Raw genomic sequence first — 72,089 nt, forward strand, 5'->3', positions numbered from 1 at the left:
TTTGAGGAGTTTGACTTCCAAATTTGATCATGTAGTTGTAGCCATTGAGGAACATAAGGATTTGTCTATTTTTTTCATTTGATGAACTAATGGGCTCCTTGCAAGCTCATGAGGCTAGGTTAAATAGTTCACTTGGAAAAAGTGAGGAGAAGGTATTTCAGGTGAAGGGGGAAGCATCTTCACAAAAGGATGATTCGAAAAAGGTTGCAAGTAGAGAAAATGGCAAAGCTGGATATCAAGGTCGAGGTTGTGGCAGAGACATAGGCAGAGGAAGATCCTATTGACAAACTGAGCAATGACAATCTGCTGATGATTAAAGAAGTTATAAAAGTAGTATTCAATGCCACTACCGCAAGAAGTTTGGGCATATAAAGGCAGATTGCTGGAAACCAAAAAAACAAACAAGTTATGCTAAAGAAGACGAAGAAGAAAGTAGTTGTTCGTGGCCTATATGCATGTAAATGATGTACCAAGTGAAATTTGGTTTTTGGACAGCAGCAGCTCAAATCATATGTTTGGCATGAGATCAATGTTCAAAGAACTTGATGAGACTTATAAGTTGAGGGTGGGACTTGGACATGATAAACTACTTCAGGCTAGCTTGTCACATAATTTGTTGTGTTGGGCAATTAATGGCTAGTGGTTACTTAGTGTTATTTGATGATGCTTCTTGCACTATTAAAGATAAAAAATCAGGCCAGACTATAGTTAATATTAAAATGATAGAAAATAAAATGTTTTCCTTTGAAGTTTCAAGTGTAGAAAATCATGCACTTGTTGCTAGTAATTAGAAAAAAGAATCTTTGCAGTGGTATTTATGGTATGGGCATTTAAATATCAAGGGGTTAAAGTTATTGAGTCAAAAAGAAATGGTTTATGGGCTGCCTAGAATTGAATCAATAGAATTATGTGAAGGGTGCATTCATGGGAACAAAATAGAATGTCATTTTTCTATAGGAAAGTTTTGGATGACATCAATTATGTGGGCCTATGAACACAAAATCATTTGGGGCGAGTCGGTAATTTTTGTTGTTTACTGGTGATTGCAGCCGCATGAGTTGGGTGTACCTTTTGAAGTACAAGTCAGAAATCTTTGAAAGCTTTCAAAATTCAAGGTGTTTGTTGAGAAGCAAAATGGTGGATGTACAAAGACTCTTCACACAGACAGGGGTGGTGAGTTTTTATCTAATGAGTTCAATATTTTTAGCGAAGATAATGGTATACGTAGGGAATTGACATCACCATATACACCGGAGCAAAATGGTATAGCTGAATGAAAGAATCGCATTGTTGTTAAAATGGCTAGATGTTTGTTGCAAGCAAAGGGGTTACCAAATGATTTTCGGACAGAAGCTATGGCTGTTGAAAAATGTGTTCTAAAGTCAATCGTTAGTCTATTAACGATTGTGCTAATTGATGTAATTATATATGAATTAATTAATAAAATATTTATTTGATAATTTTTCATCATAAGTTTGTACATCTTCTATATCGAATTTTGTATTATGATGAAAGTCTTTGGGACTATTTTAAATCGATAAAGGAGGATTTATCGTTTAGTCTTTAAATGAGTTCACGACCAAATGATATGCTATTATTAGGATGATAGACATATCAAGTATAAGTCGTTGTGTGCCATATAGGTTGGTTGTCATCTTAATCAAAGAGCATGGAGATGCTGGTATGGCATGCAAGTGAAATATAGGAGTATATTTTACTGAACATGATCAATTCTGAAGCACTTTGCTGTCAAGAGTCACTTCGAAGGGATATAGATATAAGTGTCCCTCCGATCTGAGATCACTACAGTGACTTGCAAGCAACTCACTGTGCTTTGATGTCGGACTATCTGAATTTCTAATTTAGGATCGAAAGATTTTTAGGCATAGTCAAGTACTTGTAAAGTTGGTGCATGAGTCAAGATGGAATTGACCACTCTAAAAGATTAGAGAGAATTCTTTTTGTTTCAATTTAGTAAGACCTTAGTCAGGGCTGTCCTTGTGAGGAGTCACAAAATTTATTAGGTTGAGACACATAATGGATGTACTATTAAAAATTGATAGTTTAAACTTTAAGTCATCCTAACATTAAGGATCAAAGGGATGAATTATGCAGTAACTATATTTAAGTAGGTTCTTCAGTGTTGCTTTGCATACATTCGACCTATCCGGACGTCGGATATCATTGCTAGATGGTTACTCAGATTGGTACAGAAATCAGTTCCTGTGCTACCAGCTTAAGTTCGAACCTATGGATCATACACACATTGAAAGTTTCTCTTCGATCAATGGCTGATATGAAGAGTCTCACTGGATTGAGATTGATGAAGAGTCTCACTGGATGGAGACTCTGTTGAAGAGTCCCACTAGACTAGGACTCTAGTGAAGAGTCCCATTGGATTGGAACTCTATCATTAATAGAGGATTAATTAGTGATTAGATCACTAATTAACTCAATTTGATTGAAAATTAAAATTTAGATTAAGTATGATTGAATTGGATTTAATCAGGTCAGATCTAATTAGGTTATGAGATGACCTAATCGGTAAGGAAGAAATGATCCTGATTTGATCAGATCTATGGCTTGATTAATTTACTGATTTGATTAGATTTAATTGAGATTATTTGAATCTAATTAGATTAGATTCATCATATTTTATTTGGATTTAATTGGATTAAATTTGAAAGAAATCCAATTGGTTAAACCCTAAATCCCAAATGAATAGGACTCTCCCCCTTGCGCCACTCAGAAAGACTCACCCTTTTCTCATCACACAAAATCAATTTGTGCGTGAGAAAATTTGAAGCTAAACCCTTTTTTTCCATCCTCTTTGGAGTGGATTAGGTTTATTTAAAATTAAATTCAAAAGATTTGAATTTAAACTCAAAAATCTATCCCTATCATCCCACTTGCCGGTGCCTTGTGAAGGAGCCTGTTTTGTGCAACAAAAATGAGGAGCTTCCATTTGTTTTCCATGCCTAAAATCCTCTAGTAGGTCCCTCTTTAAGTCAAATAAAGGTTGGAGTTAAATTAAAATTCAAAATAGTTTGCATTGCAACAAACTCCAACCCTTATCCTATCTAATCCCATGTGTGCGATAACCATAAAAAGCTTATATTTTTGTGTGCCAAAAATTTTGAGATTTTCACTATGAGATATCAAAGGGAAATGGGGGCCAAATACCTTTTTTAGGATATGAGGTTTGGGTGAGATTCTATCTTCTTTGATGTGAACAAAGGAGGAGACCGATCTCCTCTCGGGTGAGAGACCTAAAACTATTCTAGAGTTTTTGGGTGAGAAAAAATCAAATAGAAGAGAGTCTTTATCTATCTTTCCTCCACCATCTAGAATCTTTCTCTGATCTATTTTCAACATCAAAAAAGTTTGAGATGATCAAAGAAGGAGATCAAATCAGATCCACCATCAGAAGTCGACTGCACGAGCGAGCACTCCCGTGGAGGATTGATCTGTCCGAGGACTTCGTGTGGACCATCCGTAGAGGCCGAATGCTTGTGTGGTTGCAAGAGATCAGAAAAAATTTTTAGATTTATATTTTCAATCATAAAGTTCGACTACCCATGCTCAGATATTGGATTCGGAACCCTGATAGTAGTTGATTAGATCTATTACTAAATGCTGATTTTTGGTTCACATGCTTATTGTTTTAAATTTAGATTTTTATGTATATAAATTCATGTTATAGATCTGCTTGTAAGAGTTTTAAGATCAAATTTTATGCATGTATTTATAAATTAAATAGTTTAATATAATATTTTCTACTATAAAATTTTTTGAAATACATGCATGAAACTCCTGCGCATCCCAACAATGGCTACAGTAGTTTATCTATTGAATATTTCACCCATAAAGGTTATTTACAATCAGACTCCATACGAAGCTTTAGATAGGTATAAAGCCTTGGGTAACTGACTTCAAAGTTTTCGGTTTTATTGCCTATGCTTTGGTTAACTCACACAATCAACATAAATTAGATAGCAAATCTGAAAAATGTATTTTCATGGGTTACTCACTACAATCCAAAGCTTATAGGCTATATAGCCTTACTAGTGGCATATACTAATAGGAATGTGGTGTTTGATGAATATACTAACTAAAATTGGGGCAAAATTGAAGGAACATCAGTAGCTCAAATTCCATTAGAAGGTGCAGATTCTCTAAGTACAACAGGAGATGCATTGCCGCAAGCTTTACTCCATTAATTCCAAACAGCAACAACTCTTTTTTTCCACCTTCAAGTAGGAGCAACTCACCATCTTCTGAAGAATCCTCAGATGATACTCCACTAATGAGAGTCAGATGTTTGAGTGAGATTTATAACTCCACATATGCTCTAATTATTACGAAAATCGGATCGTGTAGGGATACCTGAGATTAATCAGTGAACCAAGGAACTTGGAGATCAAGGATGCCCTAGGACATGCGAGAGAAGGAGAAAGAGAGAAGAGAGTAAAGGCAGGTAGCATTTTTGAGAGAAAGAGTTGTTTTCATTCATTGTATTTTTTTCTTGACCTAATTATATTATATATATACCTATACAAAAGGGTCAAGCCCGATGCTCAACAAAACTCCCAATAGCCAACCTGATGTGATGTACTCTTCGAGCCCATATACACTCATATGTCACATGCACACATCCCTTTAGACTTAATCCTAGCCCAAACAATATGTCAACCCTTTAAGACCTCTCAAACCAAGGTCTTAAGTCACCTAGGACCAAACTCGATCCTAAATCCAAATAGACATCCCATACAGCTTCAGCCTGTGAACTAGATCGACTCAACTGAGATTGAGTCGACTCATTCTGCCACTTAGTCGACCACACTAGGACTCATGAGTCGACTAAGATCCCTACTGCCCACAGACTCTCAAAAGTGTACTTCTTTATTTGGCCACAGGTTAGTCGACTCACATGTGACTAAGTCGACTCATCTGGGATTGCGTCGACTCACAGAGGTACTGAGTCGACTCACCTGCATGCTGGCCAGACATTTCAAAAATATCTATTTCTGTCTAGCTCCTTCTCTAAGATATAGTCGATCCACTCTGAGATTGGGTTGACTCATCTTGAACTTAGTTGACCTAGTCTCAGAGTGAGTCGACTAAGATGCCAAATCTGTTGTTACTTGTCTGGCTTCCTTCTTCGACTGGCCTCCTTATTTTTCTGAGGCTTGAGGGCACCACACTAGATTCTACAATCTCCATCTCGGTGCCCCATAGCCTCAACAAGCTCTACTTTGTCCATTAATCCCATCAGTGCCACGTATTTATGAAAGCCATCCCATGAAAGAATCTTCATGAGTGCATCAACTAGATTCTCTGTGGTGTGCACCTTCACCAGCTTCACTTCACCTTCTTCCACAAGCTCTCTAATCTGATAGTATCTGATGTTAATATGCTTCATCCTAGTATGGTAGACAGAATTCATTACCAACAGCAATACACTCTGACTATCACAATGTATATTGATAGCCTCCTGTGTGAAGCCCATCTCCAACAGCAGTCCCTTTAGCCATAATGCCTTTTTTGCTGCCTCTGTTACTCCGATGTATTCCGTCTCTATGGTGGATAAGACTGTAATGGGCTGTACGTATGATCTCCACAAGACTGGACCCCCATTCATACTAAAAACAAAATCTGTTGTCAAACGTCTGGTGTTCACGTCTCCTTCAAAATCAATATCCACATACCCTTCCATCTACCCCCGAGCTCTTTTGGTGACATTGGAACTTCCCTCAGCACCTCCTTACTATCCGTAGTAGATGCTGACCCCAACTATACCTATCAAGTATTTGAAGATCTTCTTCAGTGCTCGTCAATGCTTCTTGCCAGGCTATGCCATGAACCTACTGACTTGACTCATTGCATGGACAAGATCCAGCCTACAACACATCATAACATACATCAAGCTTCCTACCCCAGAGGCATATGACACTCTTTCCATCTCTTGAGCCTCCACCTCGGTCTGCAGTGACATGGCCTTCGAAAGTCTGATGTGCCTGGTAAGCGGCAGTGCTGCCAACTTGGCCTCCTTCATCCCAAACCTTTTAAGAACCTTCTATATGTAGCCACTCTGAGATAAATGTAGCAATCTTTTTACTCTATCCCTGAGGATCTCCATGCTTAGTATCTTCCTGGTAGGCTCCAAATCCTTCATCTTGAACTCCCGAGATAAGGCTACCTTCAATTTTTATACAATTCTCCTACTTCTGCATGCTATCAACATGTTATCCACATACAGGAGTAAGTACCGTTGGAAAATATGTCTCAAAAGTCAATCGTTAACCTATTGACGGTTGAATAACCTTGTATTGTAATTGATTTGTTAATAAATAAAATATATTTTTGGCATTTTCATCATAAATTTTCATCTTCTAATGAACTCCATTATTGTGATGAAGTCCTTAGGACTATTTAGGTTCAATAAAGAGAGGATTTATCGATTAGTCCTTAAAACTGTTCACGACCAAATGATGGGCTATTAATAAAGACGGCAGCTTCTATCGAGCATAAGTCATTGTAGGCCATATGGATTGGTTGTCCTCTTAACCAAGGAGTGTGGAGACACTGGTATGGCATACAGATGAGATGTAAGGGTACATCATCATGAAATATGATCAATTTTAGAGTATTCTACTGTCGAGAATGTCTCTGATGGGATATAGGTATAAGTGTCCCTTAGACCTGAGATCGCCTCAATGACTTGCAAGCAACTCACTATGCTTTGGTACTGGACTAACTGAATTTTTAATTCAGTGATGGAAGGCTTCTGGGCACAGTCAAATACTTGCGAAGTCAGAGTGTGATCAAGATGGGATTGACCACTCCAAGAGTTAAAGAAGAATGAGTCGCTGTATTTCAATTTAGCAAAACCTCGATCAGAATAATCCATCAGATGGATTTGATATTTTAAAATATAATGTGGACAACCTGATCAGAGTTGACAGTTGAACACTGAGATATCCTATGAGCATTTTGGTTAAGAAATGAATTATATGAAAACTATATCTGCATGGGTTCTAAAGATATTATTCTACACATTGGACCTATCTGACTGTCAGATACTATTGCTAGATGGTCACTTCGATTGGTATAAAAATTTATTCCTATGCTATCAACTTAGGTTCAGACCTATGAGATCACACACATTAGAGTTCACGATCCGATCGGATGATTGATCAATGATTAAGAATCATTCTAGGGTTAAACCATCAATACGATTGACATTTAACCTAGTGCAAGTGTTGCAGGAGGATCGATTAGCAATTTAATTGCTAATTGGCTTAATTTGATTAAGCCAATGGGCTGAGATTAAGTCTAGTTGAATATGATTTAATTAGATTTAGTTTGGACTTGATTGAATCAAGTTCAATTAGTTTATTGGATAAGCCAAGTGCAAGAAAAAAATTAGTCCTAGTTCAATTAGGACTTGGGTCAACCTAATTTCCAATTCGATTAAAAAATTAAATTAAATTTAAATTTAATTTAATCTAATTAAATTAAATTTTTTATTTGGTTAAGATTTATTTTAATTGGGTTGATTTGGTTTGAGAAACCAAATTTGAACAAGTCATAGATTGAATCCTAGTAAGACTAGGATTCCACCTTGCGCCACCTTAGCCCCCCACGTCCACTCTCTCTTATTTTATGCGATAAAACCTTCTCTCCCAGGCCTTCATGCACACCCAAAGCATTCCACTCTTTCTCTCTTACATGGTATGTGGTTGTGGACCAAGTCAAAGTAGGAATTAGTTTGGATTTCAAATTCTATGAGATAGAATTTTAGAAAACCAAAACTCTTTCCTTATGGCACTGATTTTATCTAGATTTTTTTTGAGATTTTCATGACTTTTATGGCACATATTGTGCATCCTTTGCTGGTGGTCCATGGTAGAAAAAGAAGGAGGGGGCACCCAAGAGTTGGGCACCTCTTGTCTTGCCCTGTTTAGATTTTTCTTGACTAAGTATTTGACCTAGACAAAGATTTTTCATATCTCTTTATTTAAGATGAATTTATTCTTGAAATTTTCATGAATTATGGAGCATTGAGAGACCTTTGGGGCATGTGAAAATCAAGAAAAAAGAGTGTTGAGGCATGGAGATATAATAGACACAAAACTAGGTATCTAGGTGAGAGCAAAGAGAAGAAGAAGAGGGTCTTCTTCTAGGGTTGCTGAGTTCACCTCTTTTCTTCCTCCATCTATGAGTTTTCTGAGAGTATCACACATCTAAATCTCTTTCTCCTACTTCTCATCTTTGAAAGAGTCCAAATCAAGAAGAAGGAGGCATCTGATCGATCATCGAAGAAGGATCAGCACAGTACTAGTATATTGTGCTGATTTTCTGGATCAGGACTTCTGATCGTGATTTGTGGCTCGTGTGGATGACTCCTAGAGACCGGATATGTGTGCAGCTTGCAACATCATCCTCAAACTCGGATCAGTAAAGTTAGAACGTCTAACTTGCAAGATAATAGATCTGATCTATTATATTTTACATACATTAGATGTAGTATAGAAACATGTTGATATGATCAACATGTAGTTCTTGCTCTTTATATTTTAATTTTTGATTTAATACCATGTAATAATCATGTAATAGGATCTTAGATCTAAGAATTTTCTAATTTTATAAGATAAATTTTGATTTATTTTAGTCTTCCACTGTCTGATCTTGAAAAAATTTCAAGATCTAACCCTGAAACCCTAGATCTGGTCCCTTCAATTGGTATCAGAGCCTAGGTTGTTTATTACATGATTATTTATACATGCTTAGATTATTTCTTAGATTAGATCTAATTTATAATCTAATTGTTAAATCTAAAATTAAAATTTTTAGATCAATCTCGAACTGTAGGTTGTCCTGCTGTAAGGTTTACCCCTTACAGTGTAAAGATTGTCCTAGTTCGTATAGATCTATCTTTAATCATCAATTTGTTAGATATGATCTACATTAAATTTATGATTTATTAGATTTAAAAATATTTAAATCTAAAATAAAATCTTTTTGTTAATAATTTTTGCGCAAAGAATCATCATATATTTGTCTGAAAATTTGTACAGTTTAAAGTTAAAATTATTTCAATTACATGAACCTGTTTAGATTAGATCTAAAGTAGTTTCATGCTTATTTCACTTGCATTTTGATTATGAATCAAACATGCAACTTGATTGGTAGAATCATTTTGTAAAAATATTTTATAAATATAAAAATTATTTTCGAAAAATCGAACCCCAACCCTCAGCCCAAAACTTAATTGAGAATTAAGAAGTTATTTGATTAGGTTCTAGGATTGTGAATTGAAGAACCAAAGACACAAACCATAACACATTGGGTTAATGGGTTAGTGAAAATTAAGTCCATTAATTGGGTTAGACCTAAGGTTAGATTAAAGATGGACTTAATTCGAGAATTGACTAAATCTAATCAATTATTGTCTTAGATTAGGTCAAGGATTCTCTAGATCAATTACAATAGTTATAGTTAGTCAAGTCCATATCTTTAACGAGAACCAAATGGACTTGATTCTTGACTAAGCGGTCTAGCACGAACTGTTAGGTTGATCTAATCGAAACTAATTAAATCAGTTGGTATCTAAGATAAACCAAACTGATTATTTTTAATTGGCAGCCTGCTTACCTGGCTATTTTTGATGGTGTCTAAGGCAAGCTTTGGCAGACCCTCCCACCGATCGAACTTACCTGACCTCTTGGTGAAATTATATTTTGATCAGATCACTTAACTATTCGAGTTGACCCATGTCAGCTAGGTAAATCAGTGTGACTGATTTAGGTGCTCCTAGACCAGCCCTTTTAATGGTCTCCCTTATGCTGACTTGGTGAAGCCAGTGGGAGGATCATGATAAGCTGGTTCATCTGACCTTCTCTTCTAAATCAATTAAATCTTCTAAAATTATTAGGTCCTTAAAATAAAATAGTTATGGTGATAGCTAGATCATAGCCTCCCATTAAGTGGATGATAATGGGTCCATCAGTTGGATAATCATTGGAGGCCCAAAGGCCTGATGCTTATCGACCGATGGAATTATCATTCATAATATGATTTCTTGACTGCATCTTTCTAAATGGTGGTTAGATTAGCCAACCAAAGTTGGTCTAATCATTCATTGACTAGATGGGCCAAGTACGGTCATGTTAATGGTTGGACCTAACCAGACCTTTTCAATGGAGGCCAAAGCCTACTGATTAGAGATTGAGGCAAAATTAAAATTATTAAAAATTATTTAGAGAAATAATTGTTATGAATCTATCCTTAGATGTACATGGGTTGGCCAACCAAAGTTGGCTTGTGTGCAGTCTAAGTGGATTCTAGTACCCACTAAAGAATTAGGGTAATTTCTTGAATTGGAGGTAGAGGCTATCAATTCGAATAAAATACTAGAAAAAACTTTTTGATTAAAGTCCAAATCTTTAGGTTAAATGAATCAATTACTAATTAGGTTATGGTTTTTTTTTGTGCAGATATGGCCACTTCCTTATTGCTTCGATCATTGTTGGACAATAAAAATTTGATGGGACCTAACTTCGGTAGCTGGTACCGAAAGTTGAAGATAGTCCTAGAGCATGAACGGATCCTATATGTGATAATGGATCCTGCACCTGAGGAGCCAGCTACCAATGCACGTGGAACAGTCAGAGACACTTACCAGAAGTGGCTCAGTGACCGGACCAGGTGCGCTGCATCATGCTGGCTGCCATGAGCAACGAGTTCAGTCACAGATTTGAGACGGCTTAGTCAAAGGACATGCTTCAAGTGTTGGAGGATGCCTTTAGCACATCCGATGACATGGAGAGGCACAAGACTAGTTGTGCCATCTTCAACACTAAAATACGGGATGGTGCCTCTGTCACTGATCATGTATTGTACATGATCGAGCTGATGGAGCGTTTGAGCAAGCTCAATTTTCTCTTGCATGAGCAGCTTGGGAAAGATGCAATACTGAACTCGCTGCCCAAGTCTTATCTCCCATTCCTCACTCATTATAGAATGACAAAGCCTGAAGTAAACTACCACGAGTTACTAGGGGTTGAGAAAAATCATCAACTCCATAAGGAGTCGGTGAACTTAGTGGGAGGTTCGTCTTCTGATTCTCGACCCTTTGAGAAAGGAAAGAAAAATAAGAAGAAGAAAATGAAGAAGGTGCAAGTTCAGGCTGGGACATCAATACAGTGCCAGACCAGAAAGATCAAGCTCGATAAGAGTCAAACTAAATGCTTCTTTTGCAAGAAGCGAAGGCACTAGAAGAAGAACTGTCCTTAGTACATTGCCTCCTTGGATCCGAATAGGCAGATCAAGAAGCAAGCTATTGTTGGACAAGGTATTTATATGATAACTCCTTGCAATTTCTCTATTTGTGATATAACTGACTGGGTATTGGATACCGATAGCCCTTACCATATTTGCAATTCATTACAGGGGTTGCAGGTCAGTAGGAGATTCGAGCAAGACGAGAGATTCCTGAATGTTGGAGATGGAAGAATAGCTCTAGTTCTAGCATTAGAAATCTTGAAACTTATATTTGAGTCCCATACTGTTGTTCTTAATGATTGTCATTTCTGTCTCAATTTTTTTTTAAATATTATTTCTGTAGGCCTTCTGGCCAAAAATGATTATGAAATTTCAATAAAGAAATAAGTTTGTAATATCATTATGAATGGTGTTACTATTTTTTATGGATATTTGAACAATGGTGTGTATATATTATCACAACCTGTTAATGTAGTCTATTCTACAGGCAAGCACCCTAGATTAGATAGTGTATCAGATATCTACTTATGGCACTATAGGCTAGGTCATATAAACAAGAACAGGATAAACAGGTTGACTCAAGAGGAAATCGTCGAAGTCAGTGATTGTGAATTACTTCCAACCTATGAGTCCTGTCTTCTTGGTAAAATGACTAAGTCATCTTTTACTGAAAAAGGTGAGAGAGCTACTGAGCTCTTGGGCCTAATACATACTGATGTATGCGGGCCCATGAGCACAAGTGCTAGAGGTGGATATTTCTACTTCATCACTTTCACGGATGATCTATCTAGATATGGATATGTCTATCTGATGAAACATAAGTCGGTTTCATTTGAAATATTCAAACGATTCCGAAGTGAAGTAGAAAAACAAACTGAAAAGAGTATTAAAACTCTTCGGTCTGATCGAGAAGGAAATACCTTTTTGATGAGTTTCTCACATATCTAAGAGAGAATGGGATTCTCTCCCAATGGACTCCTCCAGGAACATCACAGCATAATGGTGTGTTTGAAAGGAGAAATCGGACTCTGTTAGACATGGTCCGATCTATGATGGATTTTGCCAGCTTGTCGATATCCTTTGGGGATATGCACTCGAATCGACCTGTTATCTATGAAATAGGGTTCCAAGTAAGTCTGTAATTAAGACTCCATATGAGATATGAATAGGCATAAGCCAGCACTTTCACACCTTAGGGTCTGGGGGTGCCCGGCCTATGTCAAATGGTTAGTTACAGATAAATTGGACCTAGATCTGACAAATGCACATTCATAGGGTACCCCAAAGAGACCAAAGGATATTTTTTCTATCATGCTAATGAACAAAAGGTGTTCGTCAGCCTTAAGGCAATCTTTTTAGAAAAGGAGTTCCTTAGTGAAGGAACCTTGCCTCTAAGGTTGAACTTGATGAAGTTCAATAGGTAGAAAGACTGACACCAATAGCTGAACCTGAGTCGAATTTGATTAGATCAGATCCGGAGCCCAATGTACCTGTACCATTAAGGCGATCCGATAGAATACCGCGTCAGCCAAATAGATACTACGATTTCTTGGTCCGGGATGGTGATCCCATCAACTCAATGAGAACGATGAGGATCCGATCACCTATATGGATGCAATGCAGAGATCTGATTTCGAGAAATGTCTTGAAGCCATGAAATTCGAAATGGAGTCCATGAAGATCTATGATATATGGACATTGGTTGACCCACTTGAAGGAGTTAAATCCATTGGGTGTAAATGAGTCTTCAAAAGGAAGAGGAGCGTAGATGGAAAGGTGGAGACCTATAAAACCCATTTGGTTGTCAAGGGATATCGTCAACATTATGGTATTGACTATAACGAGACGTTCTCCTCTGTGGCAATGCTCAAATCCATTTGGATAATGCTTGCAATAGTTGTCAATCTAGATTATGAGATCTGACAGATGGATGTAAAGATAGCTTTTCTGAATGGAGAGTTGATCGAAGAGGTGTATATGATACAACCTGAGGAGTTTACATCCACAGATGAGTCCAAGGTGTGCAAGCTTCAGAGATCTATTTATGGATTGAAGCAAGCTTCTCAGAGTTAGAACATGCATTTTGATAAGGTGATCAAAATGTACCTTATCAAAATGCATGACTTCATTAAGAACGGAGAAGAGCTCTGCATCTATAAATAGGCAAATGGTCCAGTTGTGGTATTCCTTATCTTGTACATGGATAACATTCTCTTAATCGGGAATGACATCCCCGCACTACAGAGAATAAAAGTTTGGTTGTTATCACAGTTCTTCATGAAGGACTTGGGTGAAGCATCTTACATCCTAGGGATAAAGATCTATAGGGATAGATCTAAAAGGATGCTTGGATTGTCCCAGTCCATGTACATAGATACTGTGCTGAAGAGGTTTAGCATGGAGAATTTCAAGAAGGGCTATCTATCGATAGGCCATGGAATTTCTCTCTCTAAGAAGGATTATCCGACAACTCCTGAAAAGAGAGAACGTATGAGTATAGTCTCATATGCTTCGACCGTGAGATCTATTAGGAGTAGTGTGTAGATACTAATCTGATCTTGGAGAAAATCACTGAAAAGTGGTTAAAGCCATCCTTAAGTATTTGAGAAATACTAAGGACCAATAGTTAGTTTATGACGAGTCAGATCAGAAACTTGTGGGGTTCACAGACTCCAGCTTTCAATCTGACTATGATGATAGTAGAAGCATGTCGGATTATATCTTTACTCTGAATGGTGGAGTCATTTGCTGGAAGAGTTTCAAGAAGCATACTATGATAGACTCTGTTTGTGAGGCGGAGTACATCGCAGCATCGGATGTCGTGAAGAAAGTTGTGTGGCTGAGAAAATTCATCATCGAGCTCGGAGTAGCTCCCTCCCTCGATGGTCCAGTCCTGCTCTACTGCGACAGTACTGGTGCCATAGCTCAGGCGAAGGAACCCAAAGCACACCAGTAGACAAAACACATTTTGCGTGCTTCCATCTGGTCTGGGAGATCATGGATCGAGGTGACATCGACCTTCAGAAGATCGACAGAAAGGAGAAACTAGCCGACCCCTTCACTAAAGCCTTGACAATAAAGGAGTTCGACAACCACAAGTCGAAGATGGGTATTAGATACTGTACCGAGTGGCTTTAGGATAAGTGAGAGTTGTTGGAAAATATGTCCCAAAAGTCAATCGTCAATCTGTTGACGGTTGAGCAACCTTGTATTGTACTTGATTTATTAATAAATATAATATATTTTTGATATTTTTATTATAAATTTTTATCTTCTAATAAACTTCATTGTTGTGATGAAGTCCTTAGAACTATTTAGATTCGATAAAAAGAAGATTTATCGATTAGTCCTTAAAACTGTTCACGATCAAATGACGGGCTGTTAATAAGGATGACAGCTTCTATCGAGCATAGGTCACTGTAGGCCATATGGGTTGGTTGTCCTCTTAATCAAGGAGTGTGGAGATACTGGTATGGCATACAAGTGAGATGTAAGAGTACATTATCATTGAACGTGACCAACTCCAGAGCATTCTACTGTAGAGAATGTTTCTTATGGGATATAAGTATAAATGTCCCTTAAACCTGAGATTGCCTCAGTGACTTGCAAGCAACTCACTGTGCTTTGGTACTGGACTAACTGAATTTCTAATTCAGTGACGGAAGGCTTCTGGGTACAGTCGAGTACTTGCAAAGTCAGAGTGTGATCAAGATGGGATTGACCACTCCAAGAGTTAGAGAAAATGAGTCACTGTATTTCAATTTAGCAAAACTTTGACCAGGGTAATCCATCAGATGAATTTGATATTTTAAAATATAATGTGGACAACCTGATCAGAGTTGACAGTTGAACTCTGAGGTGTCCTATGAGCATTTTGGTCAAGGAGATCAATTATATGAAAACTATATCCGCATGGGTTCTAAAGATATTGTTCTACAAATTTGACCTATCCGACCGTCAGATACTATTGCTAGATGGTCACTTTGATTGATATAGAAATTTATTCCTATACTACCGACTTAGGTTCAGACCTATGAGATCACATATATTAGAGTTCATGATCCAATCGAATGGTTGATCAACGATTAAGGATCGTTTTAGGGTTAAACGATTTATACGTTTGATATTTAACCTAGTACAAGTGTTGCAGGAGGATCGATTAGCAATTTGATTGCTAATTGGCTTAATTTGATTAAGCCAATGGACTGAAATTAAGTCTAATTGAATATGATTTAATTAGATTTGATTTGGGCTTGATTGGATCAAGTCCAATTGGTTTATTGGATAAGTTAAGTGCAAGAAAAAAACTAGTCCTAGTTCAATTAGGACTTGGATCAACCTAATTTTTAATTTGATTAAAAAATTAAATTAGATTTAAATTAAATTTAATTTGATTAAATTAAGTTATTGGTTTGATTAAGACCTATTTTAATTGGGTTGATTTTGTTTTGGTTTGATTTAGTTTGAGAAACCAAATTTGAATAAGTCATAGATTGAATCTTAGTAAGACTAGGATTCCACCTTGTGCCACCTTAGCCCCCCACACCCACTTTCTCTTATTTTGTGTGACAAAACCTTCTCTCTCAGGCCTTCGCGCATGCCCAAAGCATTCTACTCCTTCTCTCTTACATGGTATGTGGTTGTGGACCAAGTCAAAGTAGGAATTAGTTTGGATTTCAAATTCTATGAGACAGAATTTTAGGAAACCAAAACTCTTTCCTTATGGTACTGATTTTATCCAGATTTTTTTTAAAATTTTTATGGCTTCTATGGTACATATTTTACATCATTTGTTGATGGTTCATGGTAGAAAAAGAAGGAGGGGGCACCCAAGAGTTGGGCACCCCTTGTCTTGCCCTGTTTGGATTTTCCTTGACTAGGTATTTGACCTAGATAAGGATTCTTCGAATCTTTTTATTTAAGATGAATTTCTTCTTAAAATTTTCATGAATTATAGAGCATTGAGAGTCCTTTGGGGCATGTGAAAATCAGGAAGAAAGAGTGTTGGGGCATGGAGATATAATAGACACAAAACTAGGTGTCTTGGTGAGAGCAAAGAGAAGAAGAAGAGGGTCTTCTTCTAGGATTGCTGAGTTCACCTCTTTTTTTCCTCCATCTGTGAGTTTTCTGAGAGTGTCTCACATCTAAAACTCCTTCTCCTACTTTTTATTTTTGGAAGAGTCCAAATCAAGAAGAAGGAGGCATCTGATCAACCATCGAAGAAGGATCAGCACAGTACTAGCATACTGTGCTGATTCCTAGACCAGAACTTTTGATCATGATTCGTGGGCTCATGTGGATGACTCCTAGAGGCCGGACGTATGTGCAGCTTGCAACATCATCCTCAAGTCCAGTTCAGCAAAGTTAGAACATCTAACTTGCAAGGTAATAGATCTGATCTATTATATTTTACATACATTAGATGTAGTATAGAAACATGTTGATATGATCAACATGTAGTTCTTGCTCTTTATATTTTAATTTTTGATTTAATTCTATGTAATAATCATATAATAGGATCTTAGATCTGGAAATTCTCTAATTTTATAGGATAAATTTTGATTTATTTTAGTCTTCCGCTGTCTGATCTTGAAAAGTTTCAAGATCTAACCCTGAAATCCTAAATCTGATTACTTCAAGTACAACCTAGAGTCATCCTCCAGAGTCTTCATATACACGCATGGGTCATACTCACATCTGGAAAGTCCGATACTCCTCACATATGAGTTGAAGTGCTTATACCACTACCTTGGTGATTGTTTCAACCATACAGTTGAAGGATCGATTGGCGCACTAGATTGGATCGGATCAGAGGCAGTGGAATTTTAAAAATTTTTGCCGACCTGACATGCAATGCATAGATCTAAATCAGATATATAAAGCATATATTAAACATAAAATCAGCATGTAATAAAGGTAAGAGGTGATCTCATCATCGTGTGTGGGTAGAAGAACACCATAATCTAATGATCAATGAAATCGAGGTACGCTATCGAGCCGCACACGTGTCCGACCTCTATAGATATCCACTCAAATCTAGTCTGGGATGCTTTTCCTTCTTCAATCCATCTACTCCTAGATAGATTTGCAAGCTCTTTGGTCTGCCTTCGATCTGATCTCTGATAGTGCTCCGATTAGCCATCGATCACAGCTTTTTCATCTCTTCACGTAGAACTGATGGCCTTCGACTTTTTGAATCCACCAGGTGGCTTGTCCAACACCCTTGGATGTGGAAGAGGCTTAGATATTAGAGGGAGGAAGGGAGATGGTGTGAAGAATTGGAGAGGAGGCATGGTGAATGTTCAGATTAGAACTAGGTTCAAATCGCGCAACAATGCAGCCTTTAAATAGAACTTAATCAGATTAAATTCAAAATAGCCACCCAACAACCTTATCCTCTCCATTTTGGTCGACCAAAACCAGATCCTTTCTGGTTGTTATCACCCCTAAAAATAAATTCTCAAATTTGAATTCAAATAATTTGAATTCGAACTTGAATTTGAATTCAAAAGAAACCATCTCATTCTTATCCATTTCTCTCTCCCTGCCTTATCTGATTTAGGCGACACACACATGGATCCAATCCATGTGGGTGTACCCCTCTTCTTGGTCGAATAATATTGGGTGGCGCCAACATTTGACACCCCCATAAACCTAATCTAATTAGGTCAAATTCGAACCCGGATGAACCAACATGTAGAACTCAATTTGAGCTTGCATCAAATTTGATTAAATCCTATCTAATAGGCCCTAATCAAGTAGGAAAAAATGATTTTAACCATGTGCTAGCATGATTTTCTAAAACCCAAAGCTAGGACTCAATTGATCCTAACTCAATCTGACTACACTTAGTTTAATTGTGCAATCCCAGACCAATATCCTTATTTGCGTGACCCGATAGGTCCAATTCTGTTTGATAGTGAGATATGTTGTGATTTCTATCACCAACATCATCGAAACTCTTTTTGATGGATCGAAACTCTTTTTAATTCAGTCAATTAAAAGTATTGATCATCAAAATAATTCTAATTGATCCCATAATCCACTAATGATACCTAGCAGTATATAGTGGCAATCCAATAGAACTGAAAGATGAACTTCTGGGTATAGTTATCATATGATTTGATTCTTCTATCATGAGTCTCGATAAGACTGAGATCAAGGTTAACTCATCAAACCTCATCACTATCATATGATAGAATTAATTGATTCGAGTTTGATGTGAAATCCAATAGAAATCTTTTTTATCTTTCACACTATCATGGCCAAGGACTTTTGGACCTCATGATCTACATAGGACTGTTCCTCTGAAACTGAGGCCGATAGATCCCATCTTGGTGTAACTCAATTTTTATAATGAACATACTGCAGCTAACATATATCTCAACCCTCAATATGGCTAGAAGATCGAGTTATAATGTAGACAAAGTACAGCACTCTCAAAGTGGATGGTCGATGTACCTCAGATCAAAAAACTAAATACACAACCATAGCGATGAACATGTCATTGATGAGAAGGTAATTTTTTTTTGTAACTGTTCGTAAATGGTCATGCTTAGTACTCTTGTTCTTAACAAGCACCTATACTTTCGCTCTAATATCTTGACACCATAGATTCAAGACTCATTTACCTAAAGAAAGCGATCATATATCAATCTTCTAGATCGATTACCATCTCCATGATGATTTTACGATCGGGAGTAATTTATGAGTTAACTAAGATTAGTACATATCTCAAATTCTCAACTCTTGAAAATATATATTATTATACCCATTAACTCAATGGATAATTCACAGACACTATAAACACAATGTGAATGGAAATAATCTAATTTTATTAATATCAAAGTCAATTTACAAATTATGCCTGAAGAGTATTTTATAAGTGTCAATTAATTTGGCTCTTACGGCATACATCTAACAAACTCCTACTTGCACTAAAGTCAATTGGCAATAAATCTAAGTTTCATCTTCTCAAGATGGGCTTCAATCTTTTGCTGGCTCAATTGCTTCATCAGTGGGTCAGCCATGTTGTCTGCGGTGTCGACTCTGTTCACCTCGACATATCCTTTCTTGAGGTAATCGCGGATGAGGTGGAACCACTGTTCGATGTGCTTAGATTTCTAATGAGACCTTGGCTCCTTATCTAGATTATGGCATCTTTGTTATCGCAATAGAGTGGGATGGCATCTGATGGCATCACACCTATCTCTGCAATAAACTTTTTGAACCAGAATGCTTCTTTTGTTGCTTTCGATGTGGCGATGTATTCTGCTTCCATGGTGGAGTCTGCAATCACAGTCTGCTTGAAACTCTTTCAGTTAACAGTGCTACCATTACACAAGAAGATACTTTTTGATGTCGATTTTGATCATCAATATCAGATATGAAGTCTGAATCCGTATACCCACGCACTTTTATTCTTCATTCTCAAAGATCAAAAATATATCCTTAGTCTTTCTTAAATACTTAAAGATATATTTCACAAAAATCTAGTACTTTTCATCTAGATTCGACTGATATTTACTTGTGACACTCACAGTATGGACGATATCAGATTGTGTACAAAGCATGGTATACATGAAACTCCCTATGATCGAAGCATAAAAGATCCTGATCATGCGTTCAATCTTTTTTGGTGTGTTAGGGCATATTTTTTTAGAGAGATGAATACCATGTCTGAAGGATACCAGACCCCTCTTGGAGTTCTTCATACTGAACCTTTCAGTACCTCCTCAATGTGCATCTTTTGTGATAATCCTAGCATTCTCTTAGATCTATCTCAATAGACCTTGATCCTCAAAATGAAGGATGCCTCTCCTAGGTCTTTCATGGAAAACTCTTTATACAACCAAACTTTGACTGAGGTTAATATAAGAATATCATTTCTAATCAGGAAGATGTCATCCACGTACACTACAAGGAATATGATAGTGCTCCTACTAACCTTTTTGAAGACACATGGCTCCTATTCATTTTTGATTAAACCAAACAATTTGATTACATCATTGAAACCAGCATTCCAACTTTGAGATGCTTGCTTGAGTCTATAAATGGACCTTTACAGTTTGTAACTTTGTGAGCACTATCATTGGAAGTGAAATTGAGTGGCTGTTCCATATAGATATCTTCCTCATGATATCCATTCAAGAATGCCGTTTTCACATCCATTTGCCATATTTCGTAATCAAAATATGCTGCAATGGCATGCAATGTATGGATGGATTAAGCATGGCTACAGGTGAGAAGATTTTTTGTTAGTCAATACCTTCACACTGACTATACCCTTTCACCACGAGCCTAGCTTTAATGATCTCTATCTTTTATTTGTGTCTATTTTTCTCTTGAAGATCCATTTACATATAATAGGTACAATATCTTTAGGTGGATCTACCAAGATCCAGACTTGGTTTGAGTGCATCGAGTCAATTTCTGACTTTATTGTCTCTAACCATTTCTCAGAGTCGATATCTGATATCGCCTCATTATAGATTTTGGATTCATCTCTATGTACCCCATTTTTTGTACGGAATATTTTCTCTACATCCTCTGAGATAAACCTAAGTACCTCTTAGGAGGATGAAAAATCTTACTAGACTTATGAGATAGAGGAGGAAGTGTGTAAATCAGCTTAGACTAAATTGGTTTCTTAGGTTTCAAGGCTCGCTGCTCTTCATAGACTTTCTCCTCGAGCCTAATCTTCCTTTCCATACCTCCATCTTGAATAAACTATTCTTTAAAAAAGACTGTATGTCGACTCACAATTACATTGTGGTCTTCTAGAAGATAGAAATAATATCTCAATGACTCTTTGGGATATCCAATAAAATGAACTCTAAGAGACCTAGTTTCTAATTTATCCATCTATTGTCATTTTATATGGGTCAGACAATCCCAAATCTTAAGATGACTTAAACTCGATTTCTCACTATGCCACATCTCATGTGATGTGGTAGGAACAGTTTTAAATAGACTTTATTCAGTACATAAATGGTAGTCAAAAGATAATATTCTCAAAAAAAATAGGAAGGTTTGTGAAACTCATCATGAAATGGACCATATCTAATAAGGTCATATTTTTCATTTTGAAACTCCGTTGAGTTGAGATATTTCAGGTGGAGTCTATTGTGAGACTATGCCATACTCCTTGAGATAATCCAAAAATTTCTACTAAGGTATTCACCTCCTCGATTTGATCGAAGAGTCTTAAGGTTTTTCGATTTGTTTCTTACTTCATGTTTAAATTCTTTGAACTTTTTAAAAGCCTCAAACTTATGATGCATAAGGTATACATACCCATACCATAAAAATCATCGATAAAAGTAAGGAAGTAGAAAAAATCTCTCTAGCCAGTACACCGAATGGACTGCAAACATCAAAATGCACAAGAGCAAGTATTTCTATGGTCCTTTTCCCATGTCCTACAAAAGATAGTTTGGTTATTTTTTTTTGAAGGTATGATTCATAGACCAGATATGACTCAAAAGTCAACGGACCCAATAGTCTAATTTTTTCTAATCTGTTAATCCTATTTTCTCCAATGAGACCTAGTCTTAGGTGCCATAAATACTTTTCATTAATACTATCTTTAGGATGTTTAGAACCTATGGCATTCACATTTTGCTTGACACAATTCACAGAAACATCTACATATAACCGAAAGAGATCATTTATAAGGAAACCACTACCAACTTTAGTATTTTCAAAATAAATGTTATGGTGGTCCTTAAAGAAACTAATTACATAATCTTCTTGCATTAAGCAAGAGATAAAAATTAGATTCCAGCTAGCAGCAGGTGTAAAATAATAGTCTCTCAATAATAAAATATTTTCAGATGGTAGTCACAGAGGGTATGTTCTCACAGCCACAGCAGCAATCTTTGCTTCATTTTCGATGTGTAGGATCATTTCACCATCCCTCAACCTCCTGCCATCCTCAAGACCCTACAAAAAAGTACACAAATGAGCACTGGATCCAGAGTTAAGTACCCAACTGGATGTAGAAGAAACTTTTAGGTTTATTTCTATGATGAGCATACCTTCAGAAGGTCTATCTTCTTTCTTATTCTTCAGAGTCACCTGGTAAATAGGGTAGTTCTACTTCTAGTGGCCATCAATGTTACAATGGAAATACTTTCTCTTCTTGATGGCCTTCTTCTTCGGAATTGCCTTCTTCTCCTACTTCATGCTCTTCACCTTTTGCTTCTTTACGGATTTTTTTTTTCAGTAGACCTTTTTTTGGAAGAAGAAGTTTGCTTCACAACAAGTACAGAGCTCCTTGAACTCTTCAAGGTTTCCTCAGTAGTGATCGGTATACTGACCAACTCATAAATAGTACACTGAAACTTATTCATATGAAAGTTTACAATAAACTGCCCATATGAATCAGTCAATGACTGTAGAATCAGATCAACCTGTAAGTCCTTATCCATGGACATCTCGGGCTTCTCAAGCTCTTCGAGGTCTTTGATCATTGTCGAATAATGATCGTGGACTGACTGTCCATCACATATCTTCGCTTTGAAGAGTCATTTGAACACTTCATGACGAGCTGCGTGACTCTGTTTATCATACAACTCTTATAGGTGAACTAGCATTTATCTTGTAGTCCTCATATCCTCATGTTGGCACTGTAATTCATTAGACATTAACATCAACCGCAGCACCTAATCTTGTTGTCGTCGTCCAACCACTTCTTATGAGATGCTTTTTGATCAGTGGTCAGACGAACTGGTAGAGGGGGAAGGTTTTGGTCAAGGACATAGACCAATTTCTTAGAACTCAAAATAAATTTTAAATTTCAAAGCCAATTTTTAAAATTAGATCCAATCAACCTATTGGTTTCTAGGATCCTGGCTAGGAGATTGGAAACAGACATTATTCCTGTAGAGAGTCAAAATTTCTAGTTAGATTTTGTAATTAACTTAACTAATTTATTTTAAAAATTTTATTTTAATAATAAATTAGATCTCCCACTATTTTTTTCAGATCTCCACCTCTTTGGATAGAGATACAAAAATCTTCACGATCAAAGATTTCTAGTGGGTCCTGCAATCTCATCGATTGGCTCACCACCTCACCTAACAGTTATTGATGATGAGTCAACTGATAAGTAGACAATTCTTATCTAATGTTTCTCCAAATATGATATAGCCATCTTCGATCTCTAATTTGTAAAGCCTCACCGTGCCCGAAATATTGGCCCACTCTTTGGTTAAGTCAGATCCACTATTTGCGCAAAATGGAGTCGTCATTAGGACCCTCACCATATCTGAAATATTAAGCTCAACCTCATCTCTAGCTTGCAGCATCTCATGCCTAAAGCGTGGTTGCATCTTTTCGATGTAACTAAATCACTGTATCCAGCTGAGAACAATCAACCCCGAAAAGGACCCACACAACTACAGCGGTGGAACACCGCTAGACTTAATATTTTATTAGAAAGATTTGATTTAGGTCTCTTCCTTAATTAGTTATAAAGATTATAACTAACTTAGTGGCATGGGCTAGCTTGAGTTCAACAAGTAACCAATACAAAAACTAATCTCCCAAAATAGTTAGATAAGTTAAGATGTGTGGGGGCCCCCTCGTTGCTTTTCTTAGACATCATTGAATTAGTCAGGTCAGACAATGAAACTAATTAATGAACTACTATCTATATACTTACCTTAGACATCAAATTGGTTGATTAGAATTGATCAGGTTAGCCTATTAATCTGGATTTGAACCACTGAGCCGAATTAGGTCTTAAGTTGATCAATAACATATGACTATGAATCGATCTGACCAAACCTACAATTACTTGGATTGGTCATGAGCACATTTGATCCATTTCTAACCAACATTTGATTCGGTTTGATCAATTACTCAAACTAGACCAAATTGAGCTACCCATATTCTGAACCTATGTGTTATAAAAATATCTTAGATTTTTAATTCTGAATTTTTAGATCTAATTGATTTCATATCTTAATTCTTAATTAAGTCATGAGTTCAAATTTGATGTCTAAACCATTTAGATCAATTATATCACGTACAAAAATCTATTCACAAAATTGAGTCGACTCACTTTGGACTTGAGTCGGCTCAGTACGGTGAGTCGGTTCAGTCACAGGACTGAGCCAACTAACCTGTGACAAACAGTAACCTGCTAGCCTTGGTTTGACAACTTAGTCGACTCAGTTGCAAACTGAGCCGACCCACCAGGGCACTGAGTCAACTTAATAAGGATTGAATTGATTCAATAGGTGTGCCAGCAGTAGGTTCAGGGTTTCATAAAATTTCAAATTTTGATCCTATGATTTTGGATCTAGGGTTTTGTAGAAATTAAATTTCAGATCTAAATTTTACAAACCAAATATATATTACATATATAATTTTTGATTTCAAAACATATCAAAATGCATATCAAATATGCAAATTAGGAACAAAATCTAAACATATATTAAATATAATTTTTTTTTCAATGTTCTTCTTCATGGGATGTAATCACCTAGCACCCCTACCGTCATAAGAGAGCCCATCAATTGGGCAAGAGAGGGATTAATCCCTGCTTCCTCTTATGACCAGATGGTTAGGTGATAAATCCATTTCTAGTACTTGGCTACGCAGATAATAAACTGGATCCATGCATATATCACATATATCAAAAAGATCTAGTCCAAAGCATGCTGAATTTTAATTTAAAATAATTTTAAATCTAGCTAAACATGCTAAATTCAGATCTAATCTAAATATTTTTAGATCTAATCACTCTTCAGGTCACATCTGAGTCAGATCTAATCTGATTTAGATATATGATCCAAACAATCTGATTCTTATACCAGTTGAAGGATCGATTGGCACACCAGATCAGATCGGATTAGAGGCAGCAGAATTTCAAATATTTTTGCTGACCCAGCATGCCATGCATAGATCTAAATCAGATAAATAAAGCAAATATTAAACATAAAATCAGCATGTAATAAAGGTAAGAGGTGATCTGATCATTGAATGTGGGCTGAAGAACACCGCAATTCGATGATCAGTGAATTCGAGGTTCACTGTCTAGCCACGCATGTATTCGATCTCTATAGATATCCACTTGAGCCTAGTCTAAGATGCTTTCTCCTTCTTTAATCCATCTACTCCTAGATGGATTTGTAAGCTCTTTGGTTTGCCTTCGATTTGATATCCGGTAATGCTCCGATCAGCCTCCGATCGTAGCCTTTTCATCTCTTCATATAGAATTGATGGCCTTCGACTCTTCGAACCCACCAGGTGGCTTGTCCAATACCCTTGGATGTGGAAGATGCTTAAAGGTCAGAGGGAGAAAGAGAGATGGTGTGAAGAATTGGAGAGGAGGCATGGTGAATGTTCGGATTAGAACTAAGTTCAAACTGAGCAACAATGCAGCCTTTAAATAAAACTTAATCAAATTAAATACAAAATAGCCACCCAACCACCTTATCCTCTCCATTTTGGTCAACCAAAACTAGATTCTATCTGGTTGTTATCGCCCCCAAAAATAATTTCTCAAATTCGAATTGAAACAATTTAAATTTGAACTTGAATTCAAATCTAAATTCGAATTCAAAAGAAACCATCTCATTCTTATCCATTTCTCTCTCCCTCCCTTATCTGATTTGGGTGACACACACATGGATCCAATCCATGTGGGTGTGCCCCTCTTCTTGGTCAAAGAACATTGGGTGGCGCTAACATTTGACACTCCCATAAACCTAATCTAATTAGGTCAAATTCGAACCTGGGTGAACCAACATGTGGAGCCCAATTTGAGCTTACATCAAATTTGATTAAATCATATCTAATAGGACTCTAATCAAGTAGAAAAAAATAGATTTAACCATGTGCTAGCATAAGTTTCTTAAATCCAAAGTTAGGACTCAATTGATCCAAACCCAATCAGACTACACTTAGTCCAATTATACAATCCTAGATCAATACCCTTGTTTGTGTGATCCCATAAGTCTAATTCTGTTTGGTAGTGAGATGTGTTGTGATTTCTATCACCAACATTATTGAAACTCTTTTCGATGGATTGAAACTCTTTTCAATTTATCCAATTAGAATTATTGATCATCAAAATAATTCTAATTATTTCACAATCCACCAGTGATACCTAGCAAATATAGTGGTAATCCAGCAGAATTGAAAGATGAACCTCTAAGTGCAGTTATCGTGTGATTCGATTCTATTATCATGAGTTCTGACAAGATCAAGATCAAGGTTAACTCATTAAACATCATCATTGTCATATGATAGAATCAATTGATTCGAGTCCGATATGAAATCCAATAGAAATTTTTTTCTATCTTTCACACTGCCATGGCCATGGACTTTTGGATTCAATCTCATGATCTACATAGGACTATTCTTCCACCATCGAGGTCGATAGATCCCATCTTGGTATAATCTAATTCTTACAATGAATATACTGTAGCCAACATATACCTCAAGGCTCCGTATGGTTAGAAGATCGAGTTATGATATAGTCAAACTACAGTACCCTTAGAGTGAATGACCGATGCATCTCAGGTCAAAGAACTAAATACACAACCATAGCTATGAATATATTACTGATGAGAGATAGATTTTTTTATAATTATTTGTAAATAGTCATGCTTAGTACCCTTATTCTTAATAAGCACCTATATTTTCGCTTTGGTGTGTAACACCCCACCCCTAATAATTGGATGGAAGTGCTACACCCCACTCATAAATAAGAGTAAATCCACTCTTAGATAAGGGTAAAGGGAAAAAAACTTAACTAAGAACCTACTCAAAATTAACTTAATTAATATCTTAAGCTATTAATACAAATAACTCTGTTAACTCATCGTTTCTCAAATCAACTTAACACAAATAAAGGATAATGCCAAACCCTCATTTATCACTTCATCATTCTTTTACAGGGTTTACAAGATATACATCACTAACATTTTTTGATTTAAACAATATCCAACATAGAGTACATTCCACAACATAACCCAAAATGAGTATACCTTCCATTAGCTGGTATAAGTAACTTCTATGCTATGCTATAACATCAGAATCTATCCAGAAAAAGAAAATAAACAACATAATGAGACTTTTGTCCCAGTAAATGAAAATCATTATAATAGTGGGAAAACAGAAAAGTACAGCTTATATACTGATAATATCATGTATTATGCATTGCTGGAATAGTATATACACTCCCAGTACTTCCAACTGTAATGCCAATAACAATAAACACTAGTTATTGCAGATAAGCTTTCAACCATTTATGTACTAGCTGGAATAACCCATGTAATCAATTATTCATCCCGAGTGAACATCAAAAGTTAAGAAAAAAGATCATCTTTAGAATACAAGCAACTGTTTTTAACAACTATGCCATGGCACACTTTAATTTCATCAGCAACACATTCGATAAGTGGACCATTCCATTCCTATGGATAGCCTGTGATAAACACTTAATTTAAGTCATTTAAAGCAAAAAATTATATTTAATTTATTTTATTTATTAAGAATTTGATGCTTCTTTTTATGTTTTACAGAAAAGGTGATCGTAGATACAAAGAGTTCGATTCGCAGATTAAAAAGACTCAAATTTGAAGAAAATTGGACTTAAAATAAAATTAAAATAAAAGAAGGATGCATACGGTATTATAGAAAATGAAGATACTATGCAAGAAATCCAAAAAGGATATAGGTGTCATTTTAAAGAAACAAAAGTTTCTTTTTGTAAATCAAAAAGGAGCGTTTCCTAATAGCTAGTGCGGCAGTGCGAGGACAGCAGTGCGGGCGTGCGGCGGTGCGGGCGCGGGCGCGTGGCATGGCGGGTGCACGGAGAGTTGTGCTGGTAGACACAGTGGCGAACAGACGGATGGCAGATGGATCTGAAAATTAAAGGAAAAAAATATAATACTTGGAAATACTTCAAGTGGAAGAATTTGTATTTTCTTTATCTGCTTGTGATCTTTTCATCTCATCCATCCATCTTTTAGTCCTTAGTATTTTCTTTAGTCCCACATCTGAAAATCATGTAAAACTCCTCCCTCTTAACACCTATAAAAAGGCTCTTGTACTCCCATTTGAGGATTATTCCAGAAATCCTTCTAGAGCCTTGCATAGAGGAAGAGAAAGGGACTACTCCATGAGCAGCTAGGCTAGCAGTCTCGAAAGTGGAGAAGAAATTTTGTAACGACACAGAGTGAGTTTATCATTCTAAACTTTCTTGTATTTCTTTATATGCAATAAAGATTATACTTTTTATTTAAATCATCATGAGTTCTTTATTTGCTCTCTTTCATATGCTTTTATTTATGTTTTTCTGTTAGATTAATATTATGACCAACTTTTACTTTTCAGAAACGCGCCGTGATCTACGGATACGGAGCGTGCCGAGGAAAGAAGAGTTATTTACCTAGTACTTTCTGGAGATGCACCGTGATCTATGGGTACGGGGTGTGCCGAAAAAAGATAGGTATTTTTTCTAAGATTAATTATATTTATTTAATTAAAAAAAAAGATACAACTCTACTAGTGCAAAATTAATTCGAAACTCCCGAGCTCTTTATTTTCTAATTACATCAATTTGAAGATAATTTATTTTTTAAATCAAAATAATGCTTCTTTCTTTTATTTTGCAATCTCAACTTAGCCCAAGGTCTCTGAGGATACGATCTCGACTCATCCTACCTACGTAGTGAGTAAAGTTATTTTTGGTGCTATCAACGACTATGCATCAAATTTTGGTACTATTGTCGGGGACCTTGGCACGGTCGAATTAAAAAAAAAAATCACAGACATTTCATAACACTTAATTAAAATAGCATAACCTCAAATATAAAAATTTCTAACTTGATTGGACACCTTGTTTCTTTGCATTGTATCTCCATAATTAACTTTAAGGGCACAACCCATTAACTAAGATAAGGTGGAGATTTGATCACCCTTCCTTGGCCCACAAATCACTCCCTTGCATTTATATAGCCTAGACCTTAATCTAAAATTAATTAGACGTTGACCCTTAAGGATTTTGAGCTCATTAGGACAAGTGACCCTGAGAGTTGAATCAGGTTAGACTTGGTCAGCTAGCTGGTGTCTAGGCAAGTGGTTTGCGGGACGACTAGGCCCGAAGGAAGGTAGTTTTTAATTGATTCCGTTCGCTGACCTGGCCAATTTAATTGGTGTCTAAAAAAAGCAACAGGGGGACTCCCATCAACCTTATACTTATCTGGTCAGTTGGTTGGTCAAGCTCCGACTTGGAGGGCTTGAAGGCTAACTACAATTAGGAGCTGTCTAAAACTAGGGTAACTTTAGGATAGAGAGTCCACTGCATGCTAACTTGATTGTAATTAAAATCTAACCACAACTAATTCTTCTATTAATTTTAGGACTTCTTAGGATCTCTTCTTTAGAACTCTTTTCTCTCTTATCCTCTCCTCTTAATGAAAAAAAAAAAATAATCCTTAACAGACTAGGATAGTCCTACATAGACCTTTTAGTTGCATGTTAGGTCGACGATCACTAAAACTCGACTTGCAACCATGAGACGAAGAATTAGAAAAGACTCTTAGGACTATCCGAGTTAGAAACATGGCTGCACCTGGTGAGGCTAATCCTCCACACTCATTGAGAGAATATTTCACTCCATCTTCATATACCTACTCTCCATGCATTCAAGCACCTCCAGTAGAAGCTACCCAATATAAGATTAAGTCTAGCATTATTCAAATGTTGCCATCATTCTATGGACTTAGTAACGAAGACCCATACAAATACTTGGATGAATTTCTTAAAATTTGTTCCACAGTAAAAATCCAAAACTTCTTCGATGATGCACTTAGGTTGAAACTGTTCCCTTTCTCACTTAAGGACAAAGCCAAGCATTGGTTAAACTCCTTAGACATTATAACCATTTCAACTTAGGAACATTTTCAAAGAGAATTTCTCAAGACATACTTTCTAATTGGAAAAACAAATCAAATTAGAAAAGCTATCACTAGTTTTTCTCAATTGGAGGGTGAACTTTTTCATGAGACATGGGAAAGGTTAAGGGACCTCATTCGTAAATATCCACACCATGCTATCCCTAAATGGCAACTTTGTCAGTATTTTTATGATGGTCTATTGGAGAAATACTGATAAATAGTTGATGCATCATGTGGTGGGACATTCATGCTAAAGAGTGAGGATGAAGCCTGACAGCTCTTTGAAACACTTAGTGAGAATTTTCTACATCATATGTCTGCCACCTCTAGAGAACAACCCATGCTTCAATAAAAAAGAAGTGGAATTTATCAGATTAAAAATATCATGGATATCCACAGTAAGGTAGATGAACTATCCTAAAAATTAGACCGTCTTCTAAATACTGGACAATCTCCGATTCCACCTAACCCAATCCAAGAAGTTTGTGCATTGTATGCAAGTCTGAACTATTTTGTTAGTGAATGTCCAGCCGTACCTCAATTTTCTGAGTTTGTGCACGAGCAGGTTCAGCAAGCTCAAGTCCAACAAGCTCGCAGACCAGGAAACGATCCATATTCGAACACTTATAACCCCGGCTGGAGAAACCATCCAAATTTTTCTTGGAGACCACAACCAGTGGTTGGCCCTGCCGCACCTCGATCTCAATATCAGGACCCAACATATAGGCATGGATCATACCATCAATTTCAAAATGCTCCTCAACCGTCTACTACTGGTCATAGCTCAGCTTTTGAGGAAAAAGTTATGAAAGCACTAGAATGATTAGAAGTCAACACTCAGACCCTTAACTCCCACACACAATCCATTTATAAGCTAGAGACCCAAATAGGTCAACTAGCGACTGCATTCAGTAGGAGGGAAGGAGAAAAATTACCTAGCCAATCCGAGAGCAACCTAAGAGGGCAATTTGTGATTGAGAGCTCTAATACCCCAGAAGCTTTTTCTGAACACGCCAAATCAATCATGACTTTGAGAAGTGGGAAGGTCATTGAACACACTAGTAAAACCAATGAGACCGACCCTAAACCTCTAACCGAAGCCAAATCACCCAAGAATAAGGAGGACCTTAAAAAAGAGAATGAACCAACTGCACCGGAATCATCTTACTTACCTAAAGCCCTATTTTTGGATGCCCTGAAAAGCTCTATTCCTGCAGATAAGAAGGGAGGAAAACTCGATGAGATGTTGGAATTGTTTAAATAAGTCCAAATTAATCTTTCCCTTCTAGATGCAATCAAACAGGTCCCTGCTTATGCTAAATTTTTAAAAGATTTGTACACCCAAAAACATAAATCTAGATCACAAATCCCAAAGAAAGTATGCCTCACTGAATAGGCTAGTTCTATCTTCCAGCATGCCACTCCTCCAAAGCTTAAGGACTCAGGAGCCCCCATCATTTCCTGTGTTATAAGAGATTATCACATTGAAAAAGCTCTTCTGGACATAGGAGCAAGTGTGAATCTTTTATCTAGTTTGGTGTATGAACTTTTTGGATTTGGAGAACTGAAACCCACATCAGTCACACTGCAATTAGCCGACAGATCAATTAAGGAACCACGTGGAATGCTTGAGGATGTCTTGGTCAAGATAGATGAGTTTTACTTTTCAGTTGATTTTCTGATTCTCGACATGAAACTAAGTGGGAACCTAAGATAAATTCCCATTATCTTAGGACGACCCTTCCTAGCTACGGCAAATGCATGCATTAATTGTAGGACAGGAGTTATGGACGTATCATTTGAAACTAAGAAACTGAGACTGAATGTGTTTGGTGCTTCCCAAGGACCATCAATGGATAGTTGCTTCGAAGTAGATACACTAGAAGACATTATAGAAGATGCAACACCCATAATTCTAGCACCAGACCCCTTAGATACTTGCTTGGCTCACTTTGGAGTGTATGACTTTAAGGGATATATGAAAGAAGTTAACACCTTGTTGGATACACCACACGATAAAACCACTCCTCCATAGACAATCAAGTATGAGCCATTGCCCACATTAGCCAGTACACTAATAGTCCCATCTTTAGAATCACCACCTACATTAGAATTGAAACCCCTTCCTGCTACGCTCAAGTATGTATTTTTAGGACCCAATGACACCCTCCCGGCAATCATTGCATCAGACTTGACCCCTAATCAGGAAGCACAATTGGTTGGTATTCTGAAGGAACACAAAGAGGCTATCGGTTGGTCCATTATCGATTTAAAAAGAATTGACCCCTCCATTTGCATGCACCATATTTATTTTGAGACAAATGCCAAACCCCATCGAGATATGCATAGGAGATTGAACCCAAACATGCGTGAAGTAGTAAAGAAAGAGGTGGTAAAGTGGTTAGATGCTGGAATCATCTACCCCATATCCGATAGTAAATGGGTCAGTCCCACTCAAGTAGTACCTAAGAAATCAGGTATTACTACGGTTGAGAATGAAGAAGGTGAACTGCTTCCCACTCGCATATCATCTAGATGGCGAGTATGCATAGATTATAGAAAACTAAATGCCGTTACTAGGAAGGACCATTTTTCATTGCCCTTCATCGACCAAATCTTAGAATGATTAGCAGGATAAAGTTTCTTCTATTTTCTTGATGGTTATTCAGGGTACAATCAAGTACCTGTATTTTCGGATGACCAAGAAAAGACTACCTTCACCTGCCCTTACGGCACCTTCGCTTTTCAGCGTATGCCATTCGGGCTCTGCAATGCACCCGCTACATTTCAATGATGCATACTGGTCATTTTTTCGGATATGGTGGACAAATGTCTTGAAGTTTTTATGGATGATTTTTCTGTGTTTGGAACCACCTTTGAGGATTGTCTCCATAATCTTTCCAAAGTTCTTAAATGGTGTATGGAGACAAATCTCATCCTAAGTTGGGAAAAGAGTCATTTCATGGTACGAAAAAGAATTGTATTAGGACATATTATTTCTGAAAGAGGGATCGAGGTAGATAAAGCCAAAGTTGAGGTCATTTCAAAACTACCACCCCCTACTTCGATCTGACAAATACGATCCTTCTTAGGTCATGCCGGATTTTATAGACACTTCATCAAAGACTTTAGCAAGATTTCAAGATCTTTGTGCAATCTGTTGGCCAAGGACACACCATTTATCTTTGACGAAGATTGTTTGAAAGTATTTAACATATTACGAATAGTCCTGACAACAGCACCCATAATAAAACCCCCTGACTGGTCCATTCCATTTGAGATTATGTATGATGCCTCTGACTTTGCAATAGGTGCCGTCTTAGGCCAAAAAATTAATAAGGAGCCACATGTAATCTATTATGCTAGTAAGACTCTTTCCGATGCCCAATTAAACTACATCACAACAGAAAAAGAGCTACTAGCAGTAGTGTTTGCCCTTGAAAAATTTTGCTTATATCTGTTAGGGTCTAAGGTTCTAGTTTACTCTGATCATGCGGCTCTGAAACATCTCCTCTCAAAGAAAGATACTAAACCGCGTTTGATCAGATGGATCCTTCTTTTACAAGAATTTGATCTAGAAATCTGAGATAAGAAGGATTCCGAGAATGTGGTAGCTGATCACATCTCCAGGATCTTAGTTGAACACATGATAGGCATAGATGAGGTCAAAGAGAAATTTTCTGACGAACAACTTTTTGCAATCTCCTCTAGCCATCCTCCATGGTTTGCCCATATTGTTAATTACTTGTCAACAGGATAGTACCTTCTCACTGGATAAAATAAGAAAAGGATCGATTTTTCTCGCAAATTAAATATTATTTCTGGGAGGAACCTGAACTATACAAATACTATTCTGATCAAATTATTCGCCGTTGTGTCCCCGAGAATGAATTCCAAAGCATTCTCACTTTTTGCCATTCTTCGACATGTGGGGGATATTTTAGTGGAAGAAAAACTGCAGCAAAAGTGATGCAGAGTGGGTTTTATTGGCCAACGCTTTTCAAGGATGCATATGAATTTGGCCGAAGTTGTCTGCAATGTCAGCAAACAGAAAATTTATCCAAGAAGGATATGATGCCACTGACCCCCATTTTAGTAGTAGAAATCTTCGATGTTTGGGGGATTGATTTCATGGGACCTTTTCCAGTCTCGTTTGGATTTGAATATATTCTGGTGGCAGTTGATATGTGTCAAAATGGGTGGAGGCAATAGCTACATGGACTAATGATAATAAAGTTGTAACTAGTTTTATCCAACGAAACATCATTAGTCGATTTGGCTTCCCAAGGGTGATCATTAGTGACGGGGGGACTCATTTTATGAATAAACATTTTGAAGCACTTATGAAAAAATATAATATTACACACAAAGTGGCCACACCATATCACCCCCAAACTAATGGTCAGGTAGAGGTGTCAAATAGGGAGATTAAACATATCCTAGAAAAGACGGTTAGGCCCGATAGAAAGGATTGATCTCTTCGCTTAGATAATACATTATGGGTTTACCGCACAGCTTTTAAAACCCCTATCGGTATGTCACCCTACCGACTAGTTTATGGCAAAGCTTGCCATCTGTCGGTTGAATTAGAACATCGTGCACTCTGGGCCATATGAATGTTTAATTTTAACATGAAGAATGCAGGTTCTAATCGAAGGTTGCAAATCAATGAACTGGAAGAACTTCGAACGATGCATACGAGAGTTCATGAATTTACAAGGCTCGAACCAAAGTATTTCATGACAAATATATCTCTAGAAAATTATTTGAGCTAAATCAAAAGGTATGGCTTTTCAATTTCAGGTTACATCTTTTTTTCGATAAACTTCGATCCCGATGGGATGGACCTTTCATTGTCACACAAATATTCTCACATAGAGCAATTGAAATTTATGACCCCCGAAATGGCAATACATTTAAGGTAAACGATCAACATCTGAAGCCATATGCAAATGAAATTGCACATAAAGAACGAATCGACACCATCTACCTGTGTGATCCACTTTATAATGAATAATAAACTTGACGTCTGGCTGAAGACGTAAAACTTAACGCTTATTGGGAGGCAACCCAATGATTTTATATTTTTTTTACTTTACTGCAGCTGCAGGAATTTAGAACAAGAGCCTATTAATCAATGAAGCTATCTTCAACTTTCGAAGCAAAATTATCTCAGGTGCACTCTCTCCTTTTATTTTCTTTGCTTTCCTACTCCATTGAGGACAATGTAGATTAAGTTGGAGGGGGGAAGGAAATTAATCAAATCCTCGAGTATGGTCAGAAATAATTAGTTTTGTGTATCCGAATGTTATTTTGATTAAGAGTCAATTAGGCATCCTAATCAATGAATGATTAACGGTCAAGATAATTTTAGAGATACTGAGGAATAAATTATTAAGAAAATCTAATGAATGGTAGGGTTTAGACTAGACCAAATTTTAGGAGTGATTCTACAACCCTCTTCTTACTGATCTCAATAAAGAATCTGCTTCATGAGAGATTGGGTGGAAAGGTCGAGGTATGCAAAAATTTTTTTAAAAATTTTATTTAAAAAATAATAATAATAGTAGATAATAAGGAAACTAAATTGCAAGAAGATAATAAACCTCTCTCACATTAAGTTAAAGGATTTAAAGAGTAAAGTAGGGAGTTGGTGAAAGAAAAGCTCTTAAAATTTTTTTAGTTAATACTCAGCCACTAATTGGGTCAAATTGATAATCCAATGAAGTATCTCTTTAATGATCTGACCAGGTATAATCTACCTTTTGGGATGCCTAACCTAACTTTTTATTCAAGATCGAGTCGGTACACAATGCTGATATATCTATTTTACTCGAGGACGAGCAAAATTCAAGTTGGGAGGTGTAATAAATATTTAATTTAAGTCATTTAAAGCAAAAAATTATATTTAATTTATTTTATTTATTAAGAATTTGATACTTCTTTTTATGTTTTACAGGAAAGGTGATCGCCGATATAAAGAGTCTGATTCGCAGATCAAAAAGACTCAAGTTTGAAGAAAATTGAACTTAAAATAAAATTAAAATAAAAGAAGGATGCATACAGTATTATAGAAAATGAAGATACTATGCAAGAAATCCAAAAAGGATATAGGCATCATTTTAAAGAAACAAAAGTTTCTTTTTGTAAATCAAAAAGGAGCATTTCCTAACAGCTAGCGCGGCGGTGCGGGCGCAGGCGCGCGGCATGGCGGGTGCGTAGAGAGTTATGCTGGCGGACACAGTGGCGAATAGACGGATGGCAAATGGATCTAAAAATTAAAGAAAAAAATATAATACTTGAAAATACTTCAAGAGGAAGAATTTGTATTTTCTTTATCTGCTTGTGATCTTTCCATCTCATCCATCCATCTTTTAGTCCTTAGTATTTTCTTTAGTCCCACATCTAAAAATCATGTAAAACTCCTCCCTCCTAACACCTGTAAAAAGGCTCTTGTACTCCCATTTGAGGATTATCTCAGAAATCCTTCTAGAGCCTTGCATAGAGGAAGAGAAAGGGACTACTCCATGAGTAGCTAGGCTAGCAGTCTCAGGAGTGGAGAAAAAATTTTGTAACGACACAGAGTGAGTTTATTGTTCTAAACTTTCTTATATTTCTTTATATGCAATAAAGATTATGCTTTTTATTTAAATCATCATGAGTTCTTTATTTGCTCTCTTTCATATGCTTTTATTTATGCTTTCCTGTTAGATTAATATTAGGATCAACTTTTACTTTTCGGAGATGCGCCGTGATCTACGGGTATGAGGCGTGTCGAAAAAAGAAGAGTTGTTTATCTAGTACTTTTTGAAGACGCACCATGATTTACGGATACGGGATGTGCCAAGAAAAGATAGATATTTTTTCTAAGATTAATCGCATCTATTTAATTAAAAAAAAAAGATACAACTCTACTAGTGCAAAATTAATTCGAAACTCCCGAGCTCTTTATTTTTTAATTACATCAATTTTAAGATAATTTATTTTCTAAATCAAAACAACGCTTCTTTCTTTTATTTTGCAATCTCAACTTAGCCCAAGGTCCCTGAGGATACGATCTCGATTCATCCTACCTATGTAGTGAGTAGAGTTATTTTTAGTGCTATCAACGACTACGCATCAGCCTGCTTGACCATTTGTCTCACCATAGGCAGTACTCTTTCGCCACAAGCTTATCACCATAGGCAATACTTTCCCACCATAGGTGTGCTATACATTAGTAAACCCCATCGGGTACATCATTTTACCACAATCATAATACATCACCACAGGCATGTTTGTTCCACCACAGGCACAATACCTTGCCATAGGCATACCAATTTCTGCCACAGGCTCACCACAGGCATACTAGCTTTGCTACAGGTATCCTTATCTCGTCACAGGCATAGCCACAAGCATCATTACATTACTACAGACATAGCCACAGATACATTTCTAATATTGACTAGTTGATTAAACTCACTACATTAAGACCACCATGGCATAGTATGGCACCCCCCATAGCTTGACTACTCCTATGGGCGATTTGCTGAAAATATACTCATACTTACATACAATACAATACAATAATTTAAAGATATCTCAAAAACTAATATGCTGATACCAACAATTTCATGCCATAAATACTTTGCTATTTAGTCCATCTTTACATATATGTTGCTTAATATGCTCATGTTGATGCCATGCTAATGATAGTGCTATTTTTGATGCAAGAAAGCTGAATTCCCATAAATATGTATGTATACTTTGAATATCATATCAAAATCATTTATTTTCTGTTCCCATAATTGTTTATATAATCGTATGTGCTGTGGGATAATAAGAAACTAATTCTCCTTTCATAGTAATCCATTTTCATATCAAAATACAAGGAAAACACCACTATGAGTAGGAATTCACTTACATCTTAAGGCTGCTAGGTCACCTTGATGCTTAACATATCCAACCCACACCTTTGAATCCTCTTTTTTTTCCTAAAAAATTGATATATGCTGATTAATACCTTATTAACATGATGCACAAACATAAGAACATATACTTTGCTTCCTTAAGCTTATTTCTTAGGTTTCTCTAATCTTTTTTTTTTATTCAATTCTGTTTTGCCCTGATTAGGGTTAATTAAGCCTTAACATAACTTAGGAATTCCAGCAAATTAACTATATTTCATTTCCATAATTCATTTCCAATTTAGCTAATACTATTTTAACTTATTTTCTGAATTATTTCAAACTAGTTCTCTGATTTCAGAAAATTATAGCTGCAATTACTTCTTAGTTCAAGTTTAGATCCATACTTTACCTCATCAAACATCAAATCTGATTGCTCTTACTCAAAGTTCAATCTAAATCTAATTTAGAGATAGGAATTCTTACCTCAAGTGATTCAAAACTTTGATGCCATTAACCAGCTCCTTTCTTTTCACCATCAACCCTCTTTCCTTCCTTTTAAAAGAAGTCATCATTTATTCTTTTTTTTTTTCTCCAGCTGAATTCCTCTTAATTCTGATTGGGAACACTCTCTTCTCCAACACCTCTCCCACTCTAGCTCCTCTATTTCTGCTAGGAATCAGAATAGCAACAAGAGAACCGATGGAAGGAGGTGAATACTCTTGAATATAAATATTTAAAGAATTAGATTGCTAGGTGTCAATCCCATGAATTAGCCACCCATTTACTTGGTTTTCTAATCATTTATTTAAGTTAAAACAACTGCTGAGTAATGTCCTTAAAAATTCTTTTGAAATCTCAAAGTCCAGCCATTCAGTGAACCCCCACCGCTCAATCCTTCCCATACAGTTAGCCGACTCACCCTGAGATTGAGCCGACGTAGTTCAACTTAGTCGACTCAGTTCACAACTAGGTCGACTAACTGGCGTTCCATCATAGATTATTTGATACCCTTTCTGTTCTTTATGACTTAGCTAACCTATTTTTAAATTGAGTCAACCCAGTATCCTAGGGTTTTGAAATTATTTTAAATCATCAACTTATACTTCAAAATTAACACCCACATCACTCCTATCTAAGGATCCTTCCAATATCCTTTGTTCCATGCTAAATAACCATCAAAATTTTATTTTTAATACCATTGCTATTGATCCCACCTCTTCAATCATTTTTCTTCTAAATTAACAATTAGAGTTATGCTTCACTATTACTAATCAATTAAGATTCAAATTCTCAAGTACATCACATTCTTAGCTCGGGATGTTACAATTCTCCCATCCTTTAAAGAATTTCATCCTCAAAATTCGATTACCCCTCTGATCTGAATATTTGCTTTTCCTTTCACCCTTTTTCTTCTCCATTCTTTTTCATTTTTTTCTTCTCCTTTCTTTTGGCTATCTGATAACAATACATGCAACTAATTATGCTATGGTTATGCTTATGCCATGCACTACCTTTTCAAGATTCTGGCACTAAACATGCTGATATTCAAGGGCCTTCTTACTTTACTCCTTGCATTTATGCTAGTCAACCAAAGTAGAACTTACTATTTGACCAACATGCCAACCTTTATAATGACATACATAATTATACTAACACTTTAACACATGAATGCCACTTTGAATTCTACAACATAGACTAATACTTGAATAAGGTTAAATGCTTAAGCTCATTTTGAATAATACTAAATCATAGCATTCTAATTTTCTGTAATCCCCATTGCTTTATTCAACTTGGCTACCATCAACTTCCAACTTATGAGACTCATTCTCTCCCATTTAGAGATATTTGCTCAACTTATGCTTGTTAACCAAAATATTCTCTTCTTAAACTGAGCAGGAGTATGATAGCTGAACAGAGTTTCGCTAGCATCTTGTGCTCCAGATCACCAGCTACTAGTAACCGTGTTCATCTAGCATAGCTTGCCATAATTCACATCATTATACCTCGATCTGTAGAGAAATTTGCAATCTTATCTATCTCAAAGGTTTGCATATAATCAGAGATTCATAATTTTCACCCCACCTCTATTGCGCTACTCTGATCTACTCCAATATTGAATTAATTACCAACCCCTTTGAATACATAACTTGCACCTTGATAGGCTTGATTCCTTTTTCAACACACTAAGATATTCAATATTTTCATACCACTTAAATCATAATCTCAAATGATCATGAACCTTGGCTCTCTTCCAATTGATCATAAACCTTTGCTTTATAGGCCCATACAATCTATTAACCTTTGCTCTAAATGACAAATTATTCTAACATAATTCCAAATGATCCTAAAACCTTGCTCTGATACCACCTATGTAACACTCCACTTCTAATTATCGGATGGAAGTGCTACACCCCACCCTTAAATAAGAGTAAATCCACCCTTAGATAAGAGCAAAGAGAAAAAAACTTAATAAAATAACTCTGTTAATACAATTAATATCTCAAGCTGTTAATACAAATAACTCTGTTAACTCATCATTTCTCAAATCAACTTAACACAAATAAAGGATAATGCCAAACTCTCATTTATCGCTTCATCATTTTTTTACAGGGTTTATAAGATATACATCACTAATATTGTTTGATTTGAACAATATCCAATATTGAGTACATTTCAAAACATAACCCAAAATAAGTATCCATCCATTAGCTGATATAACCAACTTTTATGCTATGCTATAACACCAGAATCTGTCTAGAAAAAGAGAATAAACAACATAATGAGACTTTTGTCCCAGTGAGTGAGAATCCATATAACAGTGAAAAATAGAAAAGTACACCTTATATACTTATAATATCATGTATCATGCACAGCTGAAATAGTATATACACTCCCAGCACTTCCAACTATAATGCCAACATCAATAAACACTACTTACTGCTGATAAGCTTTCAACCATTTATGTACTAGCAGGAATAACCTATGTAATCAATTATACATCAAGATTGAACATCAAAAGTTAAAAAAAAGGATCATCTTTAGAATACAAGCAACTGTTATTGACAACTACGCCATGGCACACTTTCATTTCACTAGCAACACATCCATAGATAGATCATTCCATTCCCATGGGCAGCCTTTTTATCATGTATCTCATCACAGACAGTACTCTTTCATCACAGGCTTATTACCATAGACAGTACTTTCTCGCCATAGACGTGCTATATGTTAGTAAACTCCACCAGATACATCATTTTACCACAATCATAATTTATCATCACAGGCATGCTTGTTCCGCCACAGGCACAATACCTTACCACAGGATATCAATTTCGACCACAGGCTCGCCATTGGCATACTAGCTTCGCTACAGGTATCCTTACCTCGTTACAAGCATAACCACAAGCATCATTACGTTGCTATAGGCATAGCCACAGGCATATTTCTACCATCAACTAGTTGATTAGACTCACTGCATTGAGACCACCATGGCACAGTACGGCACACCCCATAGCTTGACTACTCCTATGGGTTTCTACTAAAAATATACTCATACTTGCATACAATACAATACACTAATTTAACAATATCTCAAAACTAATATGCTAATACCAACAATTTCATGCCATGAATACTTTGCTATTTAGTCCATCTTTACATATATGCTGTTTAATATGCTCATGTTGATGCCATGCTAATGATAGTGCTATTTTTGATGCAAGAAAGCTGAATTCCTATAAATATGTATGTATACTTTGAATATCATATCAAAATCATTCATTTCCTATTCCCATAATTATTTATATAACCGTATGTGCTGTAGGATAATAAAAAACTAATTCTCCTTTCATAGTAATCCATTTTCATATCAAAATACAAGGAAAACATCATGATGAGTAGGAAGTCACTCGCCTCTTAAGTCTGCTAGGTCACCTTGATGCTTAACATATCCAAGGCACCCCTTTGAATCCTCTTTTCATTTCCTATAGAATTGATACATGCTGATTAATACCTTATTAACATGATGCACAAACATGAGAACATATACTTTGCTTTCTTAAGCTTATTTCTTAGCTTTCTCCAATCCTTTTCTTTATTCAATTCTATTTTGCCCTGATTAGGATTAATTAAGCCTTAACATAACTTAGGAATTCTAGCTAATCAACTGCATTTCATTTCCATAATTCATTTCCAATCCAGCTAACACTATTTTAACTTATTTACTGAATTATTTCAAACTAGATTTCTGATTTCAAAAATTACAATAGCAATTACTTCTTAGTTCAAGTTTAAATCCATGCTTTACCTCATCAAACATCAAATCTGATTCTTACTCAAAGTTCAATCTAAATCTAATTTAGAGATAGGAATTTTTACCTCAAGTGATTCAAAACTTTGCTACCATTAGCCAGCTCCTTTCTTTTCACCATCAGCCCTCTTTCCTTCCTTTTAAAAGAAGTCATCATTTTTTTATTTTTTTTCTCCAGCTAAATTCTTCTTAGTTCTGATTGGAACACTCTCTTCTCCAACCCCTCTTCTACTCTATCTCCCTGTTTCTGTTAGAAATCAAAATAGCAACAAGGGAACTGATGGAAGGAGGTGAATACCCTTGAATATAAATATTTAAAGAATTAGATTGCTAGGTATCAATCCCATGAATTAGCCACCCATTTATTTGGTTTTCTAGCCCTTTATTTAAGTTAAAATAGCTGCTGTGTAACTCCTTAAAAATACTAATCCCAAAGTCCAGCCATTCAGCAGAACCCCCACCGCTCAAACCTTCCGCACAGTTAGCCGACTCACCCTGAGACTGAGCCGACCCAGTTCAATTTAGTCGACTTAGTTCAAAATTAGGTGACTAATTGGCATGCCACCATAGATCCTTTAATATGCTTTCTTTCTCTGTGACTGAGCCAACCCATCATTAAATTGAGTTGACCTAGTCCCCTGAGATTCTGAAATTATTTTAAATTATCAACCTATACTTCAAAATTAACACCCGCATCACTCCTATCTAAGGATCCTTCAAGTATCCTTTGTTCCATGCTAAATAACCATCAAAATTTTATTGTTAATACCTTTGCTATTGATCCCACCTCTTCAATCATTTTCTTTCTAAATAACAATTAGAGTTATGCTTCACTATTACTAATAAATTATGATTCAAATTCTCAGTACATCGAATTTTTGGTTGGAATGTTACAATTCTCCCCTCCATTAAAGAATTTCATCTTCAAATTTGGTTACCCCTCTGATCTGAATATTTGCTTTCCTTTCATCCTTTTTCTTCTCCATTCTTTTTCTTTCTTTTCTTCTCCTTTCTTTAGCTATCTGATAACATTACATGCTACTAATTATGCTATGGTTATGCTCATGCCATGCACTACCTTTTAAGATTTTGGCACTAAACATGCTAATATTCAAGGGCCTTCTTACTTTACTCCTTGCATTTTTGCTAGTCAACCAAAGTATAACTTACTATTTGACTAACATGCCAACTTTTATAATGACATACATAATTATACTAACACTTTAACACATGAATGCCACTTTGAATTCTATAACATAGACTAATACTTGAATAAGTTCAAATGCTGAAACTCATTCTGGATAACACTAAATCATAGCTTTCTTATTTCCTCTAATCTCCGTTGCTTTATTCAGCTTGGCTACCATCAATTTCCAACTTATGAGACTCATTCTCTCTTATCACAAGAACTATCAGCCATTTAGAGATATTTGCTCAACTTATGCTCATTAGCCAAAATATTCTCCTCTTAAACAGAGTAGGAGTATGATAGCTGAATAGAGTTCTGCTAGCTCTTGTACTCCAGATCACAAGCTACTAGTAACTCTATCTATCTAGCATAACTTGCCACAATTCACATCATTATACCTTAATCTGTAGAGAAACTTACAATCTTAACTATCTCAAAGGTTTGCATATAATCAGAGAATCATAATTTTCACCATGCCTCTACTGTGCTACTCTGATCTACTCCAATATTGAATTAATTACCAACCCCTTTGAAAACATAACTAGCACCTTGATTCTTTTTTCAACACATTAAGATATTCGATTGTTTTCATACCACTTAAATCATAATCTCAAATGATCATGAACCTTGGCTCTCTTCCAATTGATCATAAACTTTGCTCTATAGGCCCATACAGTCTATTAAACTTTGCTCTGAATGACAAATTATTCTAACATAATCCCAAATGATCGTGAAACCTTACTTTGATACCACCTATGTAATACCCCACCGCTAATTATCAGATGGAAGTGTTACACTCCACCCTTAAATAAGAGTAAATCTACCCTTAGATGAGGACAAAGAAAAAAAAATTAACTAAAAATCTGCTCATAATTAATTTAATTAATATCTCAAGCTACTAATACAAATAACTCCGTTAACTCATCATTTCTCTAATCAACTTAACACAAATAAAGGATAATGCCAAACTCTTATTTATCGCTTCATCATTCTTTTATAGGGTTTATAAGATATACATCACTAACATTTTTTTATTTGAATAATATCCAACATAGAGTACATTCCAAAATATAACCCAAAATAAGTATCCCTTCCATTAGCTGATATAACCAACTTTTATGCTGTGCTATAACACCAAAATCTATCTAGAAAAAGAGAATAAACAACATAATGAGACTTTCATCCCAGTGAGTGAGAATCTATATAATAGTAGAAAAATAAAAAAGGAAGCTTATATATTTATAATATCATGCATCATGCATCGCTGGAATAATATATATGCTTCCAGCACTTCAACTATAATGCCAATAACAATAAACACTACTTACTGCTGATAAGCTTTCAACCATTTATGTACTAGCAGGAATAACCCTGTAATCAATTATACATCAAGAGTGAATATCAAAAGTTAAGAAAAAGGATCATCTTTAGAATACAAGCAACTGCTATTCACAACTATGCCATGGCATATTTTCATTTCATCAGCAACACATCCCATAGGGGACCATTCCATTCCTATGGGCAGCCTACTTTACCATTTACCTCACCACAACAGTACTCTTTCATCGTAGGCTTATCACCATGGACAGTACTTTCTCACCACAGGTGTGCTATATATTAGTAAATCCTATGGGTACATCATTTTATCACAATCATAATTTATCACCACAAGCTTGCTAGTTCCACCACAGGCACAATATCTTGCCACAGGCATACCAATTTCTATAGGCTCCCACAAGCATACTAGCTTCACCACAGATATCCTTACCTCATCACAGACATAGCCACAAGCATCATTACGTTGCTACAGGCATAGTCATAGACATATTTCTATCATCGACTAGTTGATTAGACTCACTACATTAAGACCACCGTGGCATAGCATGGCACATCCCATAGCTTTACTACTCCTATGGGTGATCTGCTGAAAACATACTCATACTTGCATACAATACAATATAGTAATTTAAAAATATCTCAAAAACTAATATGCTGATACAATAATTTCATGCCATGAATACTTTGCTATTTAGTCCATCTTTACATATATGCTGTTTAATATGCTCATGTTGATGCCATGCTAATGATAGTGCTATTTTGATGCAAGAAAGCTGAATTCCCATAAATATGTATGTATACTTTGTATATCATATCAAAATCATTCATTTCCTGATCCCATAATTGTTTATATAACCGTACATGCTGTAGAATAATAAGAAACTAATTCTCCTTTCATAGTAATCCATTTTCATATCAAAATATAAGGAAAACACCACTATTAGCAGGAATTCACTCATCTTTAATGGCTGCTAGGTCACCTTGATACTTAACATATCCAAGGTGCCCCTTTGAATCATCTTTTCTTTTCTTATAGAATTGATACATGCTGATTAATACCTTATTAACATGATGCACAAACATGAGAACATATACTTTGCTTTTTTAAGCTTATTGCTTAGCTTTCTCTAATCCTTTTCTTTATTCAATTCTATTTTACCCTGATTAGGGTTAATTAAGCCTTAACATAACTCAAAAATTTTAGTAAATCAACTATATTTCATTTTTATAATTCATTTCCAATTCAGGTAACACTATTTTAACTTATTTACGAAATTATTTCAAACTAGTTTTCTGATTTCAAAAAATTACAGCAGCAATTACTTCTTAATTCAAATTTAAATCCATACTTTACCTTATCAAACATCAAATCTGATTGCTCTTACTCAAAGTTCAATCTAATTTAGAGATAGAAATTCTTACCTCAAGTGATTCAAAACTTTGCTGTCATTAACCAGCTCCTTTCTTTTCACCATCACCCCTCTTTCCTTCCTTTTAAAAGAATTTGTCATTTTTTTTTCTCTCTAGCTAAATTCTTCTTAATTCTGACTGGGAACACTCTCTTCTCCAACCCCTCTCCCACTCTATCTCTTTTGTTTCTACTAAAATTAGATTAGCAACAAGGGAATCGATGGAAGCAGGTGAATATCCTTGAATATAAATATTTAAAGAATTAGATTGCTAGGTGTCAATCCCATGAATTAGCCACCCATTTACTTGGTTTTCCAACCTTTATTTAAGTTAAAATAGCTACTGAGTAACCTCCTTGAAAATACTTTTAAAATCTCAAAGTCCAGTCATTTAGCAGAACCCCAACCGCTCAAGCTTTCCTGCACAGTTAGCCAACTCATCCTGAGATTGAGCCGATCCAGTTCAACTTAACTGACTCAGTTCAAAATTAGGTCAACTAACTGTGTTCTACCACAGATCCTTTGATATGCTTTCTGTTCTCTGCAACTGAGCTGACCCATCCTTAAATTGAGTTGACCCAATCCCTTAGGGTTCTGAAATTGTTTTAAATCATCAACCTATACTTCAAAATTAACACCTGCATCACTCCTATTTAAGGATCCTTCTAATATCCTTTGTTCCATGCTAAATAACCATCAAAATTTTTTTTAATACCATTGCTATTGATCCCACCTCTTCAATCATTTTCTCTTTTAAATTAACAATTAGAGTTATGCTTCACTATTACTAAGCAATTAAGATTCAAATTCTCTAGTGCATCACATTCTCAATTCGGGATGTTACACGATGTCTCTACACCGTAAATTCAAGACTTATCTATCTAAAGAAAGCGATCATATGACAATCTTCTGAATCGATCACCATTTCTATGATGATCTACGATCGAAAGTAATTTATGAGTTAACTAAGATTAGCACATCTCAAATTCTCAATTTTGAGAATATTTGTTATCATACCCATTAACTCAATTGATAATTCACAACACTATAAACATAATGTGAATTAAAATAATCTAATTTTATTAATATTAAAATTAATTTATAAATTATGCCCTAAGAGTGTTTTACAATGTTAGTCAATTGACTCTTAGGACATACATCTAACAGTAGTGACTTCTGCAGCAAACACATCTTTCCCTCTAACCCCGACTCTTTGAACCCTTGTGGCTGCTCCATATATATGCTCTCCTTTAGATTTTTATGGAGGAAGACTGTTTTGACATCCATCTACTATAGCTCCAGATCTTGAGCTACTATGATGCTCAATAGTATCTGAATGGATGTATGCCTGACGATCGAGAGAAGATTTCACTGAAGTCAATGTCTTCCTTCTGGGAGTATCCTTTGGTCTCCAATCTCTCCTTATACCTGATCCCTTCCTGCTCCGAAGGCCCCTCCTTGCATTAGAAGACCTATTTGCATCCAATGGGTCTCCTCCTTGGCAGTAGCACCAACCATCAAGTCTGATTCTTATGGAGTGACTGCATCTCCTTGGACATCACCTAAACCCAGCTATCTCTGTCATAGCTCTCCACTACCTCTTCATAGGTATACGGATCTCCATTTGCAGTCACCAGGGTATAAGAAATAGACTCTTCAAGCCGTACCATTTTGGTTGCTGCACGTTCTCTTGGGCTTGTATAGTGCAACCCCGATGTCCGTCTTGGGTCCTACTTGATCCTGTTGACCCTCTTGACTTCTACCTCCTATCTCAACCCTCTCTACATGTGGAGACACCTTTGGTGAGTACTCCACCTAAATACTTAGTCCTCCAAATACACCTACAAAAGAAAAATAGTATAGGAGATTAGCTATCCATCGCTGCTCGCCTAGACTTCCTACGCTCCTACTGTTCTTCCATGCCTCCTTGCCTTTGGAGAACCGAGCTCTCATCGAAGATCCCATCTTTACTGATGATGGTCTTCTTCTCCAAGGGATCCCATAGTCAGTATCCCTTCACACTATGCGGATCATCTAGGAGCGTCATCTTCTTCGATCTGGCATCCAATTGCTCCACACACCCGCAGCAATGTGCACATAGGCCGTGCACCCAAATACCTTAAGGTGGCCCAACTCCACCTTCTACCTAGATCACTTCTCCTCAGGAATCCCTCCATCTAGTCTGGTATGAGGTGATTAATTCATCAGGTAGCATGCTGCATCGACTGTATCCAGTCAAAATACCTTGGAAAGTCCTGCTTACAGCCTCATGCATTTTGCTTTCTCCAGGACAGTCCTATTCATCCTTTCGGCCATCTCATTTTGCTGTAGAGTTTTCTTCACTGTGAAATGCCTTTGGATGCTGTACTCCTCACAGAACACCTAAAACTCTCTACTGGTGAACTCTCCATCATTATTTGATCTCAAGCACTTAACACTGTGCCCTTGCTCCTTCTCCACCTCGGCCTTCCATACCTTAAACTTGGAGAAGACATCTGACTTTTTTCTCAAGAAGTAGACCCACACCTTTCTTGAAAAGTCATCAATCAGTATCAAGAAGTACTTGGCCCCATTCCTGGCCAAGATAGGTGCTGGTCCCTACACATCTATGTGAATAAGCTCCAATGGGGTAGCACTCCTAGCTGTACTGATGGCAAACTGAACCCTCTTTTATTTGCTCATCTGCCACGACTCACAAACCTCTGAAACACCACCTTCCATGTCTGAATCATCCTATGCCTGCTCAGCTCTTGTATCCCTAATCCCCCATGTGGCCCAGGCAGTAGTGCCATAATCGATACAGTCCTGTTGATCCTGTGCCGCAGTCATCGTATCGAAATCCTCAGTCACAACTGAACCTTCCAACTTGTAAAGATTATTCTCTAACTTTCTTCCTCTCATTACTACCATGGCCCATTGGAGATATTCAGTAGTCCACTACTGGCATGATTGCTAAAGCTACAGCCATTCCTCTCCTGATAGTCTGGTGATACCAAGTTCTTCTTTAATTCTAAAACATGCTTCACATTAGTGAGGATCCATACCATCACATCAAACATCCACACTCGAACTGTTCCTATGCCAGCAACCTTGCATGGGTGGTCATCTCCTAGTGTCATGCTCTCCTCATTCATCTTGGTGTATATAGCGAACTAGGACTTATTTGGGGTGTAATGATGTGAAGAGGCTGAGTTTAATATCCATACCTTTGTGCCACTCCTATGACCATCCAACACAACCAAGAGGTCATCCTCCACCTCACGATCAGCCACCATACTCAATGAATCAGCTGCTGCTCTTTCTCCTTGCTTCTTCTTTCAAAGCAGACAGTCCCGCTTGAAATGACCAATCTCATTGCACTTGAAGCATTTAACTTCCTTCTTGCTCTTTCGAAACTTTGACCATCCTCTTGACTTGCTTCTATGCCATCCTCTTCTCGATCTCTTTCCTATGGCTAAACCTTCTTAGGGAACACCTTCCTTGGTCAACCTCTCTCTCTGCTCATTGGATCGAAGCATCGAGACAATGTCCTTGTAATTCAAAGTCTCCTTCCCATAGAGTAGTGTCATCACCAAGGGATAAAAAGATTGGGGTAATGAGCACAGCAACAGCAATGATCGGTCCTTCTCTTCTAACTTCACCCCAAATTCAACAACTTACTGATTTGATCGAATTTTTGGATGTGAATGACTACATTCCTATCTTCCTGCATCTGAAGGCTGTAGAGCCGCTTCTTTAATATCAGCTTATTGCACATATTCTTTCCCATGTATAGGATGTGTAATTTCAATCAAAGCCCCTTTGGGGTCTTCTCTTCCAACATCGAATACAGGGCCGAGTCAGCCAAGCATTCTCTGATGGCTGAATATGCCCTCTTTGCTAGAGACATCCATTATAGGTCCGACAATCCGTCTGGCCTCTCCTCCAAAGTCAGATCTAATTCATGCTGGACTAGTAGATCTTCTACTCGAACCTTCCATATGGAGAAACTCCCCTTCCTATCAAACTTTTTGAAATCAACCTTGATGCTACTCCCCATAGCTGGATCCACACCACCAACATAGCACAAAACCCAAGATAGATCTGAAAGTAGCTTGACTAAAGATTGCTGAAACTTCAACCTTTGAAGATCTTCTTCCTTCTGACTTGATTCCTTTCTTCCCCACGAACTAGTGCTCTGATACCAATTGTTAGACCTTAGCCCCTAACCAACTTTTTAAAAGATAATTACCTACGAAAAGGCGAGGTTTATTAGTCTTTATTAACCACACAAAATCCTGCATCTCTGAGTAGATCCGCATTAAGTCAGATCATCCTCATGTGGCAGGCTGGGTGGTCAGTTTTATTTAATCCTTACCAACCCACAAGACTTGTTGCCACATCATCACCACCCCCTGGCTATCATCAGCCACCTCCTGGCCATCATCAGCACCCTCTGACTGGCAACCTCTCCTTGGGTCCCCTCGGGTGTGTGCTGGCACATGGCCGACAATCTCCCCCCAACAACACCTAAGGGGTCTGTCAGATTTTGAACCTACAATCTCACTCTGATACCAACTATTATGAAAATCAGATCGTGTAGGGACACCTGAGATTAATCAGTGAACCAAGAAATCTAGAGATCAAGGATGCCTAAGGCATGCGAGAGAAGGACAAAGAGAGTAAAGACGGCTAGGGTTTTTGGAAAAAAAAGCTATCATCATTCACTGTATTTTTTCTTGATCTAATTACATTGTATATATACCTATACAAAAGGGTCAAGCCCGATGCTCAACAAAACTCTGAATAGCTAACCTGATGTGATGTACATTTCGAGCCTATGTATACCCATGTCTCACATGCACATATCTTTTTGGACTTAATCCCAGTCCAAATAATAGGTTAACTTTTAAGACCTCTCAAACCAAGGCCTTAAGTCACATAGGACCAAATCCGATCCTAAACCCAAACAGACATCCTGTACAATTTTAGCCTATGAACAAGGTCGACTAAGTGGTAGAGTGAGTCGTTCAGCCCCTTAAGACCTCTCAAACTAAGGTCTTAAGTCATATAGGACCAAACCCAATCCTAAACCCAAACAGACATCCTATACAACTTCAGCCCACGGACGAGGTCGACTCAATTGAGATTGAGTCGACTCACTCTGCCACTTAGTCGACTCATGCTAGGACTGAGTCAATTAAGATCTCTGCTGCCCATTGACTCTTGAAAGTGCACTTTTCTATTTGGCCATAGGTTAGTCGACTCATCTGTGACTGAGTCGACTCACTTGGGACTGAGTCGACTCACAGAGGTATTGAGTCGACTCTTCTGCATGTTGGCCAGACATCCCAAAAATACCTATTTCTGTCTAGCTCCTTCTCTGAGATATAGTGACCCACTCTGAGACTGGATCGACTCACTTTGAACTTAGTCGATCCAGTCTCAGAGTGAGTCGACTAAGATGCTAAATCTACTGTTATTTGTCTAGCTTCCTTCTCTGACTGGCCTCCTTATTTCTCTGAGGCTTGGAAGCACCACACCAGATTCTACACTAATTGTAGTTGACCCAACTAGAATTGAAGAAGCGGCAGGAAAAGAGTTGTGCAATGCAATGAATAAAGAGCTTATGGCAATTCAAAAGAATGAAACATGGGAGCTAGTAGACTTACCTAAAGGTAAACATGCTATTGGACTTAAATGGGTTTCCAAGATAAGTATCATGTAGATGGAAGCATTAAAAGACATAAGGCCAGGCTTGTGGTAAAGGGATATTCACAGCAGTAAGGTATAGACTTCAAAGATACTTTTTCTCCAGTTACTCGATTTGAAACTATAAGAACCTTCTTAGCCTTAGCTGCTCTCTTTCATTGGTCTATTTATCAATTTGATGTCAAGTCGGTCTTCTTAAATAGTGAATTAGAAGAAGAAGTTTATGTTACTCAGCCTGATGGTTTCATAGTTAATGATAAGGAAAAGAAGGTGTATAAATTGAAGAATACCCTTTATGGGTTGAAGCAAGCTCTTGGGCATAATACAGTAAAATTGACTCTTACTTTTTTCTCCTTCTCCTCCTCCAAATCTATTCATGAGGCAAATCGATGCTGCCATCCTCCTCCATGCTAACCTCCGTGACCCTACTCTCTCCCTCTATGGTGGCTCTCTCCACCTCCGCCTTTTCTTTACCAGTAACCCCTTCTTCCTCTTATCATGTTTCTCCCCATCTTTTTTTCCTCCTCATCCTCCTCTTATATGAGCAAGAAGCATGTTTGTCCATTGAAATGATAAGCTAACTAAAGTACTCAAATTAGAAAGGAGTAAATCTACTACATATGAAAAGCAATATAAGGCAGAAATTTAAAGAGAGAAAAAATATGCAATTAAAATAAAATAATAAATAAAAAATATTTTTTTTTATTTTTTTGAATTTTTTTAGACTCAAAGCAACTAAAATACGATCTCCGACAATAGTGCCAAAATTTGATCGTTGTCGTAGATGATCAAAAATAAATCTAATTCATTACTATGCAGATAATATGAGTCAGGATTGTATCTACAGGGATTGTGTTAGTTATGATTGAGTCGGTTAGTTTTAGATTAGAGAGCAGTATGAACGTTGATTAAAAGACTACTTAGATTAATAAGAAAACAAGTAAATAAAGAGAATTAACTAAAGGTTGGATGCAAGTATGAAAATGGATTCTCAGAATCTCAACTATTTTCTTGTTAGATAGCTGATATTCTTCTTAACATGCCTTGGATTGGCATCTAATCAATAAAGATATAACCTATCTTAGACAGCATGGCCTATATCTTGGATCATAATCAATTCTTTAAAGTTATAAGCTAGTCAAAATTATTTAGATAAATCAATAAATTTATGATTGATTCTCGAGCATAGCCTATCTCGCTGAGCATGGATCGTATCCTTAGATCATGATCCATCTCTATATAGTCAAAGGCTATTCAAAGACTCGTATTATATGTAAAATAAATAAAAGACATAAATAAGAAGAAAGAAAGCTAAGTCTTTTATTGCATAATAAGAAAAAAATACAAAAGATGGAGAAATAAAAAGACTATCATTACAAGTAGTCTAGCGATTTCTTGAGACATGGAGAACTAACCGGTCATAAAATATTGAAGGCTAAAATCTACTACATCTTTGGACTTTTGAAGGAGCTTTTCTTACCTGTGGATCCTCTAGACTTCAGATCTGAACCTCTCACTGATGGTTGGATGGGTGAAGGGTGAAGGGAGAAGGAAAGATGATGGAGGTGTTTTGATGGAGGAGAGGAGGGAGAGGGAGGGATGGAAGGAAGAGAGATGATCCCCACAATGGGGTGCTACCTCCTCTCTCAGATGATATCTCTTCTTTCCTATATTAGGCCCTTAAATAGAGCGAACATGGAGCTGAAACTAGTTGAAATCAAGAACAAATCAGGTTCTTATTCGCATTCAAACTTCCTGACCCACGCCCACCTTTGGATCACCATCAAATGACCCAAAAATACGTCAAAACTCTTCCAGATCAGGTCGAAATCATTTCTAGCCATTGGATCTTTCACTAGATCGAATCCCATACATCGGATGGTGCAAACAGAGCTCTCAAAACTCTTTTCTCAACTAGAAACCATTTGGATTGTTAGATCGCATGTGGAATTACTTCAGACCGTCCGATCACGCCTAAGGCTGTTCATTCAATTTTAACCCGACCCGAACCAACCCGATCCAAAAATCAAATCACAAAAAAATAAAAATCGAAAACCGACCTGAATAAGAGAGGAACTAAACCGAAACTGAACTAAGAATTTTGGTTCGGTTTGGTTTGATTATTTGATTTTTTTATAATTTTTTTATTTTTAATTATCTATTTTTGATACAACATATTTAAATAATTATTATCAATTTATTGTTAGTTTGCTACATTACATTTAATTAAATTCAGGATTTGTTGAATTTGTTGCTTGATAATTTTTTACATTAAAAATCAATAATTGATAAATAATGATACATTGGTAATTGATAAATGATAAATCGATAATAAATAATATGTAACATATCAAAAATCATATTATCTACAATACAAACAAGTAATCAAGCATCAAACAAATTATCACAATAGATCAAATCTAATATCAATCATCTATCCATATAACCGACAAGTTCTTAAAATAGTAAACAACATAAATTTAAATTATGACTTTGGTTTTTGGTTCAACTTTCGGATATTTTTGTTTTTAACCGAACCGAACCGAAAATCAAAATTCTTGAAAATAAAAATTGAAAACCAAACCAAACTATATTCGGTTCGATTTCGATTTAGTTTTTCAGTTCGATTTTTCGATCTGAAATCGAATTATGAACAGCCCTAATCGTATCAAATAAGTGGGCCACCACTGCTAGATATGGTGCAGAGTAACCTCAGCCATCCATCAGGTATTCAGACTCCCTCTCAGCCATCGAATCGTGCATAGGAGCTTCTGTCCTCCACTGCACCGTGCATAAATCGGACAACACTGTGCTATGGACCATGCCTTCAATTTGTGGATCGGCCAATCGGTCACCATGCACCGAGCAACTTGTTTGGTTAAATTAGGTTGGTTTAAATTGATTTTTGGATCGATTTTTGGGTCTATTTTCAGTTTGAATTTGAGTTTTTATTCGGGATTTGTTTTAAGTTGGATTTACTCCAAATTTTCTTTTTTTATCCTACGAATCGGGCTCTTTTTATTGATGATCATTTTTTCTGTAAAATACATACAAAAGCATTAATTTTTAAAAAATAAAATAAATTATTTATAAATTAATACTTTTATTGATATATTTAATGTATTATCACTAACGCCGTTTATTAGTAAGTAAACGGTAGGATCACATTAGAAATTTCGATAATTAGAATGATCAGTTTGATATTTTTTAAAATATAGATGGTGTAAGTGAAATGAATTAAATTTGAATGAGTATTTTTATAATTTATCTTAATGTTTGTTGTTATTGTTGTTGTTGTTGGGAAAGGATGAGATATTTGAATAGATGCTCCCCATTGTTCGTTGTAATTAACAATACGTCGACGTGAATAAATAAAATTAAACAGTACAACAACGTGAATAAATCCTTGTTACCTGCCAATGGAGAGCTCACATCCCACATACAAGCGCTGGTAGACCCTTGTCATACATGGGGCGGCACCTACTTCTGGGCAACCAAACCTGTAAACTTCGGCTTTTATATCAGTGGCACTCAGCTTCAATATCCTTCAACCAAGCAACGCTGATTTGTCCTTTAAAGGTGCGACAAACCCCACTTGCAACTGCTTTGAAAAATGTCAGCCTCAGCCAACTTGGCACTCGGCACAGAATTCAATTGGAAAATCTTAAATAACAAGTCTTATAGCCATAGAATAAGCAATTCTGGATGTATGATCTGTCACTTGGCTCCCTCCCAGAAAATATGGAAGTTCTGGAGCTGTTGATTGAAATCTATTACTTTGATTGCCTCAAAAAAAGAAACCTAGCCGTCTTAAGGTCAAAAGATGAACTATTGAATTAAATCCTTCATTGATGCAGTCTAAATAGCTTCTTTCTTGACTTTAGTTGCAACAAAAACGTTCATTGACTTATTAAGATACTTTTAATTTCTGTGTAATTAAAAAATGTGCAAAGATTATGAGAGTTTTGTTGGAAAGGTATGCCTACCATACATGTAAAACTATAATTAGCACAAAATAATTAAAAAAATCACCAGTTTAAGCGCCTGATGCATGTGCAGCCGAGGTCGAAAGAGCCCAGAAATGATCAAGCCATAGCTATTATGTTGTCAAAACCAATCCAACAGTATAAAGCTTGCAGTTAGGTGGAAGCCTATCATTAGAATAATTTGATGGCAGACGACATTCCATAGGCCTTAAAAAAATGGTTTGGCCTCACCTCAACGTCAACCAAGGATGGTCCAGAGGATCCAATGGTAACCTGATCACCTTGAAATCCAATTTAATGGCAGACTAATTGCCATCCAAACCAATCTAATGACACTAGATCCACCATCATATATATCTTCATTCTAGAAGCTTGAGACAACTTGCTTTAGTGATATAGGACTTTATTTTTCATGTTGTAGCCGAACTCGGAGGACATTTGGTCCTTATCAATGTAAGGGATCTAGGGCTGCAGAACCTTTGCTATGCACTGCATCATGCGGTGCACAGTATTCACGATCACGTGCGCAGCGGGCTGTGCAATGTACATCGCGTACAGTTATCCATCATGCAATAGATGGTGCATGCAATGCACCGCACCGTACATGCACCATATAGTATGGTGCATTGTATGTGCAGATAATCCGCGCTCGAGATTTAGAGCTTCTAAATTCGCCCCTATATACCGCAAATTTTGTCAGCACACCATCAATAAAGTTTGCTTTCTTTTGAATACATGTTAGTTCATGGCTGCTTTTACAAAGAAAAAAAAAAAAAAAGAAAAATTGCATGGCACATTTGCATAAGCTCTACAGACTCTATAGTATCCTAGGAGATTCCAGGAAATGATAGCGTAGCAAGTTGGAGCCCTTGGCATCGAGGAAAAAAGCTGCGCGTTCAGATCTTGGTTTATCCTTCGATTTCAAAATTTATTTTTGCTTTCTTACTGCCAGGTTTCATTTTAATTAATTTCTTAAATAGTTTATCTTCAGTTGTATTGCTCTGAAGTTTATGCTAGGCTTCTCATCCATGTCACAAGTTATGGTGGATGCTCTCTTCAAAGTGTATTTCCCCCTTAGCATAAGCAGTTTTGTGGTGGCCTACTCTTAAGATACATTCAACTGCTGGTTGAATCAAAATAGTCTGACTCCAAATGTTGCAAGGAATAACAAAGAACAAAACTATATTAAATGGACAATAATCATGATAGGAATTCTCACAATCATTTTGTACTCATATTGGTTATTTTGATATCATATTGTCGTAGATATGTACCTCGGCCTCGGTTGGGACATCCTCGGTATCGGCCGAGCTGTAAGATAAGGATGACTCGACATGCTTGCAGATGTGATGAGAAGTCGGATGCCTTGTCAGTAGCATATCTCAATTCTTCGGTGAGGACGATCTATCTCAGATCATCCTCGACCGACCTATTTCAATCAGCAAGAGGACAAGTACTCGCTCCACGAACTCTGTACCTCGGCCATGACGACCTACTATAGGTCAAGTCGGACGACCTATCCTAGATTGGTGATGGCCGAGCTATTTCTTTCACCAACAGATACATCCTTTCTCCAAATTGGAAAAGTCTAGATAAGGTAGAACTGCTCCACGATCAAATCTCCCATAAAAGAAAAATTTTTCTCCAAATCAATTTATGTGACAAATTCAAAAATTAGTAGGACTCCGAGACGGATACGACTCAAACTCTTCTCCTATAAATTAAGCCTCCAGGACCCTCTAAGGTATGCAATCAATCAATCAATTCCTCACTTTCTCCTCTCCTTATTCTCTATCTCCTGACTTGAGCGTCGAAGGATCTATGCCGGAGAACATCCCCTAGTGTGGACTTGTTTTGCTGGCACTTGGACAAAGCTCCAACGAGGGTTTCACCTCAGCCATGTTCACCTTGGCATCCGACCTCAGACAGGAAGATCGGCAGCAACACTTGGTGCTCGAGAAAGGGGCCTCTTTGATTAGTTTCGAGGTCCTATTTCGAGACTAGTCTTGAGGTCCTATTTCGTGAGGAGAAAGTTTATCATCAACTGTCATGAGGATGAGCACAGGTGCATCAAACGCATCACAACATTCCAACGGCCATAAGGCCAACAACGTCTAGTTGATTGATGAACCACTTCTACCAGCACCAGAGAATCCCCCACCGGTGGCACCAGTAATCTATCACGACCAATGTAACAGTCTTGTATAGCAGGTGCAGGCACTTTTAGCTATGGTGAGAGGATGCAACAAAATATAGAGTTATCTCCCATTGTGGATGATCCACAGCCAGCTAGAGGAAGATCGGCAGACCGGCTCCCTCACAGCCAAAGACCTGGGGCCAGCCATCATAGTTGACCTCTGAGCCCACCTCATCACTGCCCTAGGAGGTCTCCTACCCCTATCTCCAGAAGGGACTCAACCTTGGGTCATGTCTCTCCTCAGCGCTGATCAATTTGAGATGACGAGATGGAAAAAAACTCTGAGAAATGCAGTAGTGGATTGATGTGCTTTAGGTGTCGAAGCAATCAGAAGACGACCTAGGGTTCAATGTCGATCCACCTTTCACTTAGAGGATAATGGACGAGCCCCTTCCATCCTGATTTAAAATGCCTCAGATGGAGCCCTATGATGGAACTGTTGATCTGCTAGACCACTTGGAGAATTTTTGAACTCTGGTGCTTCTACAAAGGGCCAGTGATATGACTCTTTACCAAGCTTTTCCTTCAACTCTGAGGAAGGCGGCTCATCACTGGTATTCCAATCTACAATCAGGCTCTATAGATTCATTTCATCAATTAAGTTAGCTCTTCATTGCAAACTTTGTCAGCAGTTGCCGACAACGACGCAATTCAGACTTCCTTGTCAGCATCAGGCAGAGGGAGAACAAATCTCTATGAGACTACATAAGCCGATTCAATGCTGCAACTCTAAAGGTTCAGAATTTGGATTAGTCCGTGGCACTGACCGCATTCAAGGTCAGGCTTCAATAGAATGATCTCCTCTTCTTGCTCAACTTAAGCTACCCAAAAGATTTTTCTAAAATATTGGAGCGGGCTGAAAACTATGCTCAAGCCGACGAAGCTGGGACTGACAAGGGGAGAACCTCGATTGAGCATCACATCAGAATGTCTACCAAGAGAAAAAGAAAGATTTTCGATGAGTGCAGCATCGGCACCTAGAACTAAAACTTCATCGTTCTCGAACCCCACCTCAGAACAACCGACCTAGGTTTCCTATGCCACCTCGCCAATCTAGGTCTCCTCTATAGAGGTTCTACTATTTCACTCCTCTCAATACTCCTCGAGCCCAAATCCTTATAAAAATAGAGCGACAAGAAGAGCTTCCCTGATTGAGAAGGATGGTTACCTTGGCAAGAAAAAGAGATCTGAGAAAATACTGCAGATACCACCATGATCATGAGTATGACACGAAGAAATGCTGGTAGCTCAGGGAGAAAATTGAGGTGCTGATCTGACATGGATGCCTTCATCGATATGTTAACGAACGTCAAATCCTAAGGAATCCACACGACGAGCCTCTTCGACAAGAAAATCTCCACAGAGACCAACCAGTAGCAGGGGAGATCTATATGATCTCTGGAAGGTAGCTCGATCGCTGCATCTCGAATCCAAACTGAGCTAAAGATAAGGGTACAAAGTAGATGAAGATCAGCTATGAGGTCACTTTCTCGAAAGTCGACCTAAGTGGAATAAAGTGTCCCATGATGACCCTATAGTTGTCTCTTTAAATATTGCTATTTATGATGTACATCAGTCCTAGTTGATAATGGAAGCTCAGTTGATGTCTTGTTTTATGATGTTTTATTTGTATAAACTTGGATTTAGAGCTGTTAATGAAGAGGAATACCCCTCTGATCGGGTTCTTAGTACTACGGTCCCGTGGAAGAACCATCCCACTGACCACTATAATCGGATGAGCTCCAAAACAAGTGATCATAAAAATAAATTTTTTCATAGTAAAATGTCCGTCCATATACAACATTATCTTATGTCGGCCAAGGCTCAACACTCTTGAGTTGTAGTGTTGACCTATCACCTGATGGTGAAGTTTTCTACTCCACATGGGGTCGGTGAGCTCTGGAGAAACTAGCAGCTCGCGAAGGAATGCTACATGGTGATCCTATGAGGAACAACACCTGTGGAATAGCCGATAGATGAGCTAGATGCACGAGATGAGAAAGCTGAACAAAGGGGACATCTTGTGAAAGACCTAAAATCAATGCCTATTGATGAAGATCCAAGCAAAGTAGTGAAGATTGGCTCGAACCTATGGAAGGAAGATCGTCAGTACCTTATCTCTTTTCTATATGCCAATGTTGACGTATGTGCTTGGTCGATCTCAGATATGCCCGACATTGATTTGGAGATTATAGTCCATCGACAATGTAGACCTGAAGTATCATCCGATCAGGCAAAAGAAGTGGAGTTTTGCTCCTAAGTGACAAAAAGCCATACAAGAGGTGGATGAGCTTTTGAAAGCGAGATTTGTATGAGAAGTGTATTATCCGAAATGGTTGGCCAATGTTGTCCTTGTCTCAAAAGCCAATGGAAAGTGGCGTGCATGCATCGACTATACTGATCTAAATAAGACGTGCCCAAAAGATAGTTACCCCTGCCTCGTATTGACCAGCTAGTGGATGCAACTTCAGAACATCAACTTCTATCATTTATGGATGCATTCATCGGATACAACCAAATTTGGATGGCCCCGAGGATGAGAAAAAAATCTCTTTTGTTACTAACCAAGGTCTTTTTTGCTACAGGATTATGCCATTCGATCTAAAGAATGCGGAGGTGACCCATCAGCGACTCATCAATAAGATCTTCAAGGAGCAGATTGGCAAAAATATGGAGGTGTATATCGATGATATTTAGTCAAAAGCAAGATTGCTGAGCATCACATTACCGACCTTGAAAAATATTCACAATGTTGTGGCATTTTCAAATGAAGCTTAACCCAGCAAGTGCATGTTCGATGTCACCTCTGACAAATTTCTCGACTTTATGGTGTCTCAATGTAGAATTGAGGCAAACCCAAAAAGATCCAAGCTCTCCGAGAAATGAAGGTGCCAAGAATGATTAAGGAGGTACAACACCTGATTGGGAGGGTTGTAGTTCTGAAAAGATTCCTCTCAAGATCGATCGAAAGGAGCCTCTCCTTCTTCAAAGCTCTCAAACAGATGAAGAACTTCCAATGGTTTGAAGAGTGCCAAGTTATATTTGATGACCTTAAAGGATATCTTGGCTCACCCCCACTCCTCAACAAATCTGAACCTAGAGAAGTATTGTACCTACACCTCACCGTCTCGCCCTCCACCATCAGCTCAGTCCTCGTCTGACAGGAGGGCAAGATGCAAAAGCTGATCTACTATGTCAGTCGGATACTCCATGATGTCAAGACTAGATACACAAAGCTTAAGAAGGCGGCCTATGCTCTCGTGATATCATCTAAGAAGCTGCGGCCATACTCCAAGCATATACTATTGTCATCTTCACGGATCAGCCCATCAGATTAATACTCCATCGATCGGAGACCTCAGGATGATTAGCCAAGTGGGCTATCGAGCTAGGAGACTTCGATATCAAATATCTTCCTCAACCGTCTATAAAAGCTCAGGCATTGGCTGATTTTGGTCTAGAATGCATCATCCCAGATGAGAAGCAGAATACTAAGAAAGTAACCTCAATGGCTGATGAATGTTGGATTCTCTATGTAGATGGTTCTTCGAATACCGTGGCCTCAGGAGTTGGGTTGATCTAAACCAGCGCAGATAGAGTGGTCATAGAATATGCCTTACACTTTAGGTTTTCTACCTCCAATAATGAAACTGAATACGAAGTGCTGGTGACTGGGCTAAGGATGGTGAAAGATCCAAGGGTGAAGCACCTCAGAATTTAGAGCGACTCACAGCTCATTGTCGCCCAGGTGCAGGAAGAGTATGAAGCTCGAGAGCCAAACATGATAAAGTACCTATAGAAAGTTAAAGATCTTGCCTCCGGCTTCACTACTATGAATATCCAGCAGATATCAAGGGCGGAGAACATGTGAGCTGACCTACTTTCAAAATTAGCAATGGTAGGTGCAGCCAATTTAAAACTTCATATCTAGAAACCCATGAAAAGCCAAGCATTGAAGAGCCTAAAGTGATGCAAATAGACCCCGAGCTGAGTTGGATAGATCTGATCTTACATTATTTGCAAGATGGGGTATTGCTTGCTGATCGAGACAAAGCCAAAAAGTAGAGACACCTCGCACCCTAATACCTCATCTATGATGGAAGATTGTATAAAAGGTCTTTTACTCTCCCCTTGCTCTGGTGTCTTCGTCCCTCAGAAGTTGAGTATGCTCTATGAGAAGTCCACGAGGAGATCTGCGGTAATCATTTGGGGGGCAAGGCCCTTGCTTACAAAGTACTATGGTAGGGATACTTTTGGCCGACCATGCAGAATGATGCTGTAGACCTGATGAGTAGATGCGATCAATGTCAGAGGATGTCAAATATTCAGCATTGACCTTCAACCCCCCTAACGTCGATCACAACCCCTTGGCCCTTCACTTAATGGAGAATGGACATCCTCGGATCTTTTTCTATGGCTGTGTCACAGAAGAAATTTTTGCTTGTTGCGATCGATTATTTGACTAAGTGGGTGGAAGCGGAAGCACCAGTCAAGGTTTGTGACTTTGTATGAATGTTGATCATCTGTCGATTTGGCTTGCCACAAGCAATTATTACCGACAATGGATGATAGTTTGACAATCCGAAGTTCAAAGGGTTCTGCAATGGACTGGGCATCAATCATAGGCTGACCTCAATAGCTCTTCCTCAGAGTAACGGTGAAGTCAAGATGACAAACATGACCTTACTACAAGGATTACAAGCTCATCTTGGGCAAGCCAAAGGATTATGGGTTGAAGAGCTATATCATGTACTTTGAGCATATCGAATGACTTAATGACTTCCCATAGGAGAGACCCCCTTTAAATTAGCCTTCAAAATCGAAGCTGTTATCCCTCTCGAGTTCAGCCTGCCTACACTGCAGATGGAAGAATTTGAGACAGACAGTAATTTCTTCGGGCTGAGGGCAAACTTAGACTTGCTGGAAGAGACACAGGAGCGAGCACAAATTCGAATGGCTAATTATCAACAAAGGATAATAGGTACTACAATTCTTGAGTTAAAAGAAAGTCTTTCTTGACAGGACAGCTAGTTCTTTATCGAGCTGAGGTTTCTCATCCAACAGAGTGATTAAAGCTTGCACCAAACTAGGAAGGCTCTTACCGCATTATTGAGATAGTTCCACCAGGAGTTTATTGACTTTATCGACTGGATGGAACTCCAATCCCCAGAATATGGAACGCCGACAACTTACAGATCTACCACCCATGAATTGTAAATTTTATTGAATTAAAATAATAAAGTATTTCTTATATCAAATTATGTCTTTCGACATAGGCACCTTGCCCATGGTTGGGGTGCAGAACGTGTTCCCTATGTTCGCAATGCAGGTCTCCAAACACATGCTCCTCGACTACAATCGAGGATCGAAACATGTTTTTCGTGTGGGTCTCCAAACACGCACTCCTTGGCTATGGCCAAGGATCAAAACATGATCTCCATGCAGGTCTCCAAACATGCACTCTTCAGCTATGGTCGAGGATCGAAACATATTCTCCATGCGGATCTTCAAACATGCGCTTCTTAGCCATAGTCGAGGATCAAAACATGTTCTTCATGCAAATCTCCAAACATGCGCTCCTCGGCTATCGTTGAGGATCGAAATGTGTTATCTGTGCAAGTCTCCAAACACACACTCATCAGCTACGGTCAAGGATCAAAACATGTTCTCCATGCAGGTCTCCAAACATGCGGTCCTCGGCCACAGTCGATGATCAGAACTTGTTTTTCATGCAAATCTCCAAACATGTGCTCCTCGGCTATGGTCGAGGATCAAAATGTGTTCTCCGTGTGGATCTCCAACATGCACTCCTTGACTATGGTCGAGGATCGGAATATGTTTTTCATGTAAATCTCCAAACATGCACTCCTTAACTGTAGCCGAGGATCGGAACATGTTCTCCATGTGGATCTTCAAACATGTGCTCCTCGGCTATGGCTGAGGATTGGAACGTGTTCTCCATGCAAGTCTCCAAACATGCACTCCTCGACTATGGCTGAGGATCGAAACATGTTCTCCATGTAAATCTCCAAACATGTGCTCCTCGTATGATTAAGGATTGGAAGATGTTCTCTGATCTTCCGTGTGGGTCTCCAAACATGCGCTTCTCAGCTACAGTCGAGGATCGGAACATATTCTCCATGCAAATCTCCAAATATGTGCTCCTCGGCTACAACCAAGGATCAAAACCTGTTCTCCATGCCAACCTCCAAACACACGCTCCTCGACTATGGCCAAGGATCGAATGTTGACACATCCGATCGGTTACTTACCGAGCTAGGATAGTTGGAGATGATATTTCACTCCTCATCATGAAGCAATGTAAGACTAACAAACAGCCCTTTGTGGTACGAGCTGGACATCGAACTCAACTAAGGCGAATCGACTGGACTCGATGACTTGAAATATAGATCAAAAAGATAGATCGTTAGTCAAAATTTAGTATGTAAAAATATAAATTGAAACAATACTCATCACCTTGCGTGGGTAGACGATCTCCATGATCGATGATCCGATGATCTTCGAAGTTCGCTATGAAGCCGTATATGTGTCCGACTTCTACAGATATTCACTCGAGCTTGATCTATGATGCCTTTTCTTCGATCAATCTACCTACTTCTAGATGGATTTGTGAGCTCTTGATCTACCTTTGATCCAATCTCTGACAGAACTCCAATCAGTCCTTGATTGCAGTCTTTTCAATTTTTTGCATAAAACTGACGGTGTTCAACACCTCAAACCCACCAGATGGCTAGTCCAACACCCTTGGACATAGAAGAGAGATAGAGAATAGAGAGAGGAAAAAAATGGCATGGAGATGTGGAGAGGAGTTATAAAGGATATTCAGATTAAAATTAGCTTCAAACAGAGTGACAATGCAGCCATTATATAGAGTTTGATCACATCAAAACTCCCATAACCAAATAGTTGCCGCCCCCACCCTTTTCTCCACATTTTTGGTCTACCAAAATCAGATCCTATCTATTTGTTGTTGCCCCAAAACAAACCCCAAAATAGATTTCTCAAATTTGAATTCAAACCATTTGAATTCGAATCAAATTCGAATTCAAATGAGATTTCGTTCTAATCCTTTTCTTTCTCACTCCCTTATCTGATTTGGGTGACACACACATGGATCCAATCCATGTGGGTGTGCCCCTCCACATGGCCGAACAACATTGGGTGGCACCAATATTTGGCACTCCCACAAACCTAATCTATTAGGTCAAATTCAAATCTGGGTGAACCAACATTTGGAACCCAATTTGAGATTGCACCAAATTGATTAAATCCTATCCAATAGGATCCAAATTAAGGAGGAGAAAATAGATTTAATCATGTGCTAGCATGGTTTCTTTAAACCCAAAGCTAGGACTTAAAAATTGATCCTAATCCAATCAAACTACACTTAGCGCAATTGTGCAATCCTAGACTAATACCCTTGTTTAAGTGACCCCATAGGTCTAATTCTTTCTTGTAATGACCTATGTTATGATCTTTATCATTAATATTATCAAAATTCTTTTCGATGAATTAGAATTTTTTTCAATTCATCCAATTAGAATTATCGATCATCAAAATAATTCTAATTGATCCAACAATCCACTAATGACACCTAGCAATATGTAGTAGCAATCTAGCAGAATTAAAAGATGATTCTCTAGGTGCAATTATCATATGATTTAATTCTTCTATCATAAGTCTCGATAGGATCAAGATCAAGGTTAACTCGTCAAATCTCATACCTATCATATGATAGAATCAATCAATTTGAGTCCGATGTGAAATTCAATAAAAATTACTTTCTATCTTTCGCATTGCCATGGCCATGGGCTTAAAGACTCCATCTCATGATCTACATAGAACTACTTCTCTTCTATCGAGATCAATAGATCCCATCTTGGTATAATCCAATTTCTACAATGAACATACTACAGCCAACATACACCTCAAGACTCTGTATGGCTAGGAGATCAAGTTATGATATAGTCAAACTACAGCATCCTCAAAGTAAACTATCGATTCACCTCAGGTTAGAGAACTAATTCACACAATCATAGCTATAAACAAGTCACTGATGAGAAGCAAAAAATTTTTATGACTGTTCGTGATTGGTCACGTTCAGTACCCTTGTTCTTGACAAGCACTTATACTTTCGATCCAATATCTCTACATTATATATTCAAGACTCATCTATCTAAAGAAAGTGATCATATATTAATCTTCTGAATCGATTACCATCCCTATGATGATCCTATGATTAGGAGTCATTTATGAGCTAACTAAGATTAGCACATATCTCAAATTCTTAACTTTTGAGAATATGTGTAATTTTATCTATTAACCCAATAGATGATTCACAGATACTTTTAAATACAATGTGATTAAAAATAATTTAATTTTTATTAATATCAAAATCAAATTATAAATTATGTCCTAAAAATATTTTACAATGTTAGGATTTGAAACTTCGAGATTCAGCCCACATTGAGCCCACAACGAGATTTGCGACAAAAAATGGAGTCCAATGAGATCAAGATCACCCGAAACGGAGCTCGGATGGAGGAGATACGAGCTTTTGAAGTCGGCATGAGATTCGAGGCGGCAGAGGACCGCCGGCGGCGGGCGGCAGCGGCACGGCCGCAGGCGGCGGCGCGCGGGACGTGCGACCCAAGCCCACGCGGGCGGGCGGCCCAGGAGGGCGTGTGGCCCAGTCGGGCGCGCGGCCCAGTCCGTGTGCAGGCCCACGTGCGGGCGCGGCCCAGACCCGCGTGGGCGGGCCGGCCCAGGCCCAGGCGGCCTGCCTGGCCCTTTACCCCGGTCCACCATGGATCGGGCGGTCCACCATGGATCGGGTGGTCCACGGCTGGGCTTGTGGACCGTGCGGGCGTTTCCCACGCATTTCTCATGGTCCACGGCACTATTCCATGGACCAGTCGTGATCGGAGGGCATGGATTGATCTGTTTTTTGATCCGACGGTTCAGAACCTGATTTGAGTTGATTAAGGACTCTTAAACCTAATCTAATTAAGTTTTAACCCTTTAAAAGGGCCCTGTGACGAACAGTAAGGTGGTGGTTAGGGTTTTCTCGCCGTACAGAGCCGTACGAACCCGAGAGAAGAGAGAGGCGGAAGCATTGCTGTGAGAGAAGGAGCAGGGCTTCTGGACAGCGGTCGCCAGGCACTTTAGGAGTTCAGGAGGTCTTCTAAGAGAGAGAGAGCTTTTGTGAGGGGAACTTCTAGTGAGAGAGAATTGGGTGTATAAGGATTGAGGGTGAGGTCTCCTCTTGTAAAATTTTCTTTTTCATAGTGAAGTTTGCATGCCCCGTGGAGGCGAGCCCTTTTATGGCTGATCCACGTATTTTGATTATTTTTCTTTTTATTTTATTTTTTCTTTCTTCCTGCTGCATTGCGTGGTACTGAAAGGATCTTGGGAGGTGGTGTCCTGGCCAGACATCCATCCAACAAGTGGTATCAGAGCAAGGCTGTACAAGGATACAGATTGCAGTGGTGGTGAGCAAGACTGAAGATGGAGAAGATAGGAACAATCAAGATGGAGATCAATAAGTTCGATGGTAAGAGCAATTTCTTCTTGTGGCAAGCAAGGGTGAAGGACGTGCTCATCTAGCAGGGGTTGATCGATGCTCTCTTGTACGATGAGAAGCCGACCACCATGGAGGTGCGGGATTAGAAACGGCTACAGATGTGGGCAGTGAGTACCATCTGCATGTACCTGGAGAATGAGGTGGTGATCCATGTGCTGAGCGAGACTTCTCCGACGATGCTGTGGTCGAAGCTCGAGGAGTTGTACATGGCAAAGTCTCTCACCAACACTCTTTTCCTCTGGAAGCAGTTCTACCAACTGTGGATGACTGAGGGACAGAGCGTGCAGGAGCATCTCAGCCATTTCCAGAAGATCCTCACCGACCTTCTCAGCGTTGGCGAGAACGTTGAGGAGAAGACCAGGGTGCTGGTTTTGCTGACGTCGCTTCCCCCTTCATACGAGTCCTTGGTGACTACTCTTCTAGTGGGGAAGAGCACTATCAAGATGGATGAGGTCACCACAGCAATACTCCAGAACGAGGTTCTCAGGAGGAAAAACCCAGCTTCGAGCTCAGGCGGTGGTAGCTCAGCTTTGGTGGCTTCTGGAGGAGCAGGAGGTGGTAGACGGAGTGACAGGAGATCGCAACGAGGGCGGTCCAAGTCCAGGAGGGACTTGAGCAAAACCAGGTGTTACCGGTGTGAGAAGTTGGGGCATCTAGCCAGAGATTGCCCTCAACTTAAAAATCAGACGGTGGCTGCTGTAGCGACGGCCGGCAGTGATTTAGATGAAGATGTCTTTGAGATATCTGATGAGGTATCTACTTCTTTCCAGTAGTGGATATTAGATTCTGCATGCCCCTATCATGTGTGTTGCAGAGAGGAGCAGTTTAACTCCCTGAAGAACAGTGAGGGCACTGTATATCTGTCGGATGGATCGAGCTGTGCGATCAGAGGTATTGGGACGGTCAGCTGGAGGACACATGACGGTGCAGTGAGGAGATTGGGGGAGGTCCGATACATATCCGATTTCAGGCGGAATCTTATCTCACTTAGTAGACTGGATTCGAGAGGCTACAGGATGGTAGCTGGTGGAGGAATCCTGAGGGTGTTATGCGGTGATAGGATTGTGCTGGAGGGGAAGAAGGGGAGTAGAGGACATTATTACCTGGTAGGGAGCCCAGTGCAAGGTGGAGCTTCAGGAGCCAGGTGGAGCCCAGAGCGAGGTGGAGCTTCGGAAGCCAGGTGGAGCCCAGAGTGAGGTGGATCGGGTACGAGACAGGAGACTTGGGAGGACGAGAGGCGACGTCGCAAGGTGAGATTCCTATTACCGCAGGATGATGCCCCGAGCAGGTCTCAGGTCAGGAGGAGCACAGCATATGATGGAGATGGGATCGAGCAGCCTGGCTCGACTCCCATGTTTGCCCATCCATGATCAGTAGGCGATTGCCCCAGGGTATGGGGGCGAGGAGATCCAGAAGCTCTCGAAGTTTGGAGGAGGCCGAATATCGAGTCGAGGTGGAGATTGTTAGGATTTGATGTCTCAAGATTCAGTTCATATTGAGCCTACAGCGAGGTTTGCGATGAAAAACAGAGTCCAATGAGACCAAGATCACCCGAAACGGAGCTCGGATGGAGGAGATACGAGCTTTTGAAGTCGGCACGAGATTCGAGGTGATGGAGGACCGTCGACTGCCGGCGGCAGGCGACAGCGGTGCAGCCGCAGGTGGCAGCATGCGGGATGCGCGACCCAGGCCCGCACTAGATGCGCGACCCACGCGGGCGGGCGGCCCAGGCGGACGTGCGGCCTAGCCGGGCGCGCGGCCCAGTCCGCGTGCAGGCCCGCATGCGGGCGCGGCCCAGACCCGTGTGGGCGGGCCGACCCTGGCCCAGGCGGCCTGCCTGGCCCTTTACCCCGGTCCACGGCTGGGCTTGTGGACCGTGCGGGCATTTTCCGTGTGTTTCTCATGGTCCATGGCACTATTCCGTGGACCGATCGCGATCGGAGGGTGTGGGTTGATCTGTTTTTTGATCCGACGGTTCAGAACCTGATTTGAGTTGATTAAGGACTCTTAAACCTAATCTAATTAGGTTTTAACCCTTTAAAAGGGCCCTGTGATGAACAGTAAGGTGGTGGTTCAGGTTTTCTCGCCGTACAGAGCCGTACGAACCCGAGAGAAGAGAGAGGCGGAAGCGTTGCTGTTAGAGAAGGAGCAGGGCTTCTGGACAGCGATCGCCAAGCACTTCAGGGGTTCAAGAGGTCTTTTAGGAGAGAGAGAGCTTTTGTGAGGAAAACCTCTAGTGAGAGAGAATTGGGTGTACAAGGGTTGAGGATGAGGTCTTCTCTTGTAAAATTTTCTTTTTCATAGTGAAGTTTACATGCCCCGTGGAGGCAAGTCCTTTTGTGGTTGATCCACGTATTTTGATTGTTTTTCTTTTTATTTTATTTCTTCTTTCTTTCTGCTGCATCGCGTGGTACTGAAAGGATCTTGGAAGGTGGTGTCCCGGCCAGACATCCACCCAACATACAAGTATCAACCAATCTGACTTCTAGGGCATACATCCAACAAACTTTCACTTGACCTAAAGCCAATTGGCTACAAATCTAAGTCTCATCTTCTCAAGATGGGCTTCAGTCTTTTGTTGGCTCAATTATTTTATCAGTGGATCAGCCACATTATCTGTGATGTTGACTCTCTACCTCGACGTATCGTTTCTCGAGGTAATCACGGATGAGGTGGAACCGTCGCTCAATGTGCTTGAATTTCTAATGAGACTTTGGCTCCTTAGCAAAGACTATGATGCCATTATTATCACAGTAGAGAGGGACGGCATCTGATGGCATCACTTCAAATTCTGCAATAAATTTTTTTAACTAGAACACCTCCTTTGCAGCCTCCAATGTGGTGATGTATTTTGCTTCCATGATGCAGTCTGTAATCATAGTCTGCTTGAAACTCTTCCAGCTGACAACACCACCATTGCACAAGAAAATACTTTCTGATATCGACTTTCGATCATCGATATCAAACATGAAGTCTAAATTTGTATGCCCTGGTACTTTGAGTTTTTCATTTTCAAAGATCAGAAACATATCCTTTGTCCTTCTCAGGTACTTAAGAATATATTTCATAAAAATTTAGTGCTCTTCATTAAGATTCGACTGATATTTGCTTATAACACTCACAGCATAAGTAATACTAGGTCATGTACAAAGTATGGCATACATGAGGATCCCTATAACCGAAGCATAAAGGATCTTGCTTATGCATTCAATCTCCTCCAATGTGTTGGGGCACATCTTCTTGGAGAGATGAATACCATGTCTGAAGGATACCAGATCCCTCTTGGAGTTCTCCGTGCTGAACCTCTTCAGCACCTCCTCAATGTACATCTTCTGTGACAATCCTAGCATCCTCCTAGATCTATCTCTATAGACCTTTATCTCTAAAATAAAGGATACCTCTCCTAGGTCTTTCATAAAAAATTCTTTAGACAACCAAACCTTGATCGAGGTCAACATGAAAATATCATTTTCAATTAAGAAGATGTCATCCACATACAATACGAGGAACGTAATAGTGCTCCCACTAACCTTCTTGAAGATACATAGCTTCTCCTCTCTTTTGATGAAACCAAATGATTTGATTACATCATTGAAATGAGCATTCCAACTCTGAGATGGTTGCTTTAGTCCATAAATGGATCTTTATAGTTTGTAAATCTTGTGATTGCCATCACTGAAAGTGAAACCAAGCAACTGTTCTATATAGATATCTTCCTCAAGATATCCATTGAGAAAAATTATTTTCACATCTATTTATCATATTTCATAGTCGAAATATGCTGCAACAGTAAGCAATATGTGGATGGACTTAAGCATAGCTACAGATAAAAAGGTCTCCTGATAGTCAACACCTTTATGCTGGCTATACTCTTTTGCCACTAGCCTAGCCTTAAGGATCTCTACCTTTCCATCTGCACCTATCTTTTTCTTAAAGATTCTGTTACACCCAACAGGTACAATACCTTCAGATGGATCTACCAAGGTCTAGACTTGGTTTGAGTGTATCGAGTCAATTTCTGACTTCATTGCCTCTAACCATTTCTCGAAGTTGATATATGATATCATCTCGTTGTAGGTCTCGAGGTCAGGTCCATGTACCCCATTTTCTATGAGGAATATTTTCTCTACATCTTTTGAAATGATATCTAAGTATATCTCAGGAGGACAAAAAATTTTACTAGACTTACGAGGTGGAAGAGGAAGTGTGTGGATCAGCTCAGACAGAATTGGTTCCTCAAGTTTCAAGACTCGCTACTCTTCAGAGACTTT

General features: G+C 38.2%; 1 non-coding gene across 1 annotated transcript; it reads right to left on the reverse strand.

Annotated features, from left to right (window-relative positions):
- Nucleotides 1-30,259: 30,259 nt before the first annotated feature.
- LOC140854493 (small nucleolar RNA R71) lies at nucleotides 30,260-30,365 on the reverse strand. The gene has a single exon (XR_012137710.1). It is a non-coding gene; the product is annotated as a small nucleolar RNA R71 (small nucleolar RNA).
- Between the last annotated feature and the right edge of the window lie 41,724 nt (nucleotides 30,366-72,089).

The sequence above is a fragment of the Elaeis guineensis genome, unplaced genomic scaffold (genome assembly GCF_000442705.2).
Source record: "Elaeis guineensis isolate ETL-2024a unplaced genomic scaffold, EG11 Super_Scaffold_31900, whole genome shotgun sequence".
NCBI classification, from domain to species: Eukaryota; Viridiplantae; Streptophyta; class Magnoliopsida; order Arecales; family Arecaceae; genus Elaeis; species Elaeis guineensis.